Source organism: Amborella trichopoda, chromosome 1, assembly GCF_054954075.1.
Source record: "Amborella trichopoda isolate Santa Cruz 75 chromosome 1, AtrichopodaSantaCruz75HAP2 v2.0, whole genome shotgun sequence".
Classification (NCBI taxonomy): domain Eukaryota; kingdom Viridiplantae; phylum Streptophyta; class Magnoliopsida; order Amborellales; family Amborellaceae; genus Amborella; species Amborella trichopoda.
The window spans coordinates 31,985,959-32,058,047 of NC_142336.1; the positions used below are offsets into that span (position 1 = coordinate 31,985,959).

Sequence of the window (72,089 nt, forward strand, 5' to 3'; positions counted from 1 at the left end):
CTGTGTAGAGAGAGAGAGATTGAAAAAAATACAATGGTCAAGAAATCAGTCAATATTCTCTCTCACACACCCAATGTATTGTTTCCATGTCATTCACAATTTGTAAGAGCATGAATATTGCAATGGCAAAGATCTAAAATACTTTGAGGAGCATTTTAGCATCATTCCTTTTCGAAAAAAAAAAGCCAAAAAAACATATCTTTAATGAGTCGTATGATATTAGATACGCTCATCTCCTTCTCGTTCTCATTCTTTCTCTCGAAAATTGAAAAGGATGGGGATGTGGTACCTACCCTCTAAGAAATAAAAAGGGCACTGTCTAACCACATTATGAGGGATTGAAAAAAGAAATGTATTAAAATTAAATATGGATTGCCCAATATTTGGACAATTTCAAAAGTCAAAGTTCAAACTAATTATATGGTTTTTCTTAAATGGAGCCGAAAATGCTAAATAGGATTGTTTATAAGGAGATCATTTATCGATTGTATACGTTGGTCACAATCACTCTCGTCCATTAAATTTTAAAATGGGTGGTTGTAAGAGTGTCATTGAATAAACAAAAAGTTTCAAAAATAAATTATCAAACTTTGTAACTTACCCTAAAGCATCCAATTTGACATCCAATGAGTGGGAATATTTATGACCTCTTTGTACAAAAAATTAATAGGCTCTTTAGTAGACATTCTTATATATTATATCCTTTTGAATATCTTTTTTACCCAAATTTTTGGGATGTAAGATTTTCATCCCATATACTAACCTTACTAAAACAATTTATAGATTGCACTCTCTATGCACTTCAAAATTTTAGATCAAAAAAAGAAAAAAATCTCCTAAGTAAGTCTACTACCTAAGGGAGTAGGCATATAGTATGCTTTTAGGGAGCATAGTATACGCACTCAATGTGAAATAATTTTCTACTCTTTTGATAGTAGGTGCAATGAGGTCACAATTATCCGTAGTCATTAGACAGTCAAAATTAAGAACTTGAGGCATTCCTCAGAGTTCACAAAATTTTCTCTTGAACAATGAATCAGGCAAATATCACACCACGAGGAGCCCAATTTCATATATAATACCTGAAGATGATTAGGATCTCCTCATACCATATGCAAATGATCTTATCGTATATTTTTCGGTGTATCATGTGTTGTTATTCCTATCCACAATATGGGGAGGTGCATTAGAAAAAAGTTTACGTAAGGTTGAGGCCTTAAATTATAGAATTATGGGGCACCTCAAAAATCCATCATGGAAAGCTCTTTTGATTTCGGAAAATCATCTAATTAATCATCTTGACATCGAGATGCATAGGTATGGGAGAAAAAAACTTGCACAATATTATCTGAACAGTCCATATTCAAGATTTTCATTTGTTTATAGATATACTTGATTAACTATTTTTTAAATTTAAAATTTTATAATTAAAAACGAAAATAAATTCTCGAATAATTTTAAGAATTTTGAACACCAAAACTACATATAATAACAATAAGATTAGAACCTCAACCCTATCTATATTTTGTACACCTGATATAGACACCCTTGCTTTTCGGGCACTAGATATGTTTGGTATGCGTGAAAAAAAACTTTTCAAAAAAAGTATTTCGCGTGAAAAATGTACGGGTATTCACGTTAAAGGTCGGGTAAGAGTGTCGTAGTTATCACTCTAATGATTTGATGACTCGTGCCGCGTGGTGCTGAATTTCGTATTTTTAAGACTAAGAAAATGTAGCTTTCGTCTCTCACGACAAAATATGTCTCCTAATCATATGCCTAAATGTATGTGTAGTATCATTGCCTTTTTGGTGACCTTTCATCCTTTTTTGGTTTCTTTTTTTACTGAATAATGGGGACTAAGGCTTTCCATAAAAACTATCAATCATTAACGATTGATTTTACGTTTACTGCAAGTTATTCCCCAGTTTAACTTTAAGGGCTGGTTGGGTACATGGAGCATGGATTCGTAATATCTGGGATATTATCAAAATCCAGTTGTTTAATGTGTAGGATACTTAAAAATAAGAAAATCAAAATCATGAAAATTTTTCCATGATTTCAATTTCACACCAAAACATTTTGTTTTGCATTTTCAAGGCCCATGGATTTCACTCATTGGCTCTCTTGACTCGAGATGTAGGAAGAGCATTTGGTAGGTATGAAAATTTTAGAGAAGAAAAGTACTTAAATTTTTTTAGGAGATAGTCTATCTCAAAATTTTTAAAGAGAAAAACTATCTCAATTTTTCTATTTTAGGGAGAGAAAGTATGTTAAATTTTTAAAGAGCTACCAAATTTTTTTTAGAGAGATGAACTATCTCAAAATTTTAGAAAGAGAAACTACCTCAAATTTTAACTTTTAGATAGAGAAATTATGTTAAAATTTTAGAGAGAGAAAATATATTAAAATTTTAGAGAGAAAAAGTACTAAATTTTTTTAGAGAGATAAACTATCTCAAAATTTTAGAAAGAGAAACTATCTCAAATTTTAAGTTTTAGAGAGAAACATCATATTTTAGACAGAGAAAATACATACAAATTTTTAAAGAAAGAAACTATCTCAATTTTTTTTAGAGGGAAACTATTTCAAAAATTTTAGATAGAGAGACAATCTCATAGTTTGATTTTTAGAAAGAGAAACTATATCAAATTTTAGAGAGAGTACCTAAAAATATTTAGAAATAAAAACTATCTCAAAAAAATTTAAACAGATAAACTATATCAAATCTTAAGTTTTAGAGAGAAAGTATTCTTAAAGTTGTAGAGAGAGAAAGTATTCTTAAACTTTTAGATAGAAATTATTATAAATTTTAGAAAGAGAAACGGCTAAAAAAAATTAGAGAGAGGAATATCTTGTTTTTTAGAGAGAGAAACTATCTCAAATTTTGAGTTTTAGAGAGAAACTGTCATAACCCCGCCCCCTGGCCCCTACTGTACCTTACCGGAGGGCGACAAAGTGTGAGATCGCGATCGGAGGTTGCAAATGTCACTCAGGTGGGAGTGGCTCAACGCGTGTTAGAAGAGCAGTAATCAAAGCAAACCACGAAAATAAAAAAAAATTTATACATCATACACCAGAAACTGGATAAATTAAAATCATAATTCATTCAACTCCAAGATTCTTTACAATATTGTTCAAGGCCTGCAAGCCTAACATTACAATACATCAATCAAAACAACACGGTGGCATCACCACCAGACACCTACTAAGCAGAAGCGATCCCCGAACAGGTCTGGAGCTTCAAAGTCTGCCACCACCACCCTGTTGTTCGATTCCCACAAACAGGTACTAACACTCTACACAGATGAAAAAGAATAAGTGGAGTGAGCTATAAGCCCAATAAGTACATCACTACCCTTGTATTCCTACCTACAAGCATATACATAATAACATGGTCTACGGTTTATCAGAAATCATACTAGCATCACAGAGTAGTATCGTGCTTCAGCATATATATATATGTCGTATAATGATAGTAACATTCAGATATCAGAATCTCAAATCACATCACACTATTAATGGATAACCCATTGCATAGTACTTCATATCACATTACTTATCATATCAAATCACAGTATCAGTATCAGTATCAGTATCAATATCACGGTATCACAGTTTCAGTCTCACACTATCACATATTCATATTTTCTGCAATTTCAAGCAGTAACATCTAGTAATAAACAAGGTCATAACTCTCAATCCATTTCGCATTCAGAGACAGTTCCAAAACCAATTTACACTAGACACACATGTCTTTCAAATAGGGGTGGTTTGAAAGCATTTGGACTCCATTTGGCCATTCAAAAATATGTAATAACAAAAGTGATAGTTCTGAAATTTGGTAAAAATCTGGTAACAGTAACATATGCTCACATTTTCATGCATAACTTTCAATCTAGGAGGAATTTTGAAATACTTTCAACACGCAACTTTAAGCCTATTCAGAACATATGCTCACATTTTCATGCATAACTTTCAATCTAGGAGGAATTTTGAAATACTTTCAACATGCAACTTTAAGCCTATTCAGAAATCTTTCAAATGCCAATAGCTTAGAAGAAAATGGGCTCCATTTGGTCAGTCAAAATTCATGATAACAGAGACATCAATTCTGAAATTTTACTAAATTTAACAATAGTGGCCTACTTGTACATTTTGAAGCACAACTCTTTATGCATAAATAATTTGAGCAAATTCCAACATGATCATTTTAATAGACACATATATCTTTCTAATGGCTGTAATTTTAGGTCATTTAGACTTCGTTTGGTTAGGAAAAATCTAAGTATAATAGAGGCAATATTTCTGGAATTTATTACCGTCTGCTAACAGTGACATACCCACACAAATCGAAGCATAGCTTCCAAACTATCAAAAATCTTAACTGGACTTAAATACCAAAATCAAGTAAACACATGTATCCTTCAAATGGAAGTGGTTTGGTGTCATTTGGATATCATTTGTTAGGTCAACAGAGTGATACAAAAATATCAAACTTTCCTGGGACTTCACAGCACCGCCATGACACACTTTAAATATCATTTCATAACTTCTAATCTATACTAGATAACAATATGAAACCTTTTCTATCTTAAACTAGACTCACAAGAGCATCATTTCACATATTTTTAAGATCAACATGAGCGATAACGGTGCCCAACTTATCATACAAATAAGACTCAATTTCTGAAAACATAACTCAAGTCATACATGCACCCGATTCTTTCACACAAATTCTATACAAACTCATGCTTAACTCCATGCTTTCACACTATGGACGCATAAGAGTATGATCCACTTAGCTTGTGTGTACAATTGTGCCCTCACAAACCCTCACACAGTCACTCAACTTCACTCCAAGTTTACCCACCAAGCTTCCTTCAAAAGCCAAGCTCCCAAATCTTGAGTTCTAAGTATTGGGCTCTAGAGAGAGAAAAATGAGAAGAATGAATGGCATGAGAGAGGTTTATGTATGTGCTGGCTAAGTGGCATCCCAAAGCTGGACAAGTGGCAAGCACCACATATGCACAATGACAAGTGGCGTGTGTGGCAACATGCAGCTGGCAGGTGGCAGTATTGTTCATGCACGGCGGTAACACAGACGGCGATAACACAAAAGGTGAAGAAACAAACGACGATAACACAAAAGGCGATAACACTTCACTTCTCCTCGTTCATTGGCGCTTTACCACCTCGCAAGCCCCTCGAGCTGGGAAAGGTTTCGGTTCTTACATCATCTCCCCCCTTAAAAAGGATTTTGTCCTCAAAATCATACATATGAATCCAAACAATAGAGAGGAGGGTACCCATATACTCACTGCTGCCTAATGTAACTATCTACAACGTCTACTTAACATCTCACATCCTATACTTAATATCTCATGGCAATACTCAGAGTGTCATGCACTAACAAATCAGATACCATATCATTCCAACATGCAAACCTTAATAGGTTAACATAAGTAGATATGTAGCTCAAGTTATTTAACCATAAGTAATCTCAACAGATCAACAACTACCAGCTAACTCACTGGTATCAATCTCCTGGTCAGGTCCAGCCATACTCACAAAGCAAGCACCTTATAAGTATCAATCACCAAGTTAGACCCTGCAATACGCTCAAAGCAAGCACCTCACTGATGTCAATTATGGTCATGCAGTTTGCTCAAAGAAGGCACCACAGAATCGCAAAGTCAGGCCCTGCGATACGCTCAAAGTAAGCACCTCACTATTATCAATTATAGTCATACAATACGCTCAAAGCATGCACCACAGAATGACAAAGTCAGGCCCTACGATATGCTCAAAGCAGGCACCTCACTATTATCAATTATGGTCATGCAATATGCTCAAAACATGCACCACAAAATCACAAGGCCAAGCCCTACGATACACTCAAAGCAAACATCTCACTATTATCAATTATGGTCATGCAACACGCTCAAAGCATGCACCACAGAAAGTCAGACCTTGCGATACACTCAAAGCAGGTACCTCACTATTATCAATTATGGTCATCCAATACGCTCAAAGCATGCACCACAGAATCACAAAGTCAGGGCCTGCGATACGCTCAAAGCAGGCGCCTCACTATTATCAATTATGGCCATACAATACGTTCAAAGCATGCACCACATAATCACAAGTCAATCCCTGCGATACGCTCAAAGCAAATACCTCACTATTATCCATTATGGTCATGCAATACGCTTAAAGCATGCACCACATAATCACACAGTCAAATCCTGTGATACGCTCAAAGCAGGCACCTCATTATTATCAATTATGGTCATGCAATACGTACAAAGAATGCCAAAGAAATCACATAGCACTCATCACTTCAGTCACACTACCAATGGGTGTCTCATTACGTAGCGCTTCATACCACAATAGCACTTATCACCCGGACGAACACACGGGTCCCATCACATATCACATCAGGTGGTAGGCCCATGCTCACCCATCAATACCATATTATGCTTACTATGTCAAAACATAGCAAGTCTCGTTATCATGCATTCATATCACATTTCATTTATCACAAGGTTGACCATACAGGTCATATCATATAGTGCTTATCACTTCAAACCCATGGCACTTATAAGTTCCTAAACAAATGGGGCAGGACATACCCCTCAAGCAAAGCCCCACACAGTTAACATACCAAAATAGTCTTCATAGAATCCCCCATCTATTTATACACAACTAAAGCACAATCTAACAATGAATATTCGAAATTTATAAGACATGCCAAAATGTGGTGTTATAACAGAGTGAGAAGAAACAAGGTCAAACAAAATTCTAGATTCTACACCACAACTCAAAAGCATACCTCTGGTCTCCGAAGTCGAGGCCTTAGCTCCTTCCCCACTATGTGCAAAGACCCGATCCTGAGTCTTTGATTTGGGCTCAATTTCTAAACAGATGGCCTGACTTGCCACACTTGAAGCATGCTTTCGTCTTCAGCCAGCACTCAGAAGCCACGTGACCTTGCTTCCCACAGGAGGCACAATGCACTGGCTGATTTTACTTAACATCGCCCAGGGAGGTCTTTTGGGTTTTATCATTCCCCCTATTTCCTTTTTCTTGTAGGCCTCTTGAGGGCGAAGCCCTTGCCTTCCGCTTCTCCTTCCTTAGTCTGTAATCATCGCAATTCCTTTCTATCTTCCTAGGCAAGTCCACCAATTAGGAGAAAGTCTTAAGATTGGCCGCCATTACCCTTCTTCGAATATATGGTCTAAGGCCCCTCTCAAACTTATTTGTTTTACGAGCCTCCGTATTGATTATATGTGGGGCGTATTGAGACAACTCTGAGAACTTAGCCGCATAACGTTTCACAGTCGACTTCCCTTGCTGCAATTCTAATAACTTTACTTCCTTCCTTTCTTTTACCGAGTCAGGGAAGTACTTTTCGTTAAAGGCCCCTAAAAATTCTTCCCAAGTAGGTACTGTCCCTATCTCTTCCTAGGATTGCCGGACCAAACACCACCATTGTTCGGCGTCCCCTTCTAGCATGAAGGTACCCAGCTTCAACTTCTGCTCATCTGAGCACTGTAAGACTCCGAAGATTTTCTCAACTTGCATCAGCCACCTTTTGGCTTTCTCCACTCCTCCATGTCCTGTAAAAGTTGGTGGCCCTAACTTCTTAAACTTCTCTATTAGACCACTATTATCATGTCCTGAGCCAAGGGTAGCCGAGGCCGGCATATGGTCCTTCATTATCTAAGTCATGGCCCCTAAAGTCTTGAAAAATTCACCTAGGGCATCGGTATTCTCATTACTGGAACTCCCATTATTAGCATGAGTCATCAGAATCTTTAACCTAAAACAAGAGCACTCAGTCTCCAGCCGACTCAAAACTACTCTAGAGGCACTTCTATGACTCTCTAGACCAATAATCCTATCATGGTTGTTCTGATACCATAATTGTCACGACGCTATCCCCTGACCCTTACCGTACTTTACCAGAAGGCGACAGAGTGCGGGATCGCGACCGGAGGTTGCCAACGTCACTCAGGTGGGAGTGGCTCAACGCGTGTTAGAAGAGCGATAATCAAAGCAAACCACGAAAATAAAGAAAATTTATATATCATGCACCAAAAACTAAATAAATTAAAACCATTATTCATTCAACTCCAAGATTCTTTACAATATTGTTTAAGGCCTACAAGCCTAGCATTACAATACATCAATGAAAACAACACGGTGGCATTGCCACCAGACACCTACTAAGCAGAAGGGATCCCCCAACAGGTCTGGAGCTTCAAAGGTCTGCCACCACCACCCTGCTGTCGATTCCCACAAACAAGTACTAACACTCTACACATATGAAAAAAAATAAGCGAAGTGAGCTATAAGCTAAGTAACTAGATCACTACCCTTGTATTCCTAGTTGCAAGAATATACATAATAACATGGTCTACGGTTCATCAGAAATCATACTAGCATCACAGAGTAGGATCGTGCATAAGAATATATATATATGCCGTATAAAGAGAGTAACATTCAGATATCATAATCTCAAATCACATCACACTATTAATGGATGAATCATTGCATAGTGCTTCACATCACATTACTTATTATATCAAATCACAGTATTAGCATCAGCATCAATATCACGGTATCACAGTTCCAATCTCACACTATCACATCTTCATATTTTCTGCAATTTCAAGCAGTGACATCCAGTTATAAACAGGGTTATAACTCCTAATCCATTTTGAATTCAAAGACAGTTCCAGAACCAATTTTATACTAGACACACATATCTTTCAAATGAGGGTAGTTTGAAAGCATTTGGACTCTATTTGGCTATTCAAAAGTACGTAATAACATAAGTGATAGTCTTGAAATTGGTAAAAATCTGGCAACTGTAACATATGCTCACATTTTTATACATAACTTTCAATCTAGGAGGAATTTCGAAATACTTTCAACATGCAACTTTAAGCCTATTCAAAAATCTTTCAAATAGCAGTAGTTTAGAAGAAAACCGGCTCCATTTGATTAGTCAAAATTCATGACAACAAAAATATCAGTTCTAAAATTTTACTAAATCTAACAACATTGATCTGCTTACACATTTTGAAGCATAACTCTTTATGCATAAAGAATTTGAGCAAGATTCCAACATGTATATTTTAATAGAAATAAATATCTTTCTAATAGCCATGACTTGAGGTCATTTGGACCTCGTTTGTTTAGGAAAAATCTCAGTATAACAGAGGCAACATTTTTACAATTTATTACAGTTTACTAATAGTGACATACCGGCACAAATCGAAGCATAGCTTCCAAACTATCAAGAATATCAACTGGACTTAAGCATCAAAATCAAGATAAACACATGTATCTTTGAAATGGAAGTGACTTGGTATCATTTGGATGTCATTTGATAAGTCAACTGAGTGATATAAAAATATCAAACTTTCCTAGAACTTTACAACATAGCCATGGCACACTTCAAAGATCACTTCAAAACTTCTAATCTATACAAAGAAGACCCAATTTCTGGAAAACAGAACTCAAGTCATACATGCGCCCGATTCTTTCACACAAATTCTATACAAACTCATGCTTAACTCCATGCTTTCACACTATAGACACATAAGAGTATGATCCACTTACCTTGTGTATGCAATGGTGCTCTCATGAAACCCTCACACAGTCACTCAACTTCACTCCAAGTTTACCCACCAAGCTTCCTTCAAAAGCCAAGCTCCAAAATCTTGAGCTCTAACTGTTGGGCGCTAGAGAGAGAAAATTGAGAAGAAGGAATGGCGTGAGAGAGGTTTAAGTACTTGCTGGCTCGGTGGCATCCCCATGCTGGACAAGTGGCGGCAAGCACCACACATGCACAAGAACAAGTGGCGTGTGTGGCAACATGTAGCTGGCAGGTGGCAATCTTGTTCATGCACGATGGTAACACAAACGGCGATAACATAAAAGGGAATAACACAAATGGCGATAACACAAAAGGCGATGAAACTTCACTTCTCCTCTTTGATTGGCTCTTTACTGCCGCGTAAGCCCCTCTAGCTGGGAAAGGTTTCGGTCCTCATAGAAACCTACTCGAATTTTGAATTTTAGAAAGAGAAAATATATTAAAATTTAGAAATCAAAATTATATCAAATTTTAGAGAGAGAAACTACTTAAAAAAACTTAGAGAGAGAAACTATCTCAAAATTTTTGGAGAGAGAAATTATCGCTAAATTTATGATTTAGAGAGAAAAAGTATATTAAAATTTTCAAGAGATAAACTATATCAAATTTTAAATCGAGAAAGTGCATGACATTTTCAGTGAGAGAAACTATCTCAAAAAATTTTAGAGAGATAAACTATCTCAAAATTTAAGTATTAGAGAGATAAAATATCTCAACTTTTAAACTTTAGAGAGAGAAATATATTAAAGTATAGAGAGAATCTATCAAATTTTAAAGAGAGAAACTATTTCAAAATTTTAGAGTGAGAAACTATCTCAAACTTGAAGTTTTAGAGAGAGAAAGCATCTTAAAATTTAACAGAGTAACTATATCAAATTTTAGAGAGAGAAAGTACATAAAAATTTTTAGAAAAAGAAACTATCACAAAATTTTTAGAGAGAAATTATCTCAAATTTTAGCTTTAAGAAAGAGAAGTATCTTAAAATTTGAGAGAAAAACCACATTATATTTTAGAGAGAGAAACTACTTAAAAATGTTTAGATAGAAAAACCATATTATATTTTAGAGAGAGAGAGGGCATCTTAAATTTTAGAAAGAGAAACTATAGTAAATTTTAGAGAGAGTAAAGCACCTAAAATTTTTAGAGAGAAATTATCTCAAAATTTTTAGATAGAAAATTTCAAATTTTAATTTTGGATTGAAAGTATATTGAATTTCAGAAAAACAAACCATAAAAAATTTTAGAGAGAGAAACTATCTCAAAATTTTTACTGATACGCTATCCCAAATTTTGAGTTTTAGATAGAGAAAGTTCAAAAAAAATTTAGAGAGAGAAAATGTATCAAGGTTTGTTATCAAACAATGGACATTGAAGTGATTACAAGGAATCTATGAATTTTTTATAGTTTATCCAAACAAGAGATTTGAGGAATCCATGACAAAAATACTTGATATTGAAAATCCATAGGTTTCCTTGGATTTCAAATATCTAAGATTCCTAATTTCCTCCAATTTAAATGAGCCCTTAGGGAAAATTACCAAAAACTCCAAGACAACACTTTCTATGCAACTTACCCCCAACGAAGCCTTTTCTCTCACTATTTTCCCCAAAACAAACTTTCTATGCAAATACCCCCAGGAGAAAAAGTTCATTTTTTTAGACGAAAATGTCCTTCCCATATACCAAAATCATTTTGATCAGATTTAACGTTGACTTTTGGATCCTAGTAGCACATTGCCAGAGCATACTATGACATTGCCGAAGCACAACTACCAGACCGCCATAAGACAACTACCGGACCGACCTAAGACAACTACCGGACCTAAACTGAGTACTGTCGGACCACCCTTTACATAGTTCCGAGGCCTGGAATCCAATAACATCTACTACCAGACCACCCTTTGCAACTACCGGACCGCACTTTACATAGTGTCGAAGCTCTATTGCCAAATCGTACTTTACACAGTGCCAGAGCCCTATTGCCGAAGTGCACTTTACATAGTGTCGGAGCGCTACTGCTGAACCGCACTTACATAGTGTCGGAGCCCCTATTTTGGTGGGATAGAGGAGAGAGAGGCATGGGGAAGGTAAAAGTAAGGGAGGGTAGTTTAGGCATTTTTATTTTTTATTTGGTTGGGGGTATTTGCATAGAAAGTGTATTTTGGGAAAAAAAGTGAGAGAAAAAGTTAGGTTGGGGGTAAATTGCATAGAAAGAGTAGCATTGGGGCTTTTCAAGTTTCATAGATCTGCTCAATTTACAACTTTTATAGTTAAAGATGAAAATGTATTTTAAGTCTATCACAAAGATTTCTAGTATTAAAACCATATTTCTCAATACTATTTGAAGATGGGTTTTACTTTGATGGTTTAGATCCTCGGCTCTATACTAACCTGACCTTTTTTTAAAATGGGAAAAGTTTATATGAGGCTCTAAACAATCAAATTTGAGCCTACCTCAAAAATTTCACTAGAAGAGGTTGTTTTGATTCCCAAATATCTTCAAATTGATCATCTGAACAACAAGATATATAGACACTAGAAAAAAATGGATTTCGAGTTTTGGAAATAGTGTATTTTGTAACGCATTTTTGGAACATCAATTTCAAGATTTTCATAGATCTGTCGATCCACACTATATTTTAAGCTTTAAACTTTATAAATAAATATGAAAATATATTTTTAAGGCTATCACAAAGATTTTCAGTAGTAAAACTACATCTCTCAACACTGTTTGAAGGTAGGCTCTAATTTGATTGTTTAGAGCACAGGTTCTATACAAACCAAACCCTTTTTAAATTGCCCCTGTTCTGAATCGCTACTTATGAGTGTTGGGAAGTCCGAGTTTTACAAGTGATAGAAGTACCTCTTTGAGATAAAATTATTAAAATATCTTTAATTGTTTGGAAAAAGTTTATATAAGGGTGCAACTTTATATGTAGAATTATGGATGCACTTAAAAAGTCCATTGAAAAAGGTAGTTTTAATGTTGAAAAACCCTTTGATTGATCATTTCGACATCGAGATATATGACCATGAAAAATAAAAAGATTTTAAGTCTCAAAAATAGTGTATTTTACAACATATTATCTACACCGTCCATTTTCAAGATTTTTCATATGTCTATAGATCTACTTGATTTTAACCATTTTTAAATTTAAAATTTCATAATTAGATATAAAAATAGATTTTGAGATAAAACTAAAAACATTTTACATCAAAATTATATGCCATGATAAAATTTGAAGGTGCACCTTACCTCTACAGCTACGGATGCATCCGTATGCTAACCGCACCCTAATTGTTTTGGATTCTTAATACCAAATATGGACAATTTGGGTGTTTTAGAAAAAAAAAAAAAAAAAAAGTACCTCATTTATATAAAAATTTAAAAGCATACCGTTTAGTGTTATGGGCTTTCAGCTCCTTTTATGATATTTTCCCAGAAAAAAAAAAAAGCTCCCAATAGGATGCTTGTTCTGGTAGTACTTTCAAGTACGGAAAATGAATGGTATGAAGAAAACGCCATTCAACCTTTCCGAATATAAAACTCCATGAAAATACCTCACTTTTGAGGGTCTTGGTAGTACTTTCAAGTAAGGAAAATAAATGGTATGAAGAAAACGCCATTCCGAATATAAAACTCCATGAAAATACCTCACTTTTCAGGGTCGTATCAAACATGTTGGATCGTTAGTTCAGGCGTTGAAAGGACTAAATTTTGGCTAATTTTTGCCCAAAAATGGGGAGCATCATAAAACCAATGTTTCATGGCCCAAACAAATAAATAGGGACCGGAAATTCCCGTGGGAGCATTTGTCTGTGCACATTTGATGGTAAAACCTCCAGAATTGGTTTGGTTTGACGGGAACTTCCTTCCAAATAGAGATTTTGTCCATCAGAAAGCCGATTTCATCCCAGAATAGGTGCGAAATTGATATGGCATATTTTTACGGGGTGGGAAGGCGACAATTGGTTTTCCCATGAACCAAACATGAGCAATAGTGGTTCGTCAAGAAATCTCTTCCAAAGAGAGATTTCCCACGAGCTAAACATACCTCAAGAATTTTAGTACCTTAAAATTTGGGACCCAAAGATCATTCCCAATTTTGTCAAGAAGGAAACTAAACATACCTCAAGAATTTTAGTACCTTAAAATTTGGGACCCAAAGATCATTCCCAATTTTGTCAAGAAGGGCCCCATGGGTATGTTTGATTGGTAGAATTCTTTGGGAGCAGAAGACCCAAGTTCCACCAATTCGCCCTTGTTACGGAGTATAGAAGGTTAGAAACCATATAATGAAAGTGTGACATTCCATCCCTAGTGTAAAAATGACTCTTTCTTGTCAATAACTGTCATTCTTAACAGTGAATGCACGTGCATAATTCTACATAATACGTTCCCCAAAATTAACAGGAACTAAATTTCCTTGCCACATACAAGGGGTTAGAATGGCCTCCTATAATCCTATCAGCCTTTCAATTTCTCTCACCCATTTTCAAGTGAAAATAATGATGGGTTTATATCACTATCAGGTTCAACTATTTCCTACTAGTTTTTCTCTTTTTTCTCCTCTGTTTTGGCATGTGATTTTCCCCTTTTTCCTTATTTACTGTTATCTATCATCTTCACACTATTTCCTAATAGAAAGTCAAATACCACTTACAAGCAACGTTTTGTATTAAGTGGGATATGAGATTTTGCATCTCGATTATTGGGAAAAGGAAGAGATTGCGCATCCCACATGCTTTATGCCCAATGATCTGATTTCAATCTCAGTCTTCTGCTGTAGCAACCCTTATCGTCATGAACTTGATAGAGACCATCACTATCATCATCATCATTACCGAATTTTTTTTTTAAATTATTTGGAGTCGGCTGCTGTCATCCTTATAACCCAACAATCTAATCTCAAACTTAATCTTTTGTGGTAACATCCCTTACCGCTAGAAAAATTGTTTCATGCGGGCTGAACCGTATTTCTACATATCCGGTCTAAAAAGTGTAAAGCATCCATTTTAAAGATGGATGCAAGTAGGTGTTCCATCTAAAAATAGTGGAAATTAATTGTCCAAATGTTTTCTTGTTAGAATTAATATTTTTAATTTTTAAAAATTATTTATTTTTTCATATTCATGATCTACATGTTAGAGATTACATGTTCTTAAAAGTTAAGTCGTAAAATCTATCTTAAAATATATTTATTAAGAAGCCTGCATTTCTGCATATTGGGCTAGACTGCATAGAAACCATCATGTAGGTTTTATTTAAAAAGGCCTTGAATTATTAAAATTAGGGTATGGTTTGTACATAGTTGCAACATTAAACAATCGAATTAAGATACACCTCCAAATTTTATCGTAAATATAATTTTGATGCAAAAAATTAGTAGGATGACTTGATAATGTATTTTCATTTCTAATTATAAAATCCTAAACTCCAAAAATGGTTCAAATCAAGTACATCTATAAACACTTGAAAATCTTGAAAACGGAAGGTCCAGATAATATGCTGCAAGATAAACTATTTTTAGGGCTCAAAATCTTTTTTTCCTTTTATATTCATATATAAACTTTTTACTTAAAATTATTACAGTTCCCTTTTAATTATTCAATGTTCATAAAATGAGTAGTAGTATTTTAATCATTAAAAAAAGTATTATTGATATTTTTACTAAAAGGCATGACTAATTATGAAGTGAAATTATAGATACTTTATTAAAATAAATGTAATTGTTTTTTTTTGTAAATATTTTAAATATGTCATGACAAATTTACCTTTTGTCTTTAGTACAAATAACAACACTACTCATTATAATGACAAAAAGACCCTAAGTGATTTTATAGAAATAAAATAAAAATTGGATAGTTAAATAATTCTAACGTTTCACACCTTTATATATATATATATATATATATATATATATATATATATATATATATATATATATATATATATATATATATATATATATATATATATATATATATAGGGTGTTAATATTAGAAAAAAAAAAATTGTTTCATGCCGGCTGGACCGCATTTCTACATATGTGGTCCATAAAGAGTAAAACATCCATTTTTAGCAAGTGTTCCATCTAAAAACAATAGAAACTAACAATCCAAATGTTTTTCTATTAGAATTATTATTTTTAGTTTTCAAAATTTATTTATTTTTTCATATTCATGATCTCCATGTTAGAGATTACATGTACTTAAAAATTAAATCTTAAAATCCATCTCAAAAATATATTTATTAAGAGGCCCGTATTTCTATATATGCAGGCGTGGCCACATAGAAACCGGGTCCTTAGAAAAGTCCTCATTTTGAATATTTTAGGTTTAATGAAATTTATCTAAATGTATATAAAAGAGGAACCATTCAACCTATAAGTATATTTTTTGATGACATTTAGAAATCCGTATAAAAAATATACATGTAACAATAATTGAATCCAATGTTTCTAAATTTATCTGGGAAATCACTGGCTAGAACAAAAACAGAAAATCAGTATGATTCCGACCCAAATACATAAAATCGGTATAATTTTTCTAGGAACGATTCTCAATGAGGAGGACCTGCCAAATCAGCCAATTCGGATGCCCAGTTTGCCAATCGTAAGCAAATTTCTTGAAGGCCTGACCAAATCGATTCCACTTAAATCCTCGTTGAATTGTTGAATCCATGGGAGTGGGCGTGATGTTAAAACGCTGGTAAGTTAGGTTTACATATGCTACGTTATTGGAGGAAACTGTACATTCACTCTCTCGAATAGAAGATCAATTTTATAAATTATTTTGATATGAAATTATGAGAACCATCTAAAAATCACAAGATGATTGTTTGAATTTTGACTCTCCTATCACTTAGATCTCAACCTTTAAAAATTGGATAGTTTCTATTCAATCTTGCAAATTATTTTTTCACCATATGGATAGAAAGTAGAATTTAGAATCGAACGAGGTTTCTATCGGGCCTAGGCTTTATGAAAGCAAAATAAAACCTCATTTCAAATCCTCATTCGGAAGCACTTTGGGCATTGAAAATCTTTATGATGGTTTTAAAATTAATTCCTAAAATTTTGAAATTAAAAAATTGTACAGATTTTGAAGATCTATTAACACTTTTTGGGGGGAAATGGATGGTCTAGATGATTTTTGATTTGTTACAATATCACTATTTTTAAAACTTAAAATCTTGATTTTTTTTAACAACTAAAATGTTCAAGAGCATATCACCGATTTAAAGCTTGAACGACAAGTTTTGATGAGTTATGAAGTGAGGGTTTACTTATGTTGATAGGGTACTGCCCTCTCAAACCATTTTCCTTCATAAATTTTTATAAAGTCAGTCAAAGGATTTACGTTCCAAAATTTGAGCTTGAAAAGTTAACCTTAGATTGAATTTTTTTTACCAAAGTAGTAAATAGACAGTACACTCCTGAAGGAGCATGAAATCTTTTGACTTCCGTAATTCCTTTTGCCCCAGCCCTCTTTTTGGCGGGCGGTTAAGCGGTAAGAAAGAGGATGCGGGCGTAGGAAATGGGATTGGGTTGAAAACATCGGCGATTAATCGGCATCTGCTACACGCCAAAATATTTGGACCGGTGGGCCCGGCGGCAGCGTGGCGAGCTCTACCATAACGCAACCAAGAAGCTTCGGGAATGAAGAGAGTGAGTCATTCTCATTAAAAAAACAACCCCGCCCCCCCAACTTGATCGACTCTGCGTTCGAGATCTCGCCACGTGTCACGCGATCCATGGATGTCCAGTCTCCAGACTGATAGAAAACCCTCAAAAACCCAAATCTTTGGGAACACAAAAGCGCCACAAATGATCGAAACACCCCTTTCTTCTTGCCCAATGACACAGTGCCCCAACTTCCAGCACACAGAAATGACTATTTTACCCCTGAAGCAGACGCCCACACGAGCTTAAGACAGCGGACAAAATCGTCACGTGATGTTTGGATAACGGATATCATCGACGATTTGTTTACATGGTCTAGCGGGACTACCTAATCCGGTGGTCGGCCCACCCAAAACGCACAGTGGATAACGGGGATATCCACTTCGTTTAATTCAGGTGGAAGACTTCTTTGTAATTATGGAAAAGTGGAGGGCATTATAGCCATTTTCTTGGACGAAAACCTGGGCTTTAGAGCGAAGTGGGAAAAGAAAAGAGAGAGAAAAAGGGGTGAAAAATAATGGAAAGGGGTGGGGTTGATTGAGCTGAGCGAAGGAATATGGGTTGCAGAGTGGACCGGATAAAAAGAAGAAAACCCTAAAAATCATTTAAAAAAGAAAAGAGAGAGAGAGAGGCGAAATAAACAATTGGGAAAAAGGAATCAATAAAAAGGTCTCAGAAAACCGGTGGTTTTCAGCACAGAGATAGCGAAAGAGAGAGAGCTCTGGTGATCCTGATAAAACAGGGGAAATCGGTGGTTTCTCCATCGGGTGAAAGCGGTTTTGAGGGTGGGAGTTAAGAGAAACGGTGGTTTTGGGTTTTGGTTGAGCAGAGAGGGGAGGAGAGAGGCGGTTTCTGGGTTTGTTGTCCAGTGGGAGGTTTATTGCTGCGTTTGGTGGTATTCGCGGGGTTAGGTTTAAGGTTATGGTTTGGCGGCCATGAGTAGTAGTAATGGATGCAGGATGGAGTCGGATCACGAGTACACCATGAAGCAGAGGCATCACAGGCATGAAATCATGGAGAACCAGTGCACCTCTGCGCTGGTCAAGCACATCAAGGCCCCTCTTCAGCTAGTAATTTTCTCTCTTCTTCCTACCTTTAATCTTTGTTTTTATCTCTTCTTCTTCTGGTCTCGCTTCTCTCCTCTTTCTCTATCTATTAGACTGTGTTTACGCGTTTGTGAGGACACTTAAGTGCATGATGGCCTATGTTTCAGTGGCCCAAGGGTTTAGCTTCCACCTACTCTGATGGATCTGTGTTCAATTTTCTGCTATTTTTTTTCGTATTGTAACTTTTAATTTTTAGTATTTTTGATCTATTAACTGTTCATTTACTGTTTCTACAGATGTTTTGGGCAAATTTGAATGCTTTCTCTGGCTTTCCTCTTCCTATTGTGTACTTATATTTTGTTTTGATGAAAATAGAAGTGTTTTGATGAAGTTTGGCGCTTCACTCTGTTTCTGAAGGTTTTCTGTTTTTGATGTTCAGTGAATTTAAAATTTTGGTTGTGTTGGAGCTAGAAGCTGAAGGCTCGAAGTCTTTGTGGTCTATAAATGGGAATATTTTTAAGACTATTGCGATTGTCTGCCTTCTGAAAATTGTTGCAATTCAGTGAAGATTTTATAAGGTTTTCATGGCTTCAAAGCGGGGATTTTTAATGGAAAATATTTGTGGTAGATTTGTCCTGCTCAAGCTTTTGAGAAATAATTTCTTTGAAGCATATGAAGATCCTCTTTCTTCTATTCTCTTTTCAGAGGGTTTTCTATGGTAACACTTCGTTCCAACAAATCTTAGAAATCAGCATAGTTCCTTCATTTGAGAAGTATTATACTGAAAGTCTAGCCAAGAAATTAAGAAATTTTCAGAGTAGCCATCTGGTTTTCAAAATCATTACAAGTAAACATTGCAGTGTTTAATACTGCCTCTTTTTTATTATTCATGGAAAAAAATGCTACATTTCTGAGCTTGAAATGATTATGAAAATTGGTCTAATTTCATGAAAAATAATCTGCAAAGGGCACCATTGAAGGATCTTTGAAATCATTTCTTTCTAAAAGAACTGTGAGAATGCTGCAACACCTGAAAAAGATTGTCTAATTATGGCAATAATGCTGTAATGTTCCTCTGTTAGAGTGGCATTCGATAATTAACCGTTTAAGTTTTGAATGAATCTTGCCAAAACAGCCTTGAAGAAGTCATGCGGTATTTAACCATTTTTAAGTTTGAAGACTCCTGCCAAACTTGCCTCAAGGAGGTTATGTGGTAATTAACTATAAGACAAGCCTTTGCTTCTTCTGTCAATTATAAAATTTTTGGGCAATACTTCCAAAATAACCTCGAGGAAATCAAGCGTATCAATGAGCACACACACTGTCTCTCTCATACACACACTCACACACAGATTCACTTCTTTGTTTTCTTAAATGGTACTTATCTGGTGCCCATTACAACTTTTCTTTCTAATCTTTTCTATTTCTTCATTTGCATTTCATAGTGGATAGCTTAGAAGATATTGGAAGGCGTGTGGGACAGATATACAGCCAAAAAAAAAAAAAGGAGAGAGAGAGAGAGAGAGAGAGAGAGAGAGAGAGAGAGAGAGAGAGAGAGAGAGAGAGAGTTTCCTTTTCTTGGTAAATTCATACAAATGATCTTTTTTTGGTTGAATTAGGTGTGGTCACTTGTGAGGAGATTTGATCAACCCCAGAAGTATAAACCCTTTATTAGCAGATGTGTGTTGGTGCGTGGGGACTTGGAGATCGGGAGTGTGAGAGAGGTTAATGTTAGATCAGGCCTTCCTGCTACTACCAGCACCGAGAGACTCGAGCTTCTTGATGATAATGAACATATTCTCAGTGTCAAGATTGTTGGTGGGGATCATAGATTAAAGGTTTGAACATTTCCTTGCTCTTTCTTCTACCTTTTTAATTTGGTTGGTTAGAACGAAGAACTAATTCTTACTAAGAGAAAGAAAGAAGTAATTCTTACTAAGAGAAAGAAAGAAGTAATTCTTTCAGTACGAAGAAAGAAAGAAGTAATTCTTTCAGTACGAAGAGAGATTACTTGCATTATGTCAAAATTATGTTAGGTCACTTGTTTAAAAGTATCGTATTTGGCATAATTATTTCGGTCCTACTGTATGGGCCAAACTATCAATAAGTAGGATGATCTTTTCACAGTCATACGAGGTATTCCTTGAAATGTTGTACCACTTTCTGTTTCAATTTTTTTGCAAGATATACTAAATGTTTTAGATCACACGAAATACCCTGATTCTATAGATGATCACTTTGTTAAGACCATTGCAAAAGCTCTCTCCACTTGACCCTATTCTTGATGATATTTCCTAAACAAACAAAACACATGAAACTCCAAAGAAGAAAATTAAGGTACTGGCCTTGCACTGATGCACTTCTCTGTTATTAGCATATTTCTTAAGGTTCTGTAGTGTTATTCTCTACGTCGCTTAGAAAAATCTTTTCTATAAGAAGATAGGTCAATTGGACTGTTGCACATCATCAATACTAGTTTGTATATAGCTTGGGACTCCTCTATATCATATGCATATAGATAATAAAGAGCCCAATAATAATCTTTCTGCCATTGCAAAGAGTTCTTCTGACTTCTGGGGGCTTTATTTTGTCTTCTTCATGATCTTCCTAATTTTTCTTTGCAAGCATGAAATGTTTTTAGTGGTGATAGGATGGAGCCTTTTGCACGTACAAAGCTCTCTTACAATGTCCCCATTGTTCATTGAGAAGTAATGCCATGTACGAGCATGGCTTTCAGAAAGGGAAGACTGCAATTGTTCAACAAAACGAAGGAGCCTCACATTTTATTTTTGTGTTTGATACTTATCTTCATGGTTGCCTAATTTGCATAATCCCCCAGAAATTTCTCTTGGTTCGCTGGTTTTACCAGACACATAATTTGACCTAATTGCGAAGTTACTATGGTTTGAGTTTGTGACACGTATGCTCTAACTGTGTGATTTAATATATTTCCTTTTAAATGCATGAAGAAATGTGTATACTTTAATTTCAGAAATATGTATCTTGTGTGTTAACAAATCACCAGCACGATTGATATTATATGTTCATAAGCTGATTTTTATTGACTATCTACTTGCATGAATACTATCTATAAAAGGGAATCATTATCTTGTTCATTGTTCGTCTTCAAAAAAAGGGAATATGATCTATATGGCCTTGGTAACTACCATCACAATGTGGTTTATTGCTTTCCAAGCAATTGGTTGGACAGTGATGGGGAGATAGTAGTAAGTACAATTCGTCTTCAATTGAAAAGGTTAGCTGATAATAACGAGTTCCTATCAAAACATTTGATAGGAATTTTAAGAGTGTTCACATTGACTTTCATCATGTTTTGAGTATGTGAAACACAACTGGAATGCAATATTCTCTTACTAAAATTTTGAGATTTTTTTGAATTTTTCATTGTTTCAAAAATGGCCTGCGTGGTGCTTAGGAGCCCATACGGCTAGGCAGGCCTGGACAGGCATATATGGGCACCAGTTCCTGGGGGTTTACTCAATTGGGTGCCTATTGTGAATTCCTGGGTGGGCACCCAGGAACTGGACCCTATTTTGGAGGATTAAGATTGTCATGAAGGCATTTTGGGTCTTTTTGCCCCATCAAATAGGGGTATTCTAGCTCCCCGTTCAATAGTAACTGAAAGCACCAAAAAATTATTGTTTTTGCTAATTTTTTGAATTGAGAAAAGTTTAATGTTTGAATAATCATCCAAAAGATTACCCAATCTTATTGGAATTTTGTTTAGGGTGCTACTGAGGTTATTGAAAGACTTTTTGGTGAAAAACATGAACAATTATCTTCTTTTTCCTTTTTTTTTTTATTTTGTATTTCATTTTATCTTTTATATTGCATCATTCTGTATTGGTCTTAGCGGAGACTGGACACTCTGTATGGTAATTGTATGTTACTATTGAGTATGGAGAGTTGGAAACTAATACAATATGGACTTGTTTATGTTTTTCACTAAATTTTCAATGATTTGAAGTTTTGAACGTGTTTTTAACATTCATGCGTATGTGTTTGCATAAAAACGTCTATGCAAAAATGCGAAATTGAAACAAATATTTGCACATATTTGCATATTTATGAAAATCTGTCACCTCAGGGTGCTTGAGGCGCTGGGCGACCTAGGACTGGCCGACCGCCCAGGGGCCGCCTAGCATTTTCTGAAACCTTGGGATTTTGTCATGCTCTTGTGATTCCTGGTAGATAATTTCAGTCTTCAGAAGAGTCAGAACACTCAGTGAACCAAATAAAAACTTGCCAAAATTAAACTTAAATTAATGCCAACCGAGTCTATCTTTACTCTACTCTCGACCCAAAATATTAGGGATTCTGTTGTCGATTTCCTGTATAACTTATGGTCTAGTCTTCAGCCAAAACTACCTAAAGTTTGTATGTCCCTTTAGGATATGAAGGCAATGTTTGAAATGGCAGATTGGATTGGCTTGTTGGACCAACTTTGACTGAAAACAACAGTAATCAGGTTTGTGATCATCTATTTTTGATCTGGAAGAGCCATAAACCTGTTCAAATGATGAATCGAGGAACTGAACGTGGAAAACAGGCTCAGGTAGTTTAAACTGAGTCGAGTTCCCCATTACGCAAGTCATAGTAACTGAAAATAGATTGCGACCTCCCTTGAGTATTTGACCTTATATCGTGGCTAGCTGGGATTTTGGCAATTTGGACTGAAATACTGAAAACGGATTGTGACCTCCCTTGAGCAGTCGACCTTATATTGTGACTAGCTGGGTTTGGCAATTTGGACTGAAATTCTAGAAAATTTGGGCCCTAGTTGTTCTTGTTTTTATAAAAAATTGTTCATAAGAATTTCAGTAATACAATGTTAACATAATCTCAAAAAAAAAAAAAAAACCATTCATATGAATGGACAATCTTTATATTTTTTTTGTCTAAATCCTCATGGCTGCCTCATGTTAGTTTTTCACTCTTGATTTCTATTCTTAGTTTTCCAATCTCTCTCAATGTTTTTCTTGTACTTTTTCTTTTCATTTTGAGTTATTATTTTGTTTCCAGTGGTGTTTGTGTGTTCTTGTGTAATGCACGTTATCTTACTCTGTCTGTTTCTTAATGAAAGGAAACATTAACTTGAGGCACTTGAGGATGTAAGCACGGGTAAAGGAGAACAAGGTAGCCAACCATCCTCTCCCATACCATATTATTACTTGTTTCTTGAGAAGAGTGTGTGGGGACGTGAATCTCGACCATCATTTACCTAATAAGGCAGAATTCATCAGGGTTATGTTCTTAATGCCTAGGCCACCACACTTTTTGGGGTTACAAATCTCAAATTTATATACTGATCTTTCAGAAGTTGTGGATCCAATGAAGAACTAAAATAAAATTTCAGAACCGAGGTCACCCACTGGCTGATCTCTTGGTTTTTGGGATTAGTTGACAAAAACCAAATGCTAGAATTTATTACTGGAAGCAAAATATCAGCACTCTTCTGGAAGAAGCAAACTCAGAAATAGTTAGTCTCAAGCGAAATTTTAGATAGCACAGTTAAGGTTTTAGGGGAAAATTGTGTCCTTATATTGATTTACTAACACATGGTATTGAGATGTCCAGTGACCATTTCAATATGGCACTACATTATAAAATCAAATCTCCATGTTTCCAAAAGGCCATGGTTTGTGGATGGTTAGCGTTGAGAAAATTGAACTTTTTGAGTGAACTCTGGGCAGCATGTCTGTTGTGTCCTACCTCAAAATCCCTCACGTTCAGCTCAATTATGATTAGTTATTGTATGAGATAAGATTCTCTAGGTCTTTTCCTTGAGAAAAGCTATAGGACTTTCAATGAAGATTCCCAAGGTTAGGTCATACTGAGGGTTAACCCCAACCTCTTTCGTCTTTATCGCATATATACAGAGAGACAGAGAGAGAGAGATCTTCAAGGCGAGAGTTTGAAAATAATGATCAAGTGGGCACCCACGTGGGACGAAGTATCTGACAACAATGCTTTGGGGCCATGTGGCCCTCTAGAACCCCCATCCAAACAAAAAATAGGATAGACTCTGGATTATTCTCTGCCTCTGCCCTTATGTAACGCATGTATGTGCATGTTGGACGCGTGCATAGCCCGTAATATGTGGTCCACTTTTGACGGTTGGCTATTTATGGATACACAATGTGGTAATTCCCACTGTTGATAGGGTTAATACTGATTGTGGAGACACCATGGCCTGTAAATACAAGGCCTACTTTTGTCGGTGGGCTATTTATGGATATGACGTATTAATTCCAGGTGCTGATAGGCTTACTTTTGATTATGGAAACACCTTTGACGGAACACCCTTGACACCACTTGAAATTTACTTTTGAATTATCCAAATTCTGAGAATGAGCTTTGTATAGCAACTGTAGTTGTGAAACCCATTTCATCAGAAGCAATTTTTTAACAAAATGTTTTCTATGAAATATTTCATATGTTTTGCAGTTCCCTTATGTTTCTCGTGCTCCCAATTATTTCTACAAAGCTTGTGCATGATTATTTGAGTATTCATCCACTATTTGGAGTAAGAATTTTTTTAATTTTCCCATTTATCGCATCATTTCATTTCCCTGTTTTGGTTGCATTTTGTCATTGGACGACTTATTACCGCATTGTCATATCACTATTCTGTTTTTTCTGTTGGCAGAGAGGGAAGAAATATGTTGACAGTTGAAGCTTTCTTGATTAACTCTTAACCTTGTTCTGATATGTGACCAGATGACACTAAAATTAATAAAATCTGCAATCACCTTTCGTTCAGGAACTGATTAAAAATGGTGTGAACCAGTTGAACCATATCAGATACTTTGTAGGCTAGGCTAATATAGAGAATAGTTCTCAATCCAATTATATATGTGAATCTCCTTATCAAGGGGGAACTACCAAGAGGCCACTGGTTTTGACAAAATTAAGACTACTGTGTATAACACATCCTAAAATCAAGTATGAATGTCATTCTGAAAATGGTACTCCTCCTATGTAATGGAGAATAGCTACCCATAGGAGGGAGGGAGGGAGGGAGGGAGGGAGAGTGTGTGTGTGTGTTGAAATCACTTGAAAACATTACTCACTCTATTTACGGTTATCTTATTGAGTCTAGGAATATGAAGAAAATTAATCATGGTCCTGTGTATACTTGGATTGATTTCCTAACTTTGTTTGTGTCTTTCTTTTTGCAGAACTACTCGTCGCTGATTACACTTCACCCAGAGATCATCGAGGGACGACCTGGTACAATGGTTATAGAGTCTTTTGTTGTGGATGTGCCCGACGGCAACACCACGGATGAGACCCGCTATTTTGTGGAGGCCCTCATAAAATGCAATCTCAAGTCGTTGGCTGATGTCTCTGAGCGCCTAGCCATTCAGGATCGCACTGAACCCATTGACAGGAGTTAGAGTCATGATGGGCTCATCGCCACCCTCTATGGCCCATGTGACCATCTCTCTCTCTCTCTCTAGATCTCTGTCTTTACCCCCTTGCCTGAGAAGTTGGTTATTTGTTTGACTGTATACTTATTGTACAGCTTCTCAGGGCCTTTGTTTTCTATAGGAAAGCCAACGTTCTTGATGGAGTTTGCTGTTTTTATTTCTACTCTCTTGTTAAAATCCCAATAGAGAGCACAAGTACCAAACTGGGCCCTCTTGCCTCTGATCTTTCTTGGGGAGTTTCGTGTTGGTTTTTGGCAGTCGGAATTCACTGAGGATGATGATGCTGCTGCTGCCGCCGCTGCCGCTGCAATGCTATCCACCACAGATTGGGTGTAAATATAGATGACCACTCATCCTTTTTAAGTGTTTCCATTTCTTTTCTTGTGGTTGTTCTCTCTCTCTCTTCTTTTCTCTTTTGTTTGAATTTTACTTTTTAGTGTACTCTGCCTTTATTACCGTTATTTATGTGATTCTGTGATAGATTTTGTCTTTAATCCTTTTAAGGGTCCCATAAATGGTTGTGTTTTAATTATGCTCTGGGTGTTTATTACTACTGCAGGTTCCGAAATAGAGAGACAAGGGCAAGGTATTATTTTGATTTTACGTCGGATTATGGGTGCCTTTTTTTTTCTATAAATAAATTAGCATTAATGAGATCCGTAGGTGCATTTACTCGATTGTTCCCGTTAGTACTTTGATTGGTTGTTAGCGGTAGAGGTCTGTTTCTCTGTGGGCCCACCCAATTAGGGTTTAGCGAATGAGAGGCTCAGTTCACTTGTTAGTAAGGGACCTCAGCTGCTTTTATTTGCAAGAAGCCATTTTAAGGGTATCATCGTGGTGTTTTATACATGCCTTGTCGATAACAGGAATGCGAGCTATTTATTTGCCACTCTTTTCTCTCCGAGCTTACAAGCTTTTCGGGTTATGAGCGCCTTCTAAAAGAGTTTAAACATGTAAAAATTGTGCGTACTTTCTTTACTTTGTAAAAATAGTTGAATATTGAGAGTTTGAGTTTTTTTTTTGTTTGTTTTTATGTTTGGATGGTTGTTGTATTAATCATTTATACATGTCATTGAAAAAAAGAGTATAATAATCAATGATAGGTATAAAAAGTTTAAATCAAGCATACAACAAAAAAGCAAACCAATAATAAAACAAAAGATGGCTTCATTCTTGCTCCTTATCAAGCTGTTGCATCTCATTGTATTATCTCGGCAAGTCATTGAGTTGGTTTATGAACACGTCAGAATCATTGGTATCAACTTGACTCTATTCATATCCCTTATAGTTTGTGTTTAGGATTGTTGTGCTCGTTGTCCGTAGTCCTCAAGGTTTTGCTTGCCCTCGTGATGGCCCTTACTCTCTTGCCCTATATTTTTGACCGCCCTACCTTTTTGCTGTTGTATCTCGGGTTGCTTATATCTTGGTTGGGATAGAGTTGTCTCGGAATCATTATCTCTTCGTTTCCTCCTCTACCCCATTGCTCCTCTTCAACACGTCCAGCATCGTCTACATCTCCAACAAATTGCTCAAATATCGGTGGGGGGAATGTGTTGCTACTCCCTCTTTCCTCCTTGCTTATCAGTATTTTCTCTTTTACACTCCTCATTGATTGCCTCGAGGAATGCTCTCTTGCCCAACACTCGAGGCTCTTTTTCCACGAACTACACATTGGCTGTATCAAAGAGAAATATCGCATTCACGTCATTTGGGATGTAATCTTGAAGCGCCCGTGTCAGATTTCACTAATGGAGCTTTGAATTGTATTAAACAAAGACGAGCTTATGAAGACGGTCGGAAGTCAATCGATTTCTTCTTGGATTGTGGATCCATTGGAAGGTACTTTAGGACCACTCACATTTAGTAGCTGAAAATGTTTGGGAGAGTATCTTGATTGCTATCTTCTTTACGTGATTTGCGCCTCCACCATAACACTCCTACCATTCAGTTGAAATGAGATGTAAAGTGTGTTGTAAGAAAGAGGTGAAATATTTCATAAAGAAAATGGTGTAAAAGGAAACGTAACTACATACTAGATTACCTGGATTGATCGTACTTGGAGAAGTTATTACAAGACTTCTCGCAAATGAGCCTTCCACCTCCCTATACATAAACATATCGGAAAGACATCATGCTTTAGAGCTTTAATTATGTGTTAGATGAATGTTATCTCACTCAGTGACGCTAATTGGGATCTACGGTTCCTCTCCAACCTTTCGATAATATATTGCACCCCCTTGATGATATAGTGAGAACAAATAGTCTCGGCGTAAAAACAACTGGGGTTGAAGTATAAACCTATATAATACAAAGATAGAGAAATAATTTAGATTGACATCAAAGAAATATTGTAATCTAAATTTTCTAGACACATAATAAACATTTCACCTGCATAGTAGATCGAGCGGCTCAGTTGAGTTGTCCACCTTCTTTCTATGATTTCTACCACGTTTTTGGCAAAAGGGCATTTCGCCTTAATAGATCTCTTTGCCCTCTCTATCCCTTCATAGAGGATCCTCGTGGTAGATTTCTTGTTATCATCCACCGTTCTCAATAGTGCTATCAAAGGACCAGTTGCGGAATCAATGTTGGTGCACCATGTCTAGAACATCTTATCAGATATTATACCATCAACAATTCGTCCCTCACAGGACTTTGCAAGTTTGTCCTTGGTCCACGCCTCACTGGTGAACATCCTCCTCAATTCGGCATCGGATTGTACAATACTGTTCATGGCTAGGTAGTCCGTCGCGAAGCGGGTGATAGCGTGCCTGATTAACTCCCTGCCGGTGTACTCTCTCATCAAATTAAGGATCTTGGAGTGGTTGTAGATAAATTTCGTGATGGATTTTATCGAGGCGAGAGTCTCCTTCACATTCTTGAGCCCACCAATCTCATCCAACACGAGATTGATACAATGGGCAGTACAAGGGGTCCGTATCAAATGGTTTCTTCTTTTCATTAATTTCGACCCCATTGCAACATAAGCTTTGACGTTATTTGTAATAATCTAGACCACATTCTTCTCTCCCACCTCGTCGACTATCTGCTCCAATAGTTGTGCTAGAAACTTCGCTTCCTTCGTCACCCCAGTAGCATCTCTATTGGACAAAAAGGTCGTACCACATGGGCAATAAGTTAGAAAGTTCAGCTAGTCTTTTTGGCTGGTTCTGTCCCACCAACTGTCACTCATGATGGTGATGCTTATTCTCCGCCAACTTTGCGACCGACAATCCATTTGTTAGTATCTTCCATCTCTGCATTCAAGATTGCCCTACTAAGCTCATATGTTGTGGGAGGCTTCACCCCATGCCCTGCACTTTGAATTTGGGAAAAATGGGCTATTAGTTGCATTGAAGGGGATTGCATTAGCATACCCATTTCCCTATGCCCCCCATTTATCACGTGCACCTTTTACCAAGCATTTTAGGATCATTTGTTGAATTTTATGTGTCGAGGTGATTGGATCAACCTTGTCCCTCGTTTGTCTCACCGATTTACAGCATGCTTTTCTCATGCTAGACAAGCCATGAGTAATCTCTTGTACATTGTGGGATGAGGTTACCTTAGACGACCCCTCAGCTCATGAAGTGGCACCGGCTGCCCCTCTGCTAGGCCTTCCATAAATGCTCAGGTTGGGCCCACCATACATGCTCGGGCCAAACCCTTTATACATGCTCGGTCTGGGCCCTCCATACATCGTATGGCCAGGCCTTCCATGCATGCTCTGGTCAGGCCCTCCATACATTCTCGTACGAAGTCCTCCATACGTAGCCATCTTGCGCTCCAGCCGGTGCACTTCTTCCAAATTGGCTCTCATTGTAGTCTCCGTGTCTTCGTCGAATTGCCGATTTGGATCTGCCCCACTTGATGGCACATAATGGCTGGCAATCTCCTCATTCATCTTCTCTCTGGCCATCTTCTTACCCTTATAAGCTTTGAGGAGATCCGACATCTGTCTCTTGATGTTGGTAGGTACATGGTTGAACGCATAGACCTCCCCTTGACCCCTGCCAAATGCTGAACCAATTCATGCCACTACTTATAACATATTTGCAATAATGATATATTATTTTGTCTTTTTTGTTTGGATCAACTCTGATCCCATGCTGCCATGCAGGTTATTCCTTAGATTTGGACATGATAATTGTTTAGTATGCAAATGGTCAGAAAATCGTATTCAATGTTGAATTGAAACGTGAAAACTATTTTACTTTTTTTTTTTTTTTGAATTCTCATGAAAATATCATGGTATTCCTGTGACCCACTAATGTCACTTGAGTCAAATGACATTTGTGTTTTGGGAATCAAACCCAGAATATATTTTTTCATTTAAAAGTTATGTTCTCATTACAATAATTGATCTATGTTAGAGTCCCATCTCAAGTTTTAGATGACTCTTTCAACACCAATTCTTGCTCCAAGGAGTAAAAGATAAATCATGTATTCTTTAAATTGAGTGTCATACATCAATATAATTTCAAATTTGGATTCCAAGTTAGTTGTTATAAAAATTTAATTAAGCAGTGAAGTGAGCATGGAACATCACATTCTTACGAATATCTCAGTCAAGAATAATTTAATTATGCATCATGGACATACATTTTATTGCATTAAAAAAACTGCAATAAGATTAAAAAATGCAACTTTTTATTGCATGATAATTATACATTCATGACATAGAATTGAATAATTGATTATAATTATAAAAAAATAGAAAATTTTTTATTCTTATACTGAGATAACCAATTACATACATACATTTGATATATTAAGGAAATTTTAATTATGTATCGAGATTCAATAATATACATTTTAGTGCATTAAAAAAATTGAAGATAAAATTTAAAATACAAGTTTTTATTGCATGATAATTATACTTTCATGGCATAGAATTGAATCATTGATTATAATTACAAGAAAATAGAAAAAAATATATTCTTATACTGAGAGAAATAGTAACATACATACATTTGATGTATCAAGGAAATTTTAATTATGTATCTAGATTCAAGAACATATATTTTAGTGCAATAAAAAGTTGACGATAGAATTAAAAAATACAAGTTTTTTCCCGTTTATTCATAAATTCATGACATAGAATTACAAGAATATATATAAAAAAAGTATTATTATATTGTGTGTATCAAGAGCAAATATTTGTTAAATTTCCTAATTTAAATAAGCAAATTAATTTACAAGTAATTACTAAAAAGCCCTAAATTGAATTTCATACCACAAAGCATTTCAAACAAAAATTCATATATATATAAAAAAAGAAAAATCATAATACTGCTTGATCTGAGAATAGAGAATATCAGGATCATTGTTCTTAAAAAAAAAAATGGTATCAGACCTTCGATTTCTTGAGAAATTGATCAACTATTGTTGCTTAATCACACAAGAAGGCTGCAACAGTTTATCAAGTTCACAATTTCGAACAAAGCCCTTCTGATTTCAAAAAAATATTTTGCCCATATCGACTTAAATCCCAAGATTGGCAGACTTTTTTCTTTTCCGTCAACTGTTCTTCAAAAAACCATAGATTTCTTAAAAAATCAAGCACCACAACTAGCTTAATCATGAAATTAACTCTACAATATTCTAAAGGGCAATATTTCATTTAAAACCCTTATATTTTTAATCAAATCAATCACAATGTCGCCAGAAATCCAAAGAATGGCGGAAAACTGTGAAACCGTGGTCGGGATTCGATTTCTTAAAAAATCGACAAATAAAACTTGCTTAATCATGAAAAAAATCTCTACCATCTTCTGAATAATATAATTTCCTTCAAAACCGCTCAATTTTAAACAAAAAACAAACACTAGTTCTTTGGAAATTGATAGAATGGTGAAAATAGGGTTTGTCATGATTGAATCATTTGATTTTCGTGATTTAATCCTCTGATTTTGATGTTTTATAATGTTAAAACCAATAATTGATGCCAATAAAGGACTGGGAAAGCTGCAATGTATCAATAATTCAACAAAAAAGTTGAATCATGTGACAATAATTCAAAAAAATGCTGTTCAACCTTATTTTTTGATGGACACGATACAGAGTCATCGGACTCGAAAATTTTATACGGAATCAGCAATTCTGTGGCGTAATTCTACCTATCTCTTTGTAATTTTAATGCCAATAACTTGTTCTAATTCTTCTAAATCTTCCATTTTAAATTGTGAACATGACCATTCTTTAGTATCTTAGTCTTAGGATTTCTACTTATAATGATAATGTCATCCAAATCATCATCTTCAAAGCCTTTTCCAAACTAATTGGGGTCGGCTACAAGAATCTTGGCCTGCCATTTTACTCTATTAAGCGTTATACTTTTAGTTATAATTGGGGTCGGCTACAATAATCTTGGTCTGCCATTTTGCTCTATTAAGGGTCATACTCTCAGTTAGGCCATAAGTCCCTATATATTTTCTCACAACTTTCAACCATGTCCTTTTGGGCCTACCCCTTATCATTTTTTAACGACTTGAACTAACTCACATCTCCTAATAGTTGTTGTACAGATCTGTGCCATACATGGGCAACCCACCTAAGTCCATTTTTTCTCATCTTATTGCGTATTGGTGCCACACCTAAGTTGTTTGAATTGTATTCATTTCAGATTCTATCCCTTCTTGCCTTGCCACTTATCCATCTCAACATCCTCATCTCAACTACATATATTCTATGGGTATGCTATTTTTTGAATGTGCAATATTCACCCCATAAAGTAAAGCTGGTCTCACAACTGTCCTATAGAACTTGCCCTTCAGCTTTACTGGTATGCGACGATCACATAAAACTCAATTTGCACATCTCTACTTCGTCCACCCAACTTTAATTCTATGTGCAATATTTTCAGCAATCTCCCTATTTTCTTGGATTATAGACCCAAGATATCGAAACTATATTTTTCTAGTATTTATAGGTCGTCAATCTTAACTACTTCCTCATCTCTGCTTCTATTATTACTAAACTCGCATTCTATATATTTTGTTTTAGTTTGATTAATTTTAAAACCTTTAGATTCTAGAGCGTGCCTTCAAAGTTCTAACTTTGTGTCGACATTGTTTCAGGTCTCATCAACCAAAACTTTTTCATTTGTGAACAACATGCACCAGGGTACTTCATCTTGTAAGTGCTTAGTTAAGTTGTCCATAACTAAGCCAAAGAAGTATGGGATCAATTTAAACCCTGATGTAAACCTATTGTCATTAAAAAATCACTGGATTCTCCACTAGTTTTTCGTACACTAGTTAGTGATCCATCATACATATCTCTCACTAAGTCGATGTAGTATCCTAAAACTCGTTTCTTTTCCAACACCCACTAAATCAAATATCTAGGTGCTCTATCATAAGCTTTCTCTAAATTAATAAATACCATATGCAGGTCCTTTCTCTTCACCCTAAACTTTTAAATCAGTGGCCTAAGTAGGAAAATAGCCTCGATTGTTAACCTCCCTAATATAAAAGCGAATTTATTTTTTGATAGACTCATTTCATGCCTTAGTCGTTGCTCAATCACGGTTTTCCACAGCTTTATTGTGTGGCTCATAACTTTGATCCCTCTACAGTTCGCATAATTATGTATTATCTCATTTGTTCTTGTAAACAAGCATCACAATACTCCTCAATTGGTCTGGCATTTTTTTGTTCTCAACATGTTGTTAAACAACTCGGTCAGTCAGTCAATACTGATTTCCCTCATGCAATTCCAAACCTCTATTGGAATACCATTTGATCCTAAAGTTTTTTATATCTTCATCATTTTCAAAGCTTCTTTTACTTCTGATATCCTAATCCTATGAATGTATCTGTGACTGCCCTCATTTATGTTAATAGTTCTTTCTACTATTATGTTTTCATTGTATTCATTATTTAATTTTTGAAAATAAACTCTCTATCTTTCGTTGACATCTTAATCCTTCACCACCCTTGATCCTCACTCTTAATACATTTAATATGCTTTAAATCCATTTTTTTTCTCTCTCTTTTTTGCTAATTTGAAGTCATATTTTTCGCCTTTCTTTTTCCCCCAATTTACTCTATAGATTATTGTAGATCTTAAGTTTAGCCTCACTTACTATTTGTTTACCATTTTTCTTAATCTTTTTATATTCTTCTAAGTTTTGATCATTTCTATTAAATTGCCAAGTTTTATAACATGCTCGTTTGTCGCTAATGGCATTCTAAACCCTCATCACTCTACCACCAAATTTCTTTATTGGAATTTCTTTTCCCTCTAGATCCTCCTAAAACCTCTCTTGCCATTTACTTAATACAGTTAGGCATCTTATTTCATATTCTTTCTTTAACTAATTTATCCCTAAATAAGTCTATTTTTTTATTTTTTAAATTCTACCTCCTAGTTCTTGAACACCTATTAGTTTCACCCCTTCTCTTCCATGTCTTTATGTAGACATCCATAACCACGAGTCTATGTTGGGTAATTAATTCTCTCCTAAGATGACTTTACAGTCTTTGTATGACAGTCGATCTATCTTCTTAACTAAGAAGAAATCCATATGGCTTTTATATGATCCACTTTTATAGGTTGTTAAATGTTCACTCCCTATAAATACCTACGGTTTGGCATCATTAATGGTAATTTGAACTATGTACTCCTCTTTGACCTTCAATACCACCCTATCCAACAAAAAATACAAAATCTAGTCTCCTTAACTTTGTTCTGCACTAGTATGGTAGACCAATAAGAAGTTTAGGTAATCCTTTTGATTCACTTTGTCATTCTAACCATCAGACATGATTGTGATTCCCATTAGTAAATACATATCCCTGAATTCCTCAATTTTATCACCCGTTTAGTATTCTTCTTGAACTATGTCACATCTGCACTAGTAGGGTAGACTGTTCTTGCTAGTTTGATAAGAAGTTCAGGTAATCCATTTGATTCCCTCTATTATTCTAACCATCAAACATGACTATGACGTCGTTAGTAAGTACATCTCCTTGAACTCCTTAATAAACTCCACCACCTCTTCTATCTCTCCAACTAAGTAAGCCCTACTGAGTTCATATGCACTGGGGGCTGGACTTTTGGCCTTGCTTTTGCAATCACAACAACCTGCGAAATAGGGGTTGTCAGCTGTGTAGAGGGGATGCCACTATGGAAAATTTAATAAGACATTACCTATGTCACAATTTTCCTTGTGTTCTTGGTGAAGCTTGTCAATAGATTCATCTGCTCCCCACCCTCGAGCTCGAAAGGATGGTTGACACAACCCTAAGAGAGCTAGCTGCAAATGCTCGGTGGCCCAAGAAAGTTGAGAATATTGTCCCTGTGATCTTAGACCCCCAAGCTAATATCGTTGCCCCTTACTATTGGAAAAAATACGGTCCAATGACGGAAGCGAAAGAAAAATAAAACAACCAGGAACCGAGTATCATACCTGAGTGCTTGCACAACAATTTTGATGAACGTTTGTGGATGGGATTGAAAAACTCATCATGTAGACACGTTCGACAACTACTAGAGCGATTGAAATCTATTCCACACTGCAAATCCCGAGTGAGGTGGAAGCTCACGAACACTCTTACAAAATGTGATATGAGCAGTCTTAGCTCGACTCTCACACACAACTCTATCTCTCAAGGCTGATTCTTTCCTTAAAACTCAAATGAGAGAGAGATTTTACTCACTCTCTCTCACACTTTCTCTCTTACAATAGGGGCTCTCACATCACTCACACCTTTCTCGTGTGTGTTGTGGTGTGTGTAGAGACCTCCACCCCTCTCCCTTTTATAATGAGAAAAAGGGCCCTCTCATTCATGAGGGAGTAACCTCCTCATAAATGGACACCCTTATGGTGCATGGTGCATGTCATTCATGGGAGGGTAACCCCCTCATGAAGAGGTGTAACCTCTCTCCACCTCCCTTCATGTTGTAACGTAAGTCAAACATGAAGGGAGTGTGATCCACTTGAGTGTTCTCTCACATTAGGGATACACCCTCATTTCTACATCTGTCATTCGTCTCGTATGTGAAAGGGGTTACATACCTAAATAAGAGTTGTCATTCATTATCGCATCGTGAGTATTCTTTCAAACAAAAAAAAAATACGACGTGTGACCTAATAGAGCGAACATTCTGTTAAAGAGAATCATACCAAATTTCCAACCAGCTGGCATGGAAAACCTCATCTCTCAAATACCTGCAAAACAAAAAATTGCTCCACTTGCCCTAAACCCGATTTGACCTCACAGGACTAAGTTCTCAATTAATACCTCATGAGCCTAGCTCAGAAGATTACTTAGTCCGTTCGTACACAATGACTTTCAATGCACGTGTAATGTGTACTGTTTTCTTGTGATACCAAAATAGAGTGTGATATCAAATGGTCTTCCCTTACAACATACATTATTTTACTCTGACCCCAACTATTGCCTTAGTAATATTCCAGACGCGTCTCATACTTGACCCTAAGGAGTACTTGCTAAAGTGAATGATCAAAGCAAAGTTTCCTAATGCAGTCTAAGGTCTATGTGAGCATCATGGGTCACCTACTTATTAGCCTCGCACAATGGCAAAAAGGAACGTGATCATCTTTTTCCACACGAGTAGGTGTTTTGGTCACTAATATAATACGTGTGGTATGAATTACACATCATGGTGGATCACATCAAATATGCGTCGAAATCCACATCATGCAGGTTATAGTCTTTTCACAATCATGCAACCGGTCGCCATCTAGCGCTCCACAATCACATCCATGCATCAACCTGAACATCCCTGATGTTCATCCTTGGCTTCTTGCAGGCCACATGATCTTCAAGACATCAATTTAAATAGATCATGTCAATTCCCTTTATGGAATCTCATCTCGAACCCTTGGTCGAGGCGATAAATACACCATGTGTATATCTCACCCTCAAATATCCCAGATATTGTGTGTAGCTCGTGCGAGTAGTGAGCTTTAGCCTATCGATGAATTAAATGATAATCTCTGTAGTGTTTGAATTAAAATGCATAAACAATCCATCATAACACAAAATAACATCCATATTTCTTATAATAATGTACCAAGATCCTCTAAACTCATAGGATCCTGAGGCCCATAGTTCTTACATGAGTTTGATATGCGGCCTTGACAATTGCCTTAGTCAATGGATCCGCCACCATTTCAGTTGTAGGAATATGAGTTAACACCACCTGTTTATGTACAATAATATCTGGAATATAGTGATATCTAATATCAATATGTTTTGACTTTCCATAGTACTATGGGTCTTTTGCAAAAGCAAATGCCCTTGTATTATCAACAAATACAGTGACAGGCTCATTACCAGTCCCAACAACACCTTCCTTAGGAATCTTCTCAACCATACAGCTTCTTGTACTACTCCACTACAAGCAATGTATTCAGACTCTATAGTGGAGAGAGTGACACATGACAGCTTCTTGCTACACCATGAGATTGCACCGCCTCCTAGCAAGAAGAGATAACCTGAAGTCGATTTATACTCATTTAGGTCTGTTTCCCAATCACCATCACTATATCCCCGTAACCGTAAATCGGTTCCTTGAAAACATATCATTTGACTCGAGGTTCGTTGAAGGTATCAAAAACTCCTCTTCACTGCTTGCCAATGACCTTGTCCTGAATTACTCTGGTATCGGCTAACGAGACCCACTGCATAGGCAATATTTGGACGCATGCAGAACATCGCGTACATCAAACTACCAACTGCATTTGCATATGGAACACATGACATTTTGTTCCTCTCAGCTTCTGTTTGTGGATACATGTCAAGACTTATAGTATGCCCTTTTTCAACTAGAGTATCTATGGGTTTCGAGTCTTGCATACGGAATCACTGAAGAATCCTTTGGATATATGTTTCTTGTGACATAGTAAGAAACCTTTGAGAGCAATTTCGTGTTATCTTAACACCGAGCGTCCCGCATGTCCTTCATCTCAAATTTGGAGGACAACCACTCTTTCGTGGAAACAAGTTGCTCTAGTTTATTCCTAACTAATAAAATATCATCAACATACAAACACAATATCTAGATGTTTTTCTTATACTTCTTAATGTATACACAATGGTTTTCTTAAAGCATTTAAAAACTATAAGTCATTATACCCCTATGGAATTTGATATACCACTGTCTTGATGATTGTTTGAGACCATATATGGACTTCTTGAGCTTGTACACTTGGCACTCAAGGCTAGAGGCTACAAAACCTTTAGGTTGCTCCATATAGATCTCTTCCATCAAGTCACCATTTAGAAATACAGTCTTCACATCCATTTGGAAGAGTTACAGGTTCATATGTGTGACGATTGCTAGGATTAAACGAATCAAGGCCATTCTCACCACCGGAGAGAATGTCTCATCGTAGTCTACTCCCTCTCCCTCAATTTGGGTAAACACTTTTGTCACTAAGCAGAATTTATACTTATCTATAGTTCCATCTGTCTTCCTCTTGATTTTCAAGACCGACTTGTTTCCAATTGATCTTTTATTAGGCGACAAATCCACAAGTTCGCAGACTTGATTCTTCTCCATATAACTAAGCGCGTATTCCATGACAGACATCCACTAGTCCACAACAAGAGAATTCAAGGCCTCTTAGAATGAGCTAAGCTCATTAACATCAAGTGAAATGCATGTGAGACCCTCTACTTCGAAGTGTCTACGAGGAACTTTCCCATGTTAAGTCTTTCAAACTTCGACCAGCGATTCACTCTCACTAGGTGTCTCTAGCATGGTCGGTGACTCAATATGAGTCATATGCTCATTCTCAACCAATGATTCACTCCCACTATCATTGACAATCATGGGAAAACTCCCACTATTATCCTTAAGTGAATGAGTTATCTCAATATCTGTTTAAGTTTATAGAACTCGTCAGACACACGAGACTACTTCCTGTTAATTTCATCTCTATGAAATCTACATCGCGATATTCTATTTCCTTCATCTCGCCACCACCATCACGTTCTTAACAGAACACATACTCCTTCGAGTGCTCAGAATATCTGACAAAAATGTACTTAAAAGACTGTCTGTCTAGTTTCCCTGTCAATTGAGAAGGGATGTTAACATGTGCAGCTGACCCTCAAGGACGTCAATGAAAAAGATCTGGTTTTCTACCTGTCAATAACTCATAAGGGGTATTGGAAACGGATTTTGATGGTACTCTGTTTAGGACATACATCGCAGTAAAGAGTGCATCTCCCCAAAATGATATTGGGAGGTCGACGTGAGCCATTATAGACCTCGCCATGTCCAACAGAGTACGATTCCTTCTTTGGCTAATCGGATCATTCTATTTTTTCCTATAGGCGCAAGCCTATCATGCCACATTAAAGAGTTGTGTGTAATATAAGAGGTGGAAAAGGATGACGATGTCATATAGGTAGAAGGAAGGAAAAAATTAACATCATCATTATCATAAATAAAAAAGTCATTAAAAATCTGGTCATAACAGTGAAAACCATCTAGAAATGTAAAGGTAGCATAATTAAGCATGAAACTGATAAAGTAGCTGTCTCAAACTAGACATAGAACAGAAAACAAACTTTTTCTCATTTTGGAAGCATAGAAGACATCATGGATAAGAAGGGTCCGGCCACTTCGGAATCGAAGTTGGTAAGTTCCAACCCCTAGCACATCCTCTGATGTACAATTCCCCATAAAGATCTTTTGACTTCCAACCGGTAAAGTTTGGAGCTCAACAAACCCTTCTCGATCCCTTGCTATATGCCTTGTCGCTCCTGAATCCACAATCCACCCAGTAAATTGTGAATGAGTAACAAGCACTTGAGTGCATAGCTAAGGAAATCAATTCGTACATTTTTAGGTTTAGGACATTCACGTGCATAGTGGTCTTTCTTCTCGCAATTACAGCAAGTTATTTCAGATTTGTCCCTTATGCGCCTCCCGCGTCTAATCATGTCATTTTTCTTTTCTTCAGCCTCTTGCTTAGGTTCCTCTTTCCTTTGAGGTGCCCCATTCTTAAACTTAGCTCAAGGTTTATGGCCTTGAGGCCGGCTTAATTGGGCAACTAGAGCGGTTCCAGCTCCAAAAGATGAGCGAAACTCAACCTCCATCTCAAGGTGTGATTAGAAAGTTGTTACAACTTCATTATGCAGCATCAATGACTTTATAATTTCCAAGATTCTAGAAGAGACCTAAGCAATCCGAGCATTTGTTGCTCGTGACTGAGTTTGTTTTCAACTGCCTCTAGGTCACGTATCATTTGAAACATTTTTAGGACATGGTATGCCATCGACACATTTGGAGGCATTTTGTATGTCTCAAAAGCCATATATAAGGCTCGTAACCACAAAGCGGAAGTGCTAACAAACTTCTGCTGAAGCGCATCCCACATGGTATTCGTCGTGGTGAATCCCTCGAATACACGAATGAGGTCATCAACCATAGGACTTAGTAAAGTAAAGCGAGTGCTACGGTCAGCATTGTCCCAAGCCTCATACTCACGGAGAACTTCTTCAGCAGCACCTTGTTCAAGTTTTGGTTAATGGTAGTTAGGTGTTCAAGTGTACCTTGCTCATTTAAAAGGTATTGCATTTTTCTATGCCATATAGGAAAATTGCTCTCACTCAACTTCTCACCTTTAGTGAGATCATCGATCACATTTTTAGAAGACATTTTAAGTCAAAACAACAAAATTGCACCAATTAATATTGATGTCTCATGGTTTGTTTGATACATGATGACACTTAGATTATTATTTTTATGTTTGTTAATTGTCTAACTACTTGAAATAACCTAACCCTTAAAAGTCTTGATATGAAAATTTTGCGTTGCGACATTGTACTCTTTCTTGTAATCAATATTAAGTTTCTTTCTTAGATCTAGCATCTCAAATACCTCACAATTTGCAAACGGTGCACCTTCCTAAATGCACTCCCACTAAAAAAAAATGCGTTTTTATGTGGCCTTAAAATGGCAAAAAAATGAGCAGAGGTCACCATACACGGCTTAGCATATGAGGCCTATCAAGATTAGTTAGCTATAATGCTTATGGTCAAGAATTCCTCAACTTGCATAGCCTATGCATAAGGCCAACACGACTATGTGGTTGGTATATAAGGTTAGATGGTGCACATGCCTATGGTCTTAATATAACCATCATGTGCACTTTGCAATATCATAAGCCAACAATTTCCAAGCCTTCACATGTAAGACGGGAACGATAATGCGGGCACAATCGGGAACTTGGTTTCACAATGGCTCTGATACCAATATTGGAAAAAATATGATCCAGTGACCGAAGTGGAAGTAAAATAAAACAATCGGGAATCGAGTAACATACCTGAGTGTTCGTACAACAATTTTGATAAACGTTAGTGGAGATGAATGATCAACTCCTGTAGGCACGTTCGACAACTACTAGAGCTATCAAAATCTATTCCACATCGCAAATCCTAAGTGAGGTGGAAGCTCACGAACACTCTCACAAAATGCAATGCGAACAGCCTTAGCTCGACTCTCATATACAACTCTATCTCTCAGGTTGTTTCTTTCCTTAGAAGTCGAATGATAGATAGATTTTACTCTCTATCTCTTACACTTTCTCTCTCACAATAGGGGCTCTCACACCACTCACACCTTTCTCATGTGTGTGTTGTGGTGTGTGTATAGGCCTTCACCCATCTCCATTTTATAATGAAAGAAAGGGCCCTCTCATTCATGAGGGAGTAACCTCCTCATGAATGGGCACCCTTGTGGTGCATGGTGCATGCCATTCATGAGCGGGTAACTCCCTTATGAAGAGGTGCAACCTCTCCCCACCTCCCTTCATGTTATAAGGTAAGTCAAACATGAAGGGAGTGTGATATACTTGGGTGTTCCCTTACATTAGGGATGCACCCTCATGTCTACACTTACCATGACAGTTTTGCTCATCCTTAATTGTTTAAGAGTGTATCCCTCTATGTTCCCTTGAGGTAGCCTCATCCGAGTCCCCAATTGCATTAGCACTGGCTCCAAAGGACCCCACTTTGCTCTCCTCCATGCTCATAAGCCTCACTTTGGACTGAAACTCCTCGCCTTCTTCCCTTTATGGAAGAATAAAATAAGGATTCAATATCGTTTGATACCCTTTCCATGGCCTCATATATATATATTTCAGAGTAGGTTTGAGAATTTTTCGAATTGGATTGGATCCAAATCTGAATAATATACATCAAATCAGAATTCAAATCCGGATCCTAAATTACCTATGGGATCCAAATTCAAATCCGAATCTCAATCCAAACTTTTTGCATTTCACTTTCGCCTATCCCCAAAAAAGGTCTTAATAAATAGGGAAAAGTTTATATAGAGCGGAGGCTCCAAACAATCAAATTTGAGCCTACCTCAAAAATTTCACTAGAAGAGGTTGTTTTGATGCCCAAATATCTTCAAATTGATCATCTCAACATCAAGATGCATGGACATGAGAAAAAAAATGGATTTCAAGTTTTGGAAATAGTGCATTTTGTAATGCATTTTTGGACCGTCAATTTTCAAGATTTTCATAGATTTGTCGATCTACACTATTTTTAAAGTTTTAAATTTTATAAATAAATAAGAAAATATATTTTAAAGCTATCACAAAGATTTTCAATATTGAAACCACATTTCTCGATACTATTTGAAAGTAGGCTCTAATTTGATTGTTTAAAGCCTAGGCTCTATACATACAAACCGCACCCTAACAAATAATACAACGTTTAGACCAATTCCCTCCATGATCACTTTTTCGAGCATCAGCATACATTAATCAAAATAGGGGGATTTTCTCAATAAAAATAGTAACCTTTTTCAAGAAAAAAATATGAAATCCAGACTTAACAAATCATGCTCAAAATTGCACAGTTTAGAGAGAACTAATTCCTAATCCAAATCTCTGTAACTAAATTTTCTCTTGTGAAGGCCTCAAAACAATCTTTTAACTTACACTAATAACATATAGACGAGCCTAATAACTAACACCCAGTTCTTGTGAGAACTATTTTTAGAGAAAGAGGACAAAAAAAAAGGAGACAGAGAGAAACCCATTTTAGTAGGGAGTTAAAAGAATCACACAGATGGTATCAAACCAGGTCTTATTCTCTATATCAAGAAGACAAAACCCAAAATCAAAAGACATTTGGCCCTCCATTCCATAAAAAAAATTCAGAATATAGATTTCCAAATACAACTACATATTCAATCACATGAATTAGTGTTAGAAAACTTACCAGTGATGTAGATTTCAGAATTCTCAAGAACGGTTTAGTACACAGATATTCTCTTTTGGAACAAAACAATAAATGCAAATTAAAATGCTGATAATGGAGTTTCTCGCAAAAACCAAGAAAAACCCAATGAGGGAGAGAGATGGGAAATCCTAAGTTGTGGGGAGAGAAACCCCGAAAGGTGTTCCCTTTCGGCAAAACACCAGAGACTGTTTCTCTCTACTGGGGCATCCTGAGACTCTGTTTCTCTCTCTACCGGGGCAACCTGAAACTCTTTCTTTCTCTAGGAAATCACAAACTTGATGCATCATTTCTAGTCCTTCGCAAGAATTCTAGCTTTACCCATTTGGGTTGAAGTCGTGAATCCTAGAACTTATGCTTTGCAAACTCTAATATTTTGGAGCTTAGAGAGAGAGATGCGAGAATGAGAAAGAGAGATGGGCTTCAACCAATGGTTTAAAAAACGGATCGGTGACCCTGATCGAGCACCCAAAAAATCGATTCGGATCGGCGAATCGGCGATCCGGATTGGGAATCGGGTGAATCGATCAGAATAAAGCTTAAAAAAAATCCGAAAAAATTATTAAAATTCATTATCAATATTGTTTTTTAGGAATTCAATAAGAAATGAGGGTACTCAATTAAGAATTTTCATGTTTTTGAATGAATATGCGAATATTGATATGTTCTTTCCCTGCATGAACCGCCATTCAGCATTTAATTTACATCACACAAAAGGATAAACATAGAATTATCATGGAATAAGTATATCAACATACATGGACTACAATAAAGCATAAAATTAGTAACATATGATCTAAAAATAAAATGATAGACGACGTTATTGTTCTTCTTGGTCACGCTGGTGCTATTGATTGAATTCGTTTAACAATTCATTGATTCGATCTAAAAACGAATCATCAATATTAGCAGGCGTCTGACTATTCTCAAATCCCTGAGTGTTAGTGTTTTGTTGTGTTTTCATTCCAAAATCCCCGAAGTTTATCCATCCTTCATGCTCACCTGCACTGTCGTGCTCATCCCTACACTGTTGCTATTGGGACTCGATATGTGAATAATATGGCTGGGATAGGGTGGCCTCAGAATCATCATCTCTCTCATTTTGTCTTTGAATAATATGGTAAAAAAAAAAAAATTAACAAATTTTCAAAAAAAATAGATCATAGATTCAAAAAAAAAATCACAAATTTTCAAAAAATTCTATCATGGATTACAAAAAAAAATTCGATCATGGATTAAAAAAAAGAAATCACAAATTTTCAAAAAATTCTATCATAGATTACAAAAAAAAATTCGATCATGGATTAAAAAAAAAAATCACAAATTTTCAAAAAATTCAATCATGGATTACAAAAAATTCGATCATGGATTACAAAAAAAAAAAAAACATAAAAAAACAAAAAATTCCATCGTGGATTACAAAAAAAGAAAAAAACAATTCGATCATGGATTACAAAAAATTCAACCATGGATTACAAAAAATTCTATCATGGGTTACAAAAAACAAAAAAAAAACAAAAAATTCAATCATGGATTACAAGAAAGAAAACAAACATTTCGATCATGGATTACCAAAAATTCGATCATGGATTACAAAAAATTCTATCATGGATTACAAAAAATTCGATCATGGATTACAAAAAATTCTATCATGGATTACAAAAAATTCGATCATGGATTACATAAAATTCGATCATGGATTACAAAAAAAAAAAAACAAAAAATTCGATCGTGGATTACAAAAAAAGAAAAAAACAATTCGATCATGGATTACAAAAAATTCAATCATGGATTACAAAAAACTCTATCATGGGTTACAAAAAATTCGATCATGGATTACAAAAAAAAAAACAAACATTTCGATCATGGATTACAAAAAAAAACAAACATTTCGATCATGGATCACAAAACATTCGATCATGGATTACAAAAAATTCTATCATGGGTTACAAAAAAAAAAAAAAAACAAAACAAAAAATTTGATCATGGATTACAAGAAAAAAAAACAAACATTTCGATCATGGATTGCAAAAAATTCGATCATGGATTACAAAAAATTCTATCATGAGTTACAAAAAAAACAAAAAATTCGATCATGGATTACAAAAACAAAAAAAAAACAATTCGATCATGGATTACAAAAAAATCGATCAAGTATTACAAAAAAATCTATCATGGATTACAACAAAAAAAAAAAAAAAAAAATTCCGTACGGGACTCGTCGATTCACTGTACGGAATCGTCGATTCCGTACAGTGAATCGGCGAGTCACTGTGCAGAATCGTCCGATTCTCTCTAGAACTGGACGATTCCCGTTTTTTTCATCGATTCGATCCGTCCATGGCGATTCTCGAGTCGAACCGGGCGAGTCCGGTTTGACTCGGCGTTTTTTTAAACACTAGTTTCAACTAAGAGAGATATGAGAGAGGTGGATTTATAGATAGAGAAACCCTAATTTTAGATCTAGAGAGAGAGAGGGAGGCGAGGAAAAAGTAGGAGATTTTACTTTTGGGTGCGGTTTGTATAGATCGTAGGCTCTAAACAATCAAATTGAAGTCTATCTTCAAATAATGTCAAGAAATGTGGTTTCATTACCGAAAATCGGAAATTTTTGTAATAGCTTTAAAATATATTATTATATTTATTTATAAAGTTTAAAATTTTAAAAATAGTGTAGATCAACATATCTATAAAAACTTGAAAATCTTGAAAATTGACGGTAAAAAAATGTGTTACAAAATACACTATTTTCAAAACTCAAAATCCAATTTTTTCTCATGTCCATGCATCTTGATGTCGAGATGATCAATTTGAAGATATTTGAGCATGAAAACAACATCTTCTAGTGAAAATTTTGATGTAGGCTCAAATTTGATTGTTTAGAGCCTCGGCTCTATATAAACTTTTCTCATTACTTTTACATAGATTGATGGAATGATAGAAACCCCACGTTAGGTGTTTACGATTTGTATAGAGTTGGAGAGAGAAGAGATGATCCTCTAGTGTTCTCTTCTGGTTAGGTGTTTATGATTTGTTTAGAGGTGGAGAGAGAAGAGATGATCCCCTAGTGTTCTCTTTTATTAACCATGGTGGGCGTTGGGTTAAAATAGTTGTATAATTATATTATATATGTATAAATTAAAAGTATGTTTTTTTAAAAGGATCACGCCGAATTTTATTCAGATTTAGATCCAGATTTTGGATTTGAATAAGATCCGAAAGTTGGATTTGAATCCAAATTAAGTAAATTTTCAACCCTACTTGAGTGTGACTAACATAGAGTGGCCAAATGATGGCAATACACCAGATTGGTTAGGGTTGCAAAACAACTAGGCGTATTATATCAAAAGGGTTAAATTAAATCAATTTAAGAAAATTGATTTTTTTCTAGAAAACTTTAGAACCAAACAAAATAACTTTGAAATTTATTAGAAATCAAGTACAAATCTGACAAAAAATTATCAAAATTATTACAATCTCAAAAAAATAGAGCATATATTTAAAAAATTTAAAATTTTCAAAACTCCATATTCATAGTATTGAATTTTGAGTTTATTACAGTGATCTAGTGATATATTGATCATTTTTTTCTTAATATCTACTAATAAAATCCGAGAATCACTTGTTTGATCGAATAGGGAGATAAGATCTAAAGAGAAAATTATAACGATTGAAGGGATCACTTAGCCCTTGACAATCTTTAAAAATAAATTTCTATCGAATAAATGCAACATAAGACAATCATGGATAAGAGGCAGAAATAGGAAGCAATAATTGAATTGAGCTAGTATGCCTTTACCCAGGTTAGTTTGTCCTGGTGTTTAAAAACACGGACTGGTGACTTGAATCAGTCACGCCCATACCCATGTCGGGTTAGAGAATCGGTGGATCGGATCAGAGCATCGATGGAATCAGCAATTTGCATCCCAAATTGTTTTAAAAAAATCACTATAAATCTCTAAAAATAGTATTATTTTAGTTTCTAAAAGAAATTAGGAGTGGTGCATTATGTACTTCCAGTACTTTGTAAAAATAAATGAATACTGAGACGTTTTTCTGTCTTGATGTCTTTATAATTATTAATTATAATATATTATTATTGCCTCAAATTAATTTAAAAATATTAGAAAACACTTTCACATTATAAGATTAAAAAAATAACTTCCCATATAAAATAAAATTGATATCACATGAAAGAATTAAATATTTATTTATTTATTTATTTGACAAGATCACAAATACTTTATTATTTAATCAACCCAACGATTACAATGAAAAGATGATAAACACAACAATTAAAAGGATAAGGAATTGAATGCCAAAGAAGAGGCCAACACTCCATCCTTAGTAAGAGAGTTTGATCTCTCATTTGCTTCCCTAAAAACATGATTGAAAGCCACAACCTTATTGTGACAAATATCCAAAGCTTCCAACCAAAACCGTATCAAGCTCCAAGGTGGCTTACTAAACCCAGACATCCAATTGATAACATTAAGAGAATCACCTTCCACTAACCATGCGGATTGATCACAACGATCCTTCAACAGCTTTAAACCTTGAAGCATAGCTAACATTTCTACTTGGTTTGCTGTAGTTATCCCACACGGGCCACAAAAAGTTATTATCTCTACACCCTGATAATCTCTAATCACACCACCAAAACCAATACCTCTTGGGTTTCCCAATGAACTACCATCAAAATTCAACTTAAAACATCTAGGATAGGATAGGGTCCAATGATATCGAATTAAGGGTCTAGAACTCTGTTGATGTGACAAACTCTTTACATTAAGCCGAACATAAATATTTGAAACCCCAAAACCTTCTTTCGTAGAAGAAAACCACGCCCTATAATTTTGAAAAATCTTATCTTTCACATGATCCAACTCTCAACTAAAGCCCTAAAAAATACGCCCATTTCTCTCCAACCAAACTTCCCAAAGGATTGAAACCCTAAAAATCTGCCATAACATCACCCCCTTTTTAGGCAAAGAAGGAATCGAGAGTTGATCTATTAGATCAGAATGATGTGCCGATAAAGGCATTTGAAAACCAATAACTTGAAAAGTCCAGGTCCATAACGCTGAAGTAAACTAGCAATGAATGAACAAATGATCCTTAGTCTCTTCATCATTTTTACAGAGCAAGCAAATATTGACGATTATTTTTCCCCTCTTCCTCAAATTGTCAAATGTTAACACTTTATTTTGCGAGAGAGTCCATAAAAATATTTGAATCTTATGTGGAATACATCATTGCCAAATAAATCTGAGTTTTGGTTGTTCCCATCTTAATTTATCAGATACACAGACTTCATCGAGAACATACCATCTACAGTTAACTCCCAAACTACCTCATCCTCATGATGCCTGGATATCTCAATCGTATCTAGATCTAGCAACAGATCACAAAACTGATTAAGAATAACATCTGGTACCCTATTATAGCTCAATCAAATATTACAAGATAATCTATCAGTAGACCACCTTATAGCCTCTTCCACCTTTAAATGTTGATTTACGGTCCCATCAAACACTTCCTTTTACTTAAACCTCAGCAGTCCATCACCTATCCACTTATGATTCAAAAGCCAATAGTGGATCCTCTACCCACTTCCCACCTCAAATTTCTCACCACCAATTCCTTGGTAGAGTAAATACCTTTCCACAACTGGGATTGTCAATTTCCTCATCTTCCCTTACCAATAAAGCCACTACCATCCACACCATTTGGCAATCAAGACTTCCTTCCACAATTGATTTCCATCTTTAATAGACCTCCACCATCATTTGGATAGCAGAGCTAAATTAACAAGTTTGATCTTGTGAATCCCTAGACCCCTTTTAGCTTTAGGAGTGCAGACTTTATCCCAGCTTACCAAGTGATATTTTCTGTTACAATCAAAAGGACCCCATTAAAAATTGGTCATGAGCCGCTCAATTTTCTTAACAATAGGGGCTAGCATATAAAGCAAGGATAACAGGTAAACATGCATATTAGATAGAGTTGATTTGATCAAAGTAACACAGCCTTCAGAAGATAAAAATTTAGACTTTCATAAATCCAGCTTAGAGATAACTTTATTCATTACTAAGTCCCACACCGATCTTGATAGCCTTTTATCCGAAATAGGAATGCCAAGATAATTAAAAGGAAGACTACCAATCGCAAACGCCATTGTGAATGCTAATTCCTCAACCAAGGCAACCTCAACATCAACACCCAGTAAAGTGGTTTTTGAAAAATTAACTTTAAGATCCATAGTAACCTCACAACAACGTAAGAACAAAGATATAGCTTGTACGTGATCCACCTCTGCATCATAGAAGATGAACGTGTCATCAGCATATTGGAGGTGAGAGATAATGGGGCCCCCAACAGCCACCCTGAAGCCATTGAACCTACCTCTTTGTTCAATTTTTTTAAGCCTTAAGCTCAAACCCTCCGCCACCAAAGTGAACATAAATGGTCAATGACTCTCGTTGCCTTAAACCTCAGGAAGCTTTAAAAAACCCCTTCGGGCTTCCATTCATTAGAACTGAAAAATGAGTCGATGATAAGCAAACCTCTAATCCACCATCTCCATCTGACCCCAAACTTCATTCTTAGCATAATTTCATCTAAAACATTCCACTCAACCCTATCATATGCCTTATCTAAATATAATTTCATTACCACACCTGGTTCTGCATATAGAACATTAGAATAAAGACATTCTTGAGTAATTAAAATACTATCTGTGATACTTCCTTTAATAAAAGCTGACTAGGGGCCCGAGACCACTAACGACAAAACCTTCTTCAATATGAGGGATAACAACTTTGCAATAATATTATAGAGACTTGTTAGCAAACTAATAGGTCTCAGATCAGAAATACTAACGATCGCATCCTTTTTAGGAATTAGAGAAATAAACGTAGAGTTAATGCTCTTATCTATAACACAATGATTGAAAAAATCAACCACCATATAAATGACCTCTTCCTCTACCAAATGCCCAGAACTTATGGAAAAGAAGCAAGGGGAAGCCCTTTGGTCCATATGCCTTATCCCCATTAAAAGAGAAAACAACACATTTTACTTCCTCCTTAGTCGCAGGTATTTCCAATTCCTAGGCCTGAAAATTGTATAAAGTTTGAAACTGCACCCTAGAAAAAGAAACACCGATAATGCAGGCCTCCTCTCAATGTCTAACAAACTCATTATCTCAAGCCTCACCATCCTTCTCAACTAAGTTACCAAAAGAGATTCCAGAGATGTCATAAATGAGCTTTCTAGAATTTGCAGTTACATGAAAGAAAACAGTATTTTTAAGTCACCTTCTTTAAGCCATTTCACTCTAGATCTCTGTCTCCAATAAACTTCCTCCTGTCTTAACATATCATGCAATTCAGCTTCCAACCGGTCCTTAGTACCTACGACCTCCACCGAAAGAACTCCCAACAAGTGAGTATCCTCCTCTAACAACAGTAACTGTGACATAACACTATCTAATTTCATTTTTAAATAGAACATATTCGCTTGCTTCCAGTCAATTAGACGGTGTTTAACTGTCAACAATTTTATGTGCAATCTATAACCATGATGTCCTATCACAGTCATATTTAACCAATTATGCTTTACAAAATCAACAATGTCTAATTAAAGTAGCCAATCAACATCCATACGAAAAGGTCTAGGCCCGAAATTTTTTTTTCTAGATTGTAAGCATAATGGTACATGGTTTGAGGATAATTTTTCCAAAGAAGAGACCGAAGTCAAGGGAAACTGGCTTTCCCAATCAGTCGAGACTAAAAACCTGTCTAATTTACTCATAACCAAATTAACCAGACTCTAATTAGACCAGGTATACTACACACTAGACACAGGGAGCTCCATCAACTCATTTGTCATGACAAAATCATTGAATAATCTCATCCCACCATTATAAGATACATTTGATGAAGATTCATCAGAATTACGGATGAAATTGAAATCCCCCCCAAGCAAGCAGGCAAGTAAACATCCCTTAAATAGGAATTTAAATCATTAATAAACACTTGTTTAAGAGCATAAATATTAGGCCCATATATATTCATAAGCAACCATCGAAAATGAGAAAAAAGACCCTAAAAAACCATTGCAAAAAATTGATTATTGATGATAGTTTGAGAACATAGTATTACTGATGGGTCCCAAATTGTCCAAAGGCCACTAGAAAAACCCATAGCATCCACCCCACAAAACATAACAGGTTTCAACCCCCAAATCCTCTAACAGTATTATAGTAGGACCAGGCATTTTAGTTTCTTGTAACAAAATAAAATCAAGTCTAAACTTATTAACCAAAAGTTTTAGTTTCTGCTTACGTTTAGCACTACCAAGTCCCCTCACATTCCTGGATAGAACTATCATGCAACAAGAGAAGTGCAGCCCTCATTATCTGCCAACAATGATTCACCAATTAAAGATTGGCACAAGGCCCCTGGAAATCATCATCATCACCTGAAATATTAAGCACCTTACTTGTGAAGAGTTACAAGCAATCTTGGGTACAAAACGAGCCGCCACTCGAGCCGACCAACAAACTGGCTTGGATGCTGGCTCCTTCCCTTTGCGTGCCACAAAAATACCAGCAACCCTTTTGTCTTTAACCTCTCCATGTCTATTAGCAAAGACACCTGCAACACCTTTTACCTTGGCCCTTGCTTTCTTCTCATTATCTTTAATGGCATCAAACACCACTAGGAAAGGGGTATCAAGATCGACCCCCATATCATTAACATAGTAGTTACCTGTTCCTTGGTAAAATTAACCTCATTTTCTTCCAGCCCAATCTACTCCAAAGTGAGCCCAATTGAGTATGACCCAAGGACATCTTGTTCCACTACCTCAACAGCTTGCACCAAAGCCACAATGTCATCCATTCCACCTAACAGATTATGAAGCTGGTGGTCATTCAAATCATCACCACCAATCCCTTAAGCAAGCATGTTACTGAGAGGAGGGATAAAATCAACCTCCTCTTCTGACCACACATCAGCAAAATCCCCAAAAGACAACACCAGGGACTTTGAGGGAGGGAAAATTACATGCTTTTCCTCCTCTTCAACTACAACAATTGGGAGTCCCCGCTTCCCTAACCTTCTTATGAGCAGCTTTCCTGAATGCTAGGAACCTAGTAGCCATTGTTCTACACGAAAGGATAATAAAATGTAACAGTGCGTCCTGATCCCCCTTAAGCACTAGCCTGATGAGGTTTAGCATATCAGCATCCTTCAAGACTGAGCTGCAACTGTTGAGCTTCTGATCTTCGTCTACCACCCTGTTAAATGCCGTCAACACCGGGAAAGACGAGACATCCAAATCAACCTTACCTTGAGCAGCCTTCTTCGGTACTACCCCATCACCGTCCAACTTACCAATCTCGTCAATTGCAGGACTTGGATTCCCCATAACCACCGCCATCACATCAATCTTGGTTCCCTCCCCTGCCTTTCTTTACCCCTTGTCAACTGACAAAATGTTAGCATCATCCTCACATGTAATAGGCAACTATTGCATTTTCAAATCACCACCTCCTATAAACACGGTCAACCCTCCCCCAATTGCAAAGAAACTTTCCTCCCTTTTAGTATCCCTCTCACTTTTGAATTTGAAACATTCTTATTCTTTTTCACCCACACCTTATTATGCGTTTATCGTTAAACAAAAAAACCCTCCATTTATTGTATGGATGCCACATTTTTTCACTTGCCCCCTTCTCCCTTACCATCCCTGATTTTGTCCAATTAGCCATTGGCATCCTTTTCGAAATTTCTCCATCTAGACCAGAGTGAAAGCTGCCATACGTTTTATGTTAACGAGATTGTACTCTAGTCCACTAATTCTCTGATACATTCTCCTCAGTTTTCTTCAACATCGGAGATTGTGAAAAACTGCAGTTTTTAACCCCCTCAATATCCACACCAATTATAAAGTCTTCAAAGCCAACTGATAGCTTAACCTTATGAGGTTTCAAAGAGAGGACTTTGCGATTTACTTTAACTTTAATAAACGACAAATCATCACCTCGCAATGCTTCCCAATCAACCCCTAAGAAATCACCACAAGCATTCCCTAACCGCTGAAAAACATTCAGGCTCCACAAATGAATCAGAACCCCCGAAAACTTGATCTAAAAAGCTTGCTTCCGAACCAGGAAAGGAGCTTTTTCAACTCGCAACCGACAAAGTTCTACCGCGAACTCTTCTAAATTGGGATAAAGCGGCCTTCTGAACATCCTCACTAGATCGCAAACAGAAGATAAACTTATTGTTCCCTATCCATTTAATTCCTGAAGAGTAAGATAAAACCCTCGCTCTATAAGCCCAATCTTCGAGACCAAAGAGGTCTTGTGGTGGAGGTGAGAAAGAACCGACCACAACCAAACCCACCCGCATGATGGCCTCAACCACCTCCTCACATCCGATACTCATTGAGACTAGTTCAACACTTTTCTTATCCTCTTCCTCCATGGATGTCTTTTCCTTAATAATAAATCTGACTTGGCACCCATCATCTCTACATACTCAACCCCTCGCCTCTCTCTCTAATCCTCCAAAACCCCTTCCAACTAACACACACACTTTCTCTCTTTGACCCCTCATCTCTCTTTCTAACCCTTCAAGCCCCAAACCCATCATCTCATCTCTCTCTACGTACTCAAACCCTCACCTCTCTCTCTCTCTCTAATCTTCCAAACCCCATCATGAGAGATAGAGAGAGAGGATGAAAGTATAGCAAGAGAGAGAGAAAGAGATGGCAATACAACACTAGATACAGAGAAAGAGAGAAGGCAACACAACAATAAGCCCAAACACTTCAAACACTCAAAAACCCAAATTTACTGGACCCCAATACCCGAAACCCTAAAAACCAATCACCCAACAAGTATCAACACTGAAGAACCACAAGAACCAAAGATTAAACACTACCTTAGTAATGGAACGCCTAATACAAAATCTGGTAGAGGAGGGCAACACAGAGGAAGGCAAGTCACCTCCCATGCCATCCTTCATCAACCCACCCTCACCAACCCTTATCAACCCCAAATCCCACCGAAAGATAGGTCTTCCCAATCCTCATCCCACCCTAAGATCATAGCCAAACTGCCCTTCAATTGCTGCTCTCTTGCATCAATCAAAACTTCCAAATCACCTTTAATCCTAGTCCCTTTTTCAAATCACCATGAAACCTGAACCCTAGTTTACACCCTTACACACCCCATCAATGCTGGCCTGCCAAACTACAGCAACTATGTACTTGATTAGAATCCACTCGTGTGCCCTAGTTGAAGCCTCTTCAAACCTTTCTACTTCCATTATAAGGAGCTTTCGTGGTTCCAATGGGATTAGGTTTCTTTATTAATCCAAGATCTTATTTCTTAATTCGTTTTACTCATCCAAAATTATTACAACCTAACTAACTATAATATTATATACTTAAATTAAAATTATTAATTTATATTTTATACTTATTTTAATATACAAACAAAAATAAATCTAAAATATCTTGTAATATCATCTAATTTAAAAAATCTTATTTACAACTATAAGGAAACATAATGCATTGCATAGTTAATAATACAAATAAATTAATAAATAAAATACAATATTTGATTATCAATGTATAATTATTAATTATAATATTAAAATAAATATGACTAGAAGATTATTGTAAAACGCTTCTATATTATATGATTAAAAAAACAAAACTCCTTTAAATTTTAATATTATGATATGAAAAAATTCAAAAAAATATTTTTCTTAAAAAATTAAAAATAAAGATATAAAAATTCAAAAAAAAAAAAATGCCTCTCAGCAGCAAGCACAACAATTACAAAAAAAATAAATAAAAATGGTAAAAAAAGTTTGGAAAATATACATATAAGTGATAGATTTACAAGTGTATTTTTTAGGCAATGACGATTAGGTTTCAAATGTTTAAATTCTAGCTTGTATTTAAGGTTTTTCAAAATTTAACATTCCAAAATAATTAAATGATAGAATATTGTTACGTTTGAGGCAAATATATTAATAATTACAAAGTAATATTTTATTTGTATATTTTAGATATTTATTTTTGTCTAAATTGGAAAGTGATATTTTATGTGTATTTTTAAAATGGTAACCTCGAAGGAGATTGTTAGTAGAGAGAGAAGGAAATGCGAGAGAAGGAAATGCAATGGGAGAGTACGTGGGAGAGGGGTGAGATTATTCAAGGGACTCTTTGTCCCCACATCCAAACTTTAGAATCCTTCATCGGCTGGAAAATGCTTACGCAATTGTGTGGAGAGTACGAGGGTGGCGATGGGTGACAGCTTGACGTCATGTCCTGGTCACTCTCTATGAAAGGTGAGGTGGCTATGAGACTATTTTGAAAAAAAATTCAAAAGTACTCTCGAAAAAATTCAAAAAAAATTTCAAAATCGAAAGTACCTTAAAATTTTATTTTTATAAAATAATTATTATTATTTATTGTAGCACAATGATATGTGCGATTCTCCGGTGAGACTATCACTGACATGTGCAATTTTCCCAAGAGACTGTCACTCACTTTCATAATGTCATCACACCGATTCTTACTATCATAGACGTGTGCGATTCTCTCTACTCATCGATTCTCCCATGACAGTGTTGCTGACGTGTGCGATTTACCAAAGAGACTGTCACTCACTCTTTCATAACATCATCATACTGATTCTAGTCACCAATTTTACACAGTAGATTCGTCGAATCTTTTTTTCACAAAGTTTTTTTCACAGAACCAAAACGGAACAACCGATACCCAATCCGGATCACTTGATTCCGGATCGGGTCACTAATTTTTTAAACACGAGTTTGTCCTATACGATTTATATCTTTGAATCAATTTTAAACACTAGTTTGTCCTATACAATGTATATCTTTGAAACATGAGATTTTTCAGAAATTTTGAGAACTGACAAAAAAGATTTGATTCATTAGAAAATTGGGAAAAATTTATATAAGGTTGCAAACTTTTTTTTTTGACCAATATTAATAACTTTATTAATCTAAAGGTGGATTACAATTGATTCACATCATCAGAAGAAACTAAAAGCAAAGATAGATTCACTCCTCTCTTGACTAATACATCAGCCAAGCATTTGCTTTCCTGTAGACGTGTTGAAAAGACACCATCAACCCTCCAGCTAGATCAAGGACCTCGCATCACAAAGGCTTTAAGGACCATGGTGCTCATTTGTGCACCATTTGATAACAATCATTGTGTCACCATCCACGACACAAGATAATCGTAAATTTTTTACTTAAAAATCTTTAGTCCTTGAAGAAGTGCAGCTAGCTCTACTTGGTTAGCAGTAGCATGACCAAGAGGCTCCGAAAAACCAAAGATTACTTGTCCAGATGAATCTATGACCATACTTCCAATCCTTGCTTCGCTCAGGTCTCCAAAAACACTTTCATCAAAGTTCAATTTGAAAGAACCCTAACTAGGTGGTACCCATCTACCCACCGGTTTACTCTTGATTACCCTTAAATAGATAAGATTGTGAAGGTTTAACCAAATATCAACTTGAGTAATACCTTGATACTCCTTAGTCATACTTAGCAAGCTCTCTATCGAATGAGAAATGTCATTAAGTACTCTATCAATAGGCAAAATGTCATTAAGTACTCTATCAATAGGCAAAACAACACCTTCAAATACTCTCCTATTTCTTTCTTTCCAAAGTCCCAAAGTACAGCCCATCTCACCACTTTCCATACTAGACCACCAATTGACAAACAATGAAAAAAATAGAGTCACTATGCCCTCTACATTTTGAGGTAAAACCGCACGAATACCCAAACGACTAAAAAAAACACACCATATCTTAGTACTGAATGGGCAATAAACAAAAAAGTGAGAACATGATTCGCATCCCTTTTACAGAGTAGACAAACATTGGGCAGAATTTTACCTTGCTTGATAAGATTATCAATAGTGAGCACATTCTCTTGGGCAATCAACCATATAAAGACCTGCACCTTGTGTGGAATTGGCCACTCCACAGAAGCAATTTGAGGTATGGACCATCTCCACCTGTCATGAAAAATGAGAGAACAAATAGATTTCATAGTGAACTGGCCATCTACTTCAACACCCCATACGATCTCATCTTTCATTTCCCTCGAAAGGTAGAATTCCCCTAGCAACCTTAACAAGCTACTATAACTGTCCAACAGTCTATCATCGAGTCGATTTTATGGGAACTGAAGATTCCAACTTACTTGATTACCCACAACCTCATAGACCCACAACCTCATAAGCCTCAGCAACATATGCCTCTGGTTGACCACCTTTTCAAATAGCTCAGGGAATGATAATTTAAGAATTATATCTCCTATCCACTTGTGATGACAAAAAGAAATTTCATCACCCGTACTTGCCACCCACCTAATGTTCCTTGACACCAGATTCTTGGACAGAAAATGTCCTTCCAAAAACTAGATCTCTTCGAGCTACTTGTACCCACTCAATCCATAATCAAAATCAATCCTGATCATATTTAGCACCTAAAACAATACACCACAATTAATCCTTATATTTGAGACTTCGCCACCACCACTTGCATAGCAAAGCATCATTCATTATAGCAAGCCTTCTAATCCCCAAACCACCCTCCTTCTTTGGAGTGCAAACTCTATGCCACTTAAGAAGATAGTTCCTGCAATCTCCAAATGAACCCCATAAAAAAATTACACATCATCTTCCAATTTTTTAACCACACTTCTCGGCATCTTCAGTAGTGACATTTAATCGATAGGTAAATTTGCCAAACACGAGCAGAATGTTAGGATTTAAGAACCTTCTTAGATAGTAAACAAGAATCCTAAAAATTGCATCCCACCAAAATCTTGTACTTATCAGGCAAGAAACACAATAGGAAAGAGCACGAGCCATAATACAATAAATAAAACATGAAACACACACACTACAAGAACACAACGATTTACGTGGTTCATCCCAAGACGGTTGCACGACAAACTAAAATCTACTATACCAATAAAAGTTAAGTTACATTATAGATTTTGGGACATATAGTTACTTCTTTAACCCTCGATAAAACCCAATCGAGCAAACCCATTTAGACCTGCTCTCCCAATCTCACATCTTTATTTCACATCTCCATCTCTATTCCATTGCTAAACTACTGTCCAGGAAGAGACTATCTCCATTCCACAACTAAACTACTGTTCAGGAGGAGAAGCTTGAGAGCAACTGAGACTTTCTCTCTCTAAAAAGAGGAAATCACCGAAAATCTTTATGGGAACCGCTTCTCTACAAAAATCCAATATCTCAATCTACAGGAAGCATATCCATGGTGTTTCTCTCCGTCAGAAGTTATGTTATCTCAGAAGCTATGTTCTCTTTAAGGGTAGGCCTTGCCTCTCATGCATAGGAGGTCCCTGCCTCGCTCTCTAAGGGGAGACCTTATCTCTCATTCACAGGAGGCCCCTGCCTCTCTCTCTCTAAGGGGAAGCTTTGCCTCTCTCTAAGGGGAAGCTTTGCCTCTCTCTCTCTAAGGGGAAGCTTTGCCTCTCTCTAAGGGGAAGCTTTGCCTCTCTCTCTCTAAGGGGAAGCTTTGCCTCTCTCTAAGGGGAAGCTTTGCCTCTCTCTAGAGGAAGCCACCTTTCCCATATGGTGACCCAAATAGGACACATAAATTTTCTGCACTTTCATCCCATATATAAAAGGTTAGGAATTCACATTAAATAAAAAACTTCTTATATATGTTACATATATCTCAAGAAACAAGAGATATCTTCGAGAGTCCTAATCTTATTGGATTTCTATTTCCTTCAAGAAACTTATCAATATCAATCCTAATCCCATATAATATGGGATTTCCTAATGTAGCTGATTTTGGATAATCACCGTATCCAACTCGTAATAGAGTCACCCTCCCTCCCCTTGACAAATGTTTCGGCTTCCAAAAATCCAACTTAGTTTGCACCATCTGGATCACCTTGTCTCAAACAGAGACTGGTAACCTCAAATCCGAAATATATAAGGTTGCAGCCTTGTTTATGATAAAAATCTGACAGATCTTCCGATGCAGATCTCTCGATTTTTAATAACTTAAACTAATTAAAAAGATGTAAATAAAGTGGTAGAGAAAGTGGGACAGATCGAATTCAAATTTGAGGCCAGATTTACCCGGAAAAGAGCACATCTACTCTCAGATCTGTGGCAAAGCCGGCATCATCCAGAGCATTAAAATACAATTTTTAAGACATGCTAACATATAAAAAATAAATAGAAGAAGCAAACTGTAAAAAAAAGAAGAAAGAAAGAGGAAGAAATAATACCAAATCGGGACGGATGGCCCGAGATTCTCGAGCCTTCGAGGGCTCGCCCGTATCAGAACTGGTCTTCTTTGCCTCTCTGATTCGGATGTTGATCAGAAGATCACTGGTGTAAAGGGTTAGATATAGGGTTGTTGTGATCTAATTCTAGTTTTGAACTAGGGTTTTTGTGCCCTAGGTCTAGGTTTTCTCAGTCTTGGGGGTCAGGACTTCAAGAGGCTAATGTTTCTATTTTCTTTAAGGTTTTCAATCTATAGATTTTTCTAAAGTTGTTAGTCTTTCTATGGTCTGGAGGAGAATTTCTTTCGTTTTTTAAGGGTTTTGTGATCTCCAGAGGTTGAGTATGTATTATAAGGCTTTCTCTAATTTTTTGAAATTTTTGGGATTTTTTCTAAGTTTTTAGGAATTTTCTAAGTTCCTATTTTTAGTATTTTTTGGTAATTTTCTAATTTCAAGAATTTCTAGGGTTTTTTTTTATCTTTTTTCTCTCTCCTTTTGGGTTAGGGAGAGAGGGTATTTATAAGATTGAATTGGTGATTTTTTTAAAATTTTTTAGAGTTTTTTCGGAATTTTTTGGATTTATCTTAAAGTTTTAGCCTTATCTAATTAAAGAAAATATGTTTACTGCATCATCAGATGCATTGACTACATCATGAGCCCATGTCTGGGCATGTCGGGCCCGTTACAGCCCGGCCGGCAGCCCGACAGTTAGGTCACACAAGGACTAAATTATCATTTGCTATATCTTTTTATCCGTAGCTCCGATTCAGGTGATTCTTGGACCGTTGGAAAGATCTTAGGCTCTACTTCAAATTGAGATAGAATTTAAATAGTTTTGAAGTAATTAAATTGGATCTACTAAGATAATGTGGTCCTAAGGGTTCAAAAAATCATAGAATTTGTCAGATTTAAACTGGGGTATCTACAGTTACCCATCTTTGACGCTCCTTGTCTTTCAAGGGACAGGTGAGTGGCAAAGAAGTAGACAATTTGGCGTTCCCTGTCCTTCGTGGGGCAGGTGAACGTCAAAGATAAAACCGACATTTTAAATTTCTTCTTGAGGTCACGTGGTTAAGGGGCACACTAACTAGCCCTCCAAGTCATTGCGCTCACCGAGCTCACCCACATAGGGCATTTTTCCTTCTAGAGTTTTTGGTGTGAGATGTCGGTGAGTTACAGAAGCTTGAAACTTGAGTTTGATTTTCTAGCCATGCCACTTAAGTTCAGGCGTTTTTGTAGTTTGAATTTTTAACCCTGGTATTTTCTTTAATCTCCTTAGGGTATCCTAAGGCTGTCTGTAGGAAAAGGCTTTCTATAGGAAGGGACTTGTTTGGTCGAATCCAAAGTGAGAGACGAGGCAGCAACGCGGCAATGCGGTAGTCATCATATATGAGTGTCCAAGCTCCTTCGTTTTTTTAAGACTTTTTTAGAATTTTTTTAAAAGTAAGGTAGATTTGAAATAGAACCCAGAGCAAGGACAAGTTATAATTTTAACAAAGAAATTAAAGTTTTTGGAAAACACAAGACATATAGTGAAAATTTTGAAAAGAGAAAGATATTTCGAAAACAAAGTTGGTTAGCAATTTTAACTCTCACAACCATAGAGCCCTCTAAGCAGTTTAGCATCATGCAGTGATGGACCATACACCCGACCCTTTTACATCAATACGGGGATAGACAGAATCCATCGAACATGGTAGTTGTTCCCTAGATACACCCGACCTTATTGCGTCATACGGGGCTAGATGGTACCTACCTCGGCTCTTTAACGTCGCACGAGTTTGAAGTTTTTCCATCAAATAGGGTGGTTGTGCCCTTGATACACTTGACCTTTCATGTCATACGGGGATAGACGATACCTGCCACGGCTCTTTTATGTCGCACAACTTTGATCTTTTTTCATCGAATAGGGTAGTTGTGTCCTAAATACACCTGACCTTTCACGTCATACGAGGATAAACGGTACCAGCCTCGGCTCTTTTACGTCGCATGAGTTTGAATTTTTTCCATTGAAACAGGGTGGTTGTGCCCTGGATACACCCATCCTTTCACGTCATACGGGAATAGACGGTATCTGTCTCGATTCTTTTACGTCGCACGAGTTTGACGTTTTTCCATTAAATAGGGTGGTTGTTCCCTGAATACACCCGACCTTTCATATTATACGGGGATAGACGGTACGTACCTCGACTCTCTTACATCGCATGAGTTTGATGTCTTTCCATTGAAACACGGTGGTTGTGCCTTGAATACATCTGACCAAGGTATGAAAACTCAGCGAGTTGAATCGGACTCTGCAAACCCCGTGCCGATTCCACTCCAATACCGAGAATCACCCGTATCTAGAGAGAACTAGGTGATTCCCAATAGTGAATCGCCGAGTCACTATTGAGACTCCTCCAAGAACACAGGCTGCACAATGTTTTTCACGATTTTCATGGTTTTTTGTCATTTTCTTATCATTTTTCATCTTTTTCAGCTTTATAATCGAATCTCACAAGCTTTTTTTAAAATTTTTCAGCCATTTCAGTCAATAAAAGGTAGTAAAAATCACCTATTTTGATCAAAAAAATTTGGATCTATGAAGAACCCTAAAAAAGTTTAGGGTTCCGCCATTTCTTTGATTTCAAGCAAAAGAGGGCATCATTTGTTGTAACATTTGAGGGTTATTGATCGTAAGAGTGTTGTTCAGAAGTTTTTTTTCATAATTTGTGAGTATTTTGGACGAATACATATCAAATTTGAATTTGAAGCTACGGGTGCACGAAGAACAGATAAGAACTGCGTTTTTTTTTTTTTTCCCGCCATTCTATCAAATTCACTCAATATTTTGTAAATAATAAGTTAAATATATAGGCTTTTGATTCGTTATAGTGCTGTTTATCATCACATGTATTCAATTTGATTTTTATTTATTCAAATTGAGTTTGATTTTTGAGAAAAAAAGACTGATGTTTGTGAAGAAAAAATGGACTGCGTTTTTTTTTTTTTTCTGCCATTCTATCAATTTCACTCAATATTTTGTAAATAATATGTTAAATTTATAGGGTTTTGATTCGTTATAGTGTTTTTTATCATCATATATATTCAATTTGATTTTATTTATTCAATTTGAGCTTGATTTTTGAGAAAAAAAGATTGATGTCTGTGAAGAAAAAATGGACTGCGTTTTTTTTTTTTTTCAGCCATTCTATCAATTTTACTCAATATTTTGAAAATAAGGTGTTAAAATTATAGGGTTTTGATTCGTTATAGTGTTGTGTATCATCACATGTGTTCAATTTGATCTGATTTATTCAATTTGAGCTTGATTTTTTAGATTGAATGACTGATGTCTGTGAAGAACTGTGTTTTTTTTTTTTTTCTCAGTTCAATCGATTTTACATAATATTTTGATAATAATGTGTTAATATTATAGAGCTTTGATTCCTTATAGTGTTGTTTATGAAAACATGTATTCAATTTGATGTAATTTATTTGATTTGAGGCGGATTTTTGAGTTGCAATGACTGATGTTAAGTGGGTCTGTGATGAACTGCGTTTTTTTTTTTTTTTTAAATTCATGATCAAATTTTTTCAAAAATCGTGACTTTTCGAAAAATTGTGACCAGTTTTTTAGTATCATGAGGAATTAAACACTATTTTTACTTTTTATTGTTAAATTTTTAGTTCAAAAAATTGCATGTTGATAGATTATTTATGCAAAAAAATACATGTTATTATATTTTTAATGCAAAACTATATTTTTTAATTTGTTGTTAATGTAAAAAAGTATATTAACAAATACATGATGTTAAACTGTAATATATTTTTAATGCAGTTTTGTATTAAAAATGTATTTTTAATTTTTTAAATTTTTAATGCAAAAAATACATGTTGTTAAACTGTATTATCATGAGAAATTAAAGTGAATATCATTGTAAAAAAATCGTGGCATGTATGATAATTATATTATCTTGCATTTTTCAATTAAATTATTAAATTTTTAATGCAAAAAATATATGTTCTTTATAATTGAGTTGTAGCCATGTTTGGAGATTGCATTTTTTATTATATTGTCTTGCATATTTGTAATTGAGATGTATGACTATTTGTGATCATTTCAATTGAGTTGGGATTGTGCCCACTATATCATTGTAAGTTTTATTTGTGGCATTGTGAATGACTATATCATTGTAAATGGTTTTGTGTCAAATATACGTGTAGTGGCATTATGGATAACTATATTATTGTAATTTTTTTCTTGATTCTAAGTGTGACTTATACAGACTTTTTTTTATCTATAATACTACATAAATATTTTTTTTCTCAGTAGGAACTAATTCATGTTTATCGAAATGAAGATTTGTGACAAGTCCATATGTATTGGCATTGTGAATTACTATACCATTGTAAATATATTTTTTATTGATGTTATACCGATGTAAATTTTTTGTTCTATATGTAGTGGCCGATATAGGCTATTTTTATCTATAATGTTGCATAAATAAATTATTTTTCCCAGTAGGAACTAAAATATTTTTGTCAATAGAAATATTTTGTGCATTAACAACAAATATAACTTCATGAACTACCCCTACATATTATCACTACAGATGGTGATTATTTTTCATGTTGAATTGTCAGGTTAATTTTTAACTTTTTACATATTAAAACAGTTGAACCATGATAAGATCTGCGGAAGACCCTGCATGGCAACATGGGGTCAGACTTGATCCCAACAACAAAGACAAAATTATTTGTAATTGCTGCCAAAGAGTGATAAGTAGTGGGGTACATAGGTTCCAGCAACACTTGGTAGGGGTTTAGGGAGATGTTTCTGCGTGCAATAGTGTCCTTAATAATGTAAGAAAGCCGATGACGGCATTTCTCAAGGCTACCAAAGGTAAAAAAATTGCAAAGTAGAGGATGGAGGAGGAAATAGCTAGTTTATATATGCCATCAAGCGGGAATGATCCAGAAGAGCAATATAATAATGATTTGGAGATGGCCACAAGAATGAGTTTACAGGAAACATATCAAAAGGAACGCGGGTTTAGAATGCCTGGTGGTTATGACATGGGCATGCATGGTGGGCTCTGCTCAGACATGCATGGCGGGCCTAACTCGAGCATGTATGGCGGGCCCAACTCAAATATGTATTGAGTGGTTGGTGGCATATGTATTAAGATGAATCAAACGTTGAAGAAATTATTTCAAGCTTATCTAGGAGTCTCAGTATTGCAGGTCATGGTCGTATAGACCCATTTCTCTCAATGCCTAAGTCAGAACAAATGACCCTCAAAGGCATGGTGAAAGGTACGAGAAACATGTTGGGCAGATATGTTGGTAAATGGTTCTACGCTAAAGGGATCCCCTTTAATGCAGCCAATAACCCATATTTTCCACCTTTGGTCAACGTAATCTAGAGAGCCGGGCCGGGGGTAAAACCCCCGACGGCATATGAGCTCAGTGAGCCAATATTGGATGAAGAGGTGGAGGAAGTTAGAAAGTGGATTGAAGAATACAAACAGAGTTGGCCAAGAACAGACATTACTTTCATGAGTGATGGTTGGTTGAATAAAGTTAGCAAAAAAGAGTTTTTAAACTTCTTGGCCTATTCCCCAAAAGGTATAGCTTTGTTTGTCTAGCATAGACATATCAGGGATGGAGAAGGATGCAAACTTCTACGTACGACTATATGATCAGATAGTGGAGGAGGTGGGAGATAAGCACGTAGTCCAGTTTATTACGGACAATGCGTGTACATGTGTTTCTGCAGGTGAATAAGAGGAAGCATCTAGTATGGACCCCATGTGCTGCACACAACATCGATCTTATGTTAGAGGTTATCGGTGAGATCAAAATTGTGAAGGAGACTCTAAAGGAAGCGAGGTTGGTGTCAAGATTTATATATAACCATTCTAAAATTTTATTTTTGTTCAGAGAATAGTCTAAAAAAAAAGAGATAATCAGGCCTGCCATAACCCGCTTTGCGACAGATTACTTGGCTATGGACTCCATTTGGGAATCTGAAGGTGTAATAAAGATATTGTTTACTCGTGAAGAGTGGTTAAATGACCACATCTGGAAGTCCAGTACAGGGCTAAAAGTGGATGACATAGTCTCAAATAGGAGGTTCTAGTCTCGATATTCCAGTATCGTAGAAGCCACTGCCTCTTTGGTTACGGTGTTAAGAATGGTGGATGCTGATAAGAAAGCTACCATGGGCATCATTTATGAAGGTATCGAGAGGGCCAAATCAGCTATTGGGGAGAAGTTTAGTTTTGCTAGTAAAGTGATCGAGATTAAAGAAAGAAGTAGAACACCAAATTTGGATGTTCAATTCATTATGTAGGTAAATATATATTTATATCATTAAAATGTTTCATTCTAAAGTATTTTTTTATGAAATTTTAAATGAAATTTCTCTATCTATATATTTTCTAGGTTACTACTTCAATCCAAAATTTTTCTATTTGACACCTGAACATCCCCACAAGATTATGGAAGGGGTCAGATACATTATTGTCAGGTTGGAGAGAAGCCATCGAAACCATGTAGCAGCAATACAAGATGTATTATTTAATATTTGGATAAGAACTTGATTGATTTGTTATATTTGTGAGGAATAATGCACTAAAACGAAATATTTTGTTTTAGCTTGTTATGTATAGGGATGCTATAGGATCCTTCGAAACTAGACTTGCCAGGAATTCTCGAACTAAGATGGATCCAGGTTATCCCCTAACTAATATTTTGTTCATTCATATATTTAATCTTATGAATTGGTCTTGCCCTTACAATGCTTTTTACATTTTAATCCAGCTGAATGGTGGGAGATATATGGTAGTGATGCACCTCACCTAAAGAGAATAGCAATCAAGGTGCTTTCGCAGACATATTCTGCTATTGGCTGTGAGCGAAACTGGAGTACGTTCCAATGGTTGCACACTACTAGGAGGAATCGACTCGCTTTAGAGAAGCTTCATAAACTAGTATACGTTCATTACAACTTAAACCTCCAAGAGCAACAAATAAGAAAGAAGCTTAAAGACGATGGGCCGATAGACTTAGACACAATATTTGTCACAAATACAGTAGTGCTATAGGTAGTAAAAGAAGAGGAGTCAGTGTTGCACAAGAGAGTGTTCCTTGAGGCTATCGGTGAGGAAGATCTTGAAGAAGGTGATGAGCAGCATGAAAGAGCAAGCAGCCCACCAACATATCCACAATTCGTCAGAGATGTCGGTGATATTGCACCTAATGAAGGAGAGTGAGAAGGGGATCTAAGGGAAAATGAAAGATATGATGATTCTAAGGCCACCCAATCCAACCAAATTATTTACATATCGAGTCCCAACAACAAGAGGGTAGGGATGAGCACGATAGTGTAGGTGAGCATGAATGATAGACAAGCTTCGGGGATTTTGGATTAGGACCACAACAAAACACTAACACTCAGGGATTTGGGTATAGTCAGGTGCCCACTAATTTGGATGATTCGTTTTTAGAACGAGTCGATGATGCGTTTTTAGAACGAGTCAATGAATTGTCACGCGAATTCATTCAATGGCACCAGCGTGACCAAGATGAAGAACGACGTCGTTTGTCATTTTATTTTTAGATCGTATGTTACGAATTGTATGCTTTATTATTGTCCATGTATGATGATATACTTAATCCATGATAATTCTATGTTTATCCTTTTGTGTGATGTAAATTAAATGCTAAATAGTAGTTCATGCAGGGAAAGAACATATCAATATTCACATATTCATGTAAAGAAATGAAAATTCTTGATGGAGTACCCTCATTTCTTATTGAATTCTTAAAAAACAACATTTATAATGAATTTTAATAATTTTTTTTAAGGTTTAATCCGACCGATTCAGCCGATTCCAGATCCAGATCGTCGATTCACCAATCCGGATGGGTTTTTGAGATGCCTGATCCGGGTCACCGATCCGCTTTTAAACCACTGCACCTGACCTTTCACATCATATGGGGGTAGACGATATCTGCCTCAGCTCTTTTAGGTCACACGAGTTTGACGTCTTTCCTGTTTCGACTCTTTAACATCGCAAGAGTTTGACAGTTTTCCTCTCTCTGCTTTTTAACGTCACACGAGTTTAACATTTTTCCTATCTCGGCTCTTTAATGTCGCACGAATTTGAAGTACTATGTAGCTGTTAATATAAAATGGTGCCCATTTGAGGCTTTCAGTGAGATCATTCCGATGATATCAAGACCCCACATGGCAAAAGGTCATACATGCGGTGTTGAGTTGAGTGGTACGGACGGTGCATGGATGAGGTCTCCATAAAGCTGACATTTGAGACACCTCTTTACGAACTTCCAATAATCTTCAGCCATGGTGGTCTAGTAATAACCTTGGTGCCTGATTTTCTAAGCTAAGGTAGCTGAGCTAGAATGACCTCCTTCATTGTGTAACTCTATCAATACTTGGACGATTTCTAGCTGATCAAGACACCGTAGAATGATGCCATCGAAGGACTTTTTGAACAGGAGATCACATCTTACTAAGAATCCCATAGAAAACCTTCGAAGGGCTTCTTTATCCTTTTTGGTGGCTCCTTCAGGGTATAACCCATCTTTGAGCAAGGACAGAATATCGTGGAACTATGGTTTTGCTTAACTAGCACATCTGAAGCCACGAGAGACTTCCCCATCGTTCTCATTTTCTTGCTCTATTTCTTCTTCGATCATTGGTGGGGAACGATCATGTTTGTTCATGATATAGAATGGCAGTGTGGTGATTTCTGGAGGAATATCAACCATTGAAGCAAGGGTCGTAAGGGTGTCGACGAACCAATTATTTTCCTTAGTTACATGCTGAAAGGTGATTTTTTTGAAATATGGGATCATATTTTCCATCTTTTCTTGATAGGGCTTGAGCTTTCTTCTTTCATCTTCCAAATCCCTTGAACTTAGTTTATGACGAGTAAGGAGTCACCAATAACTGGTATTTGTTGGATTTTCATTCCCATAGCGTTCTCGAGCCTAGCTATTAAGGCTTCATATTCAACAACGTTATTAGTACATAGGAAATTCAATCTGATGGCTGTTGGCCTTAAAATCTTCTGGAGCGAGCATAGTATGACTCCTATACCTGACCCATATTCATTCCTTGCACCATCGAAGTATAGCTCCCAAATTCATTCCTCGATTGTGAAGAGGTTCTCATTAGGGAGATCCGTGTTGATGGGAGTGTTATCTGACAGTGCATGTTCAGCTAAGCGGCTAGTAATGACTTATCCTTTTATCGATTTTTGAGTAACATATTTGATCTCGAACTCACTCAATAACATTCTCCACTTCGCCAAACGTCCGTTCAGGACTGGTCTCTCCAATGGGTACTTGAGTGGGTTTAGTTTTTAGATGAGCTTGACTAAATGAAATAAGGCATAGTGTCTTAACTTCTGCGTGGCCCACGCAAGCGTCAAGCATATATCTTGTCTCATAGTCCACCATAGTCTTGCTGATGAAGTAGTTCTTTTCCATGGTCATCGTATTGTCCTAACATTACCCCTATGGTCTTGTCTCTCACTGACTTGGTGAGGTACTCCTTGATTTGATCAAACGCTTCTTGGCAATCATTATTTCATATGAATGGGGTATCGTTCTTGAGTAGTCTATTAAACGACGCACACTTGTCTGCTAGTTGTGAGATGAAACGCCTTATGGCTTGTATGTAACCTTGCAACCCACGAATTTCTCTGATGTTCAGGGGAGAGAACATTTTAGTGATGGCTCGTATTTTGGATGGGTCCACTCAATGCCTCTTTGGCTTACTATAAAGCCTAGTAATTTGCCGGATTCAACCTCGAAGGCATATTTTTGCGGATTGAGTTTGAGTTGATGTTTCCGGAGCCTTTCGAAAATGGTTCTCAGGTTGGTGAGATGATCAGGCCTGGTCTTCGACTTGACCAGAATGTCGTCGACATAGTCTTCCATGATGGTGTGCAATAAGTCGTGGAAGATGCTAGTCATTGCTCGCTGATAAGTTGCCCCTACATTTTTTAGGCCAAAGGGCATGACTTTGTAGCAGTAAGTTTCCCATTGCTTTATGAACGAAGTCTTGGTCTGGTCTTCTTCTACCATGAAGATCTAGTTGTAACCTGAGAAGTTATTCATGACTGACAACATCTCATGCCTCGCAGTGTTGTCGTCCAAGGCATCATTGTCCTTTGAGCATGCCTTGTTGAGGAATATGTAGTCAACAGACACTCGGATCCTCCCGTCTTTCTTAGGTACGACCACTATGTTGGCCAACCATTCTGAGTAATCGACGAGGGTAATGAACTTCGCTTTGAGCAGCTTGTCGATTTCCTCTTTAATTTTGAGCTCAAGGTGGGTCTTCTGCCGTCGGAGTTTCTGCCTTACAAGCTTGGTCCATTCATTGAATATTAGGTGATATTGCATCAATGTAGGATCTAGCCCTGACATATATCAGTATGACTAGTCAAAGACATCACAATATTCCTTGAGAAAGGAAATCATATTTTCCCACACTTCAGGAGATAGGGATGTTCCAATCTTGGTTAACCTTAGGTCCTTCTCAGTTCCTAAGTTTATATCGATCGTCTCTTCGATGATAGTCGTTCCGTCAACATCGAACCTCTCATTGAATTGCTCAACATGGGAAGTGAGTTCCTCAGGTTGAGGGATTTCTTCAGACTCTTGGCTCTCTTGATCTTCGTCTTGGTCATCCAATTCGTCATCTTGGGTGTTGTGCACCGTTATCGGGCTATCTTGAGTGTTTGTCGTTTTTGAAAATTCATTTTCATTATTATTAGTTTAATCATGTTTTGATTTTTCAACGATTTTTGAAATAATATAAGAGGTGTCCCTTATAGGACTCGCGAGAGAAATGTTGGGGACTGGATGGTGGTTAGATGGTCACCCTGCACCTATCCGTGTTTTGACACCGAGACTTGAAGGTGTCGCTGGTATGCTTCCAACGATTCTCAAGATAGGGGAGTCATCAACCAATTCTGTTCCTGGGTTTGAATCGGTGGATGAGCACGCTTGGCTGTGTTAAAGCCGATTGTGCATACCTTCAAATCTGGATCAGTAAAAAGGTCTTCAATTCCCAGTTCTTGTGTGTGCTGAGATGTGGAAGAAGAGTTTTTCGCCGTTGGGGATTCAAGGATCACCTTTGGCCATTTTGAAGGACGGGCATCGAGAGGATCAAGGCTTTGAATGCCTCCTGATACAAAGCCTGGACAACTTGAAGGCTTCATCCGGCTTTGCAATAAGGTGAGAGAACACCCGAGACCTCTTTGATCTACATTTTTAGTTTTGGCTTCGAATGATTAAGAAATTACTTCTGTTACATCTTGCCCTTGACTACCCAAGCCTTGGCCTGGTTGGAAGCCTTGAGAGAAGAGCATGTATCAAGCTCCTAGGATAATGTCATCCATCGATGCAGAAGTTTGCAAATTTTGAGGAACATGGTCACCGTCCTTTAGGAGTAAGGTGGCACAATTGGCTTGCTCGAAGGAAGCGAGCAGGATTTCTCCGAGCTCCACTCCTACAACTAGCTTCCTGTTATGTATACTAGGATTGAGAAAAGCAGAGGGTTCAACACATACCTTTGCAAGAAATTTGAGGCATTGATGGAGTGTAGAGACGACCACGAGGTTTTAATGCAGCCACGGTCTTCCTAACAGCATGTTGAAAGAAGGTTTTATGTTTAAGACATAAAACTTTATCACTTGGATGGTAGGGCCGATCTTGAGTGTGAGAGGCAGTCAGCTTGTCTTTTGGTTCCGTCGTATGCAGCGATAGTTAGTTGACACAGCTCGAAGTCATCTGAGCTTTTGCCTATCTGCTTCATTGTTTTCATAAGGCATATGTTTAAGGATACCCCATTATCAATAAGCACTCTTCGTATCTCATATCCTTGCATGAAGATGGTGATGTGCAGAGGTTAGATGTGAAATCGGTTAAAGCTGGCTGGGATGTCATCATCTGTGAACACGATTGATGTTGGTGCCATCAGCTGGTTAATCATTCCACATAACTCATCCGGTTGTGTGTTGCTCAAGATGTGTATCTTGGCAAGGACCTTCTCGATATGTGCTCTATATGCTGGTGAATTGACGAGTAGCTCCAAGATGGAGATTTGAGCTTGGATCTTCCTGAGATGAGCTGGTAGATTGTAAGTGGTTGCAGATCCTTGAATTTTCTTATTCGGCTCGTGATCTACGACCCCCGCTGGTTGTTTGGTTTTATAGGTATTTCTCATTCTTTCATCGAGAGTATCAACCATCAATTGAATGGGTTTGAACACTTGGCCTCATCGAGTTAAAGAGTCGACCTCGCCAGCTTGAGTAATGGGAGACTTGGGGGTGTTGGCTCATTGTTTGGAAGATGACACATTTTCATTGGTCCTGACCATATCAATCTCTAGTATGTCATTTTCGTCATATCAGTCCTATTTGGGAAGGTTATTGAGGTTTGGAGTTGAAGGGCTTTCTCTTATGAGGCTCAAAAGATCTTCTTCGAGTTCTTGAAAGTAATGAACTGACTGAGATCCTCTTCTTCGTCTCACACTCAATCATGTAAATAACAATGTTTTCTTTTGAGTTGTCTTGAGCTCCCGACTTTTCGGTCGTTGTGACCATATTTTT

The 72,089-nt window shown here is 36.5% G+C and overlaps 1 protein-coding gene across 1 annotated transcript; it reads left to right on the forward strand.

Moving 5' to 3' along the window:
• Positions 1-18,255: 18,255 nt before the first annotated feature.
• Positions 18,256-26,350, forward strand: RCAR3 (regulatory components of ABA receptor 3). Its single transcript, XM_006837389.4, has 3 exons — positions 18,256-18,426; positions 20,022-20,240; positions 25,605-26,350. Exons 1-3 carry the CDS (start codon positions 18,292-18,294, stop codon positions 25,821-25,823), a joined length of 573 nt encoding a protein of 190 aa, XP_006837452.2. The 5' UTR covers positions 18,256-18,291; the 3' UTR covers positions 25,824-26,350.
• The last annotated feature ends 45,739 nt before the right edge of the window (positions 26,351-72,089 follow it).

Bases quoted from the DNA above. Each gene is read 5' to 3' on its own strand.
- RCAR3 (XM_006837389.4), top strand. From the start codon at position 18,292: ATGAGTAGTAGTAATGGATGCAGGATGGAGTCGGATCACGAGTACACC. The intron at 18,427-20,021 runs GTAATTTTCTCT...TGGTTGAATTAG, and splicing joins TCAAGGCCCCTCTTCAGCTA to GTGTGGTCACTTGTGAGGAG. The intron at 20,241-25,604 runs GTTTGAACATTT...TTCTTTTTGCAG, and splicing joins GTGGGGATCATAGATTAAAG to AACTACTCGTCGCTGATTAC.